Raw genomic sequence first — 72,089 nt, forward strand, 5'->3', positions numbered from 1 at the left:
ATACTTGCACTTCCTTAAAAGTAACAGATGGGGGGAACTCTATAGCAGGGGTTGGCAACCTCTGGCACATGGCTCACCAGGGTAAGCACCCTGGCAGGCCGGGCCAGTTTGTTTACCTGCCACGTCGGCAGGTTCTTCGGACCGCGGCTCCCACTGGCCACGGTTCACCACCCCCATGCTAATGGGGGTGGCAGGAAGCCACGGCCAGTACATCCCTCAGCCCGCGGCACTTCCCGCTGCCCCCATTGGCCTGGGACAGCAAACCGCGGCCAGTGGGAGCCGTGGTCTGCCGAACCTTCTGACGTGGCAGGTAAACAAACTGGCCCGGCCTGCCAGGGTGCTTACCCTGACGAGCCGTGTGACAGAGGTTGCCGACCCCTGCTCTATAGGAATTACATATGTCTGAAAAATAATGAGGAGTGCTGCCACCTTTTGGATGTATAAAAGGGTGACATGTATTAGTAAATGTTTTATGTGAATTAGTTGTATAGAAGACTACTATAAGGAATTTACAGGATAGCAACCTTCAAAGGTTCTCTCAATTGTCACTTGTCTCATTGTCACCCAAGCCCATAATACTGGCTTCATCTTTCACTCATCCCTCTTTTGATCATGCATCCATACCATTTCTAAATCTTGCCACTTATTCTGCACAACAGCTCCAAGACATGATGTTTTCTCTCTGTTCACACAGCCAAATTTTTTGTCCAAGACATGATTATCTCACACTTTGAGCTTCTCCTACTCCATTACCAGGTGCTGGACTACAATACCCTGAATATCAATTGTTCTTATCCTTCAGGTCCGAGATTGGGCACCAGAAGTTTTTCTTTAGGGAGTCTGTGACTAGTCATGTAGAGTGATCAGACAAAACATAATACTCTTTATTTCAAACAGTAGAAACTAAGGCTTTGGAGAAAAGTCTACACACATCTGTCTACCTTACTATACCCATCCTTTGATGATGACCTAGGCAGGCTTAACTTCTCTAGAAACACTAGTTAGGTTCAGGGAACAATTACTCCCTCTGTCTCCTGAGGGTCCCTTTTAAGCCCATGGGAATTCTTTTGTTCTATATTTCCAAGTCTTCTCCTGTTCCAGTCCAAACCAAATTGTAGGCTGACTTGACAGAAGGGGAAATCAAAGCTAGCAATTGTGGCATTGTCCCTTAACAACTTAAGTATTTGACTGAAGATGAGCCACCTCTCAGCATTCTCAGTCTTGATGAGCTATCCCAATATAGTCATACAAAAAACACCCCAACAAACAGGCTAGCACACGGTATTCATAAATTACAGAGGAACTCCAAATCTGACACAGTAACATTGATAGAGACTTCAACTCGGGAATTGTAAACAAAAGTGTAGTACATTTGCTCAGTACAACTGTAATGTTTTAATGGCAATTACACCTGAGAAAATATTTCTGTTTTTGTAAAAACAAATCTCATTCATCAGCTGAAATGTAAGAGTTTAATCTCAAAGCAAAACAAGATTACTACTTTTAGAGTTTATTGTACCTTTTTGCTATTATTATGTACTAATGAATAATTTAAAACTGAAAACCATAAAAACTTGGCAAACTAAGCATTTTCAAGGAATCTTAAATGGAACTTTTTGAAAGATATTTTCGACTGCAGTGGGAACAGAGATAAGTGTTTTAATACAGCTATACTACAGTAAAGGACAGTCAGCATTTCTATTATAGCCTCATGTTTCCAGGGGTTTATCACTTATCCATTGTTCACACTATGCTGAAACTTGGCCTACACTTGGCCTAGACTCCAATATCGTATTTCAGTTACCAACATACTGAGATTATAAAATTGGCATCAAGATAAAAAACCAAACTCATTTCTCTGTGTTTGAGTTTTAAGCCGTTTTAATGTCAAGGATGCTAACTGCTGCTTTGTTCGCTGGCCAATTTCTGCAGTATTTAAATCCATAGCCTTCAGCCATGTAACTCAGAATAGTTTCAGAGAAATAACCCAGCATTTTCCAGGGTAAAACTCCCTATGCAATATGAAATTTCTTTTAAAGGTGACCTAACCTCCTCCCTGTGATTACCTGATGCCATATTGTTGCAACCAGCCAGGTGCCACTCACTGAAATTCAAAACACAACAGAGAACAAGGGAATCGGGTAGGAGAAATTGCACACTTCAATATAATTGCAGCTGGCAAGCAACTGACTACCATGAAAACACTTTTTTCAAAAGCTAAAATTTGAACAAAAATTGCCAATCTAATAGAAATTTGACTCCAATGTAATCTCAAGTAGCAAGACAGAATAGACGAAGCAAGTCTTATAAAATTAGGACTGTGAAACAGTAATACTAATTAAACTGAGTATCTTGGAACATGGACAGAGTAACAAATTGCAAACACCTCATAAATTGTACTTAGATAGCATGCAACAACAGTGCCTAGCACAATGGAGACCTAATCCTTGATTGGCACCGCTAGGCACTATCGCAATAAAACAAAACAGTCCGTTAAATCTTTAAAGTGTGAAAGAGTGGACTGCTTGTGAAGATTGGAAGCGTTAGTAATTTTCCCATTTGCTGTAATTTGTTACAAGTTCCAAGCATATATTTTACGTGACCTCCACAGCAATTATGCAAATATTCTCATTTAAGAATCCACAATATTACACAATTTGTTTGGTTTGGGCTTTTATAATAGTAATGGTGTTCAGAAATCCTTCACCATTATGGAAAGCATACCCTCAACTCTATCCAAAAACCCCAACAAACAGATGTCTTTTGCAGGGTGCTTGAAAGGTCACCCAATTTGGGCTATTTCAGACAAATGGGGAAACAAGTTCCAGAGTCTCAGGGCACATCTACACTGCCCACTTACAGTGGTGTGGAGAGTACATACACCACATGCCCCGTTCCCCTGGCACAGGCATAAGTAGCAGTGTAGATAATGACACTACATGAACAAGTAGAGACATGCCTGAACCCAGTGGGTATGTACCCTACAGGGCTCTGTACATGCCCAAGCAGCACCTCCCCCATCTAAGGGTAGGGTTTTTAGTAGGGTAATGTCCCAATGCCAGAGCCTTTCCCCACTGTCTCCCGCTGCCAGAGCCTTTCACCACATGCCACTGCCAGGGGTGTGCAGCTGCCAGGGGAGTGCAGTGTAGACATAGCTTAGAGCTCGCTGCCAGACACACCCTCTCTTTTGTAACCAGGAGAATCCTATTCAGGCACCTTTCCTGACTACAGCTATGGTATTATGCCATGGTTGAGGCCAGTCACAGACATTAAGGCTTTACAGGTCATAACACCTTAAACTCCACCCAGAAAACAACAGGCAGCCAGTGCAGATCTCAGAGCACTGCTGTTATATGCTCCTAGCAAGATGCCCTCCTCAGTAAGCCAGCTGCTGCTTTCTGCACCAGCTTCAGTTTCTGAATGGCTTAAGGGTGTAGTCCATGTAGAGCCCATTGTAGAGCCCAGTCTTGTTTTTGTTATCTCATGAACAATGGCAATGACCACATCAGAAAGGAAAGGTCTCAACCTTTTAAAAAGGTGACTAGATTACTGTTTAATGCTTCTTTCAATGCCATAGGTGGTGCCGATTATCTCCACAAGCAAGGGCCCCAGTAATTCACCAGCTAGGAAGGGCACTGCTCCAAAGACTGAGGGACAAAGTTCTCTCAACATCTCAAGTGCCTCAGGGAGCACCAGTTGAAACTCTAGCAGGCAAGATGTTGCCCTTATTCCTTCAAGATTTTGCTCTGCCACCACAGACAGTCCATCCATAATTTGATTAATTTTTCCTGCAAAATGACTAGCAATTTGCTCACAATGTGGGGTAGTCAGACTAGTGAGTGAGCTCAGACTGTCTTGATTCATCAGATTATCTACCATCTGAAACAAATCTGTAATCTGAGATTTTGTGGATATTGTGGTGGTGGAAAATAAATTTTTATTTGCCTCCTGACAGCCACATAAGAGTTTTTAAAAATTCTTTATGCTGCAACTGATCAGCCTTATTATGAGACTTCCACAACCAGTACCCTAGCCATTTTCTCTCTCAATTCATCACTGAACAGCCACAAACAAGGGTGACCTATGAAAATGAAGTCAGAATTTCGGAAAATGAAGAGAATGCCTAGGGGTCACCTCATTAATGGTGGAGGACAAAAAGTATATTGTTCTACTAGCCCACGAGGAGGGTCTTTTATTGAAACAAGATTCTCCCTCAGAGCAATCTGGATCTTTTCTTGTTCCATTAATCTGAGGACAAATCATCGAAACAGGTCCTTCACCTTGACAACCTCAAAGCACAGGAGTTAAACTTGTGTCAAGGATCAACAATTAACAGCCAATTGTCTAACTTCCAATCTCAATCCAAAAACCAGATCCAGAGTGTGACGAGCTATATGAACTGAGTCAGTAACTACCTGGAACGAGGTCATAGTGACCAGGAAATCCTGAGCTACCCCAAAAAAGTCATCATCTACATGCGAATTGAAATCAGAAAACAATTACATTTTGCCACTCTAGCAATCAGTTTAGTCAGTTCAAACTGACATAGCAGTGTAACAGGTCAAGCAACAAACTGAAACCAGTCCCATCTTAATCCCATCCTGGGACTTTCCTAGTAAGGGTACGTCTACACTAGCCGCCGGAACGGCGGTAGTGATCGATCTATTGGGGATTGATTTATCGCGTCTAGTGTAGATGTGATAAATCGATCCCTGATCACTCTGCCATCGACTCCGGAACTCCACCGTGGTGAGAGGCAGAAGCGGAGTCGACAGAGGAGCAGCAGCGGTCAACTCGCCGCCATCCTCACGGCCAGGTAAATCGACCTAAAATATGCCAACTTCAGCTGCGCTATTCACGTAGCTGAAGTCGCGTATCTTAGGCTAGATCTACACTGGGGGAGGGGGGAGACTTAAGTGAACATACTATCAGATCCAGTTTTGGAGAAGGAAACCTCATTAGGCTGGATGCAATCAGCATGGCCATACCTCCTCCCTGCTGAGTCCCACTAGGTTTATAATGTACCAAATAGCAGTTAACACCACGTGGGTAACATTAGACTAGCAGAATCATTTACCTTGTTTTCAGTGATACACAGGATCGGGAGTTGAAGCTTTTATTAAAGCACAGACTGTTGATGATTTATTTCCCTCTAAGAGTTCTCATCATCAGGAACTGAAAGCCAGGAACCTTGTCTCTTGACAATTAAGCCTCCTGAGGTGACACCAAAAATAAAGAGAAATTAAACATCTTGTTCCTGATTTCTCCTTACAAAATTTCTCCCCCTCCCTCCCCCAATTGTCACGGAGATCAAGGAACTAAGCCCTGCAACCAGACCCCATCCTGGGCTTACATATTCCAGCATACAGCAGCACTGTTCTGTACTTTTGTCCATTTGACAGTGACCTCTAAAGGAATTCAGTTGCTGCAACTAGGTAACCCAAACAGCAAGACCCAGGGCTAGCTGAAAAAAAGACATCTTAAAACAAACTCTTCCTAACCCATCTTTACTTTGCACAATTCAGAACTTCACACTGGCGGTCTCCTACATCTTAGGGACTCTCCCTCCCCATAATGCCATCCCTCTCAAAACATAAATCTCCCTCATCATTACAGCCTATTGTTTCCCCCCACCATAGTCACACTCAGTGCAGCTCAGCCAGAAGCCAGCGAGTAAGGATAGTGCCCATTGTTGACAGCCCTGCGGTGAAATCTGCTACACTTGGTGGGGGGTCATTTGGCTTGTACGGGGAGACTATAATGCCATCTTTCCATTCATAGAACCATAGAATATTAGGGCTGGAAGGGACCTCAGGAGGTCATGTACTCCAACCCCCTCCTCAAAGCAGGACCAATCCCCAATTAAATCATCGCAGCCAGGGCTTTGTCAAGCCTGACCTTAAAAACCTCTAAAGGAGATTCCACCACCTCCCTAGATAACCCATTCCAGAGCTTCACCATCCTCCTAGTGAAAGAGTTTTTCCTAATATCCAAACTAAATCTCCCCCACTGCAACTTGACACTATTACTCCTTGTTCTGTCATCTGGTACCACCGAGAACAGTCTAGATCCATCCTCTTTGGAACCCCCTTTCAGATAGTTGAAGGCTGCTATCAAATCCCCCCTCCCCACTCATTCTTTTCTGCAGACTAAATAATCCCAGTTCCCTCAGCCTGTCCTCATAAGTCATGTGCTCCAGCCCCCTAATCATTTTTGCTGCCCTCCGCTGGACTCTTTCCAATTTTTCCACATCCTTCTTGTAGTGTGGGGCCCAAAACTGGACACAGTACTCCACATGAGGCCTCACCTATGTCAAATAGAGGGGAATGATGACTTCCCTCGATATGCTGGCAATGCCCCTATTTATAAAGCCCAAAATGCCGTTAGCCTTCTTGGCAACAAGGGCACACTGTTGACTCATATCCAGCTTCTCGTCCACTGTAACCCCTAGGTCCTTTTCTGCAGAACTGCTGCCCAGCCATTCGGTCCCTAGTCTGTAATAGTGAATGGGATTCTTCTGTCCTAAGTGCAGGACTCTGCACTTGTCCTTGTTGAACCTCATCAGATTTCTTTTGGCCCAATCGTCTAATTTGTCTAGGTCCATCTGTATCCTATCCCTACACTCCAGCGTATCTATTACTCCTCCCAGTTTAGTGTCATCTGCAAACTTGCTGAGGGTGCAGTCCATGCCATCCTCCAGATTAATGAAGATGAACAACACCGGCCCCAGGACCGACCGCTTGATATCGGCTGCCAACTAGACATGGAGCCATTGATCACATTCTGCTGGTACTTTACCCTCTGGTTTCTGACTCAGTTGCACCAAGGATTTAACTGCTGTTTCAGAGCAGCTTTTGATTCAGTTGACAGGTCTCCACCTTCGCTTATGCTAAAAGGAGTTGGTATTCAAAATGTTATGCTAACTCTGCTACAATTTTCACACCAGCACCAATTCACAGCTTTTGACATTAGGACTTGCCACTCCACACATTGGAACAAAGACTAGTCAAGAAGTGTTTACCAACCAAGACTACACCAGTGATATCACCCTGCTTGTGGAAAAGTCAGAGAATTTCAGCCCTCCCCTCCAAGACACGACCTGCACTATGGGGTCGACTATCTCCTGGCACTAGATCAAGGTCCAGAACCTCAGAGCTGGGCTACCAGAACCTCAGTGCAGGTGGAATCAAGTACCATGGAGAGTGTTGATGAATTCATCTACATAACAAGCAGAGTTCAAATAGTAGTAGCAAACCAGATGTTCTTCAGCAAATAGGTCTTGCTGCCTCCTTATGAAGTATATGTCTTGATTATGGATGCAAAAGTGTCTTTGCACTGAGACAAAGTTCAGGATCAAGCCTGTGTACTACCTGTTTTATTACAAAGGTCAGAAAGTTGGACTCTCCTACAGGCAGATTTGGAGCACCTTCACAGAGCCACCTGAAGGTCTGCCCCAGAGATTCATGGATTTGTAGGCTCTTCACTTGTGTAACGCCATCACCCATACTCATTCTGGCTGTTGCACTGATCCCTGGCAGGTCTATAAATGTGTGTATCGTCACTCTGCTGTTATTGCCAAATATGGAGAGCAACATCAACACAATCACCCACTCCCATTGTCTCTGCATCCCAGTCCAATCAGTCCCACTTCCATGAAATTAGCTGAGAGAATTCAAGATCATCCCCACCTTATAACCCCAAAAGACTTGTTCTCATAATGGTACAAACCCTTTCATCTATCCTCTCAAATTTCAAGATTCACTCAAGTTTATGACACCTCCTCTCACACCACACTGCCCACATTTCTGATCTCATCATCACCTATAACCAGCATCCCTGCCAGAGTTTAGACCCATACGTATCTCACCAAGGGAGTCTTATCCAGGGCCAGCTCCAGGCACCAGCGAAGGAAGGAGGCGCCTGGGGTGGCCAACAGAAAGGGGCGGCACTCCATCCATTAGTGGGGTGGAATATCCGGGTCTTCGGCGGCGGGGCCTTCAGTCCCTCTCTTCCTCATAGGCAGCACTTCGGCAGCAGCTCAATCAGGTTTTTTTTTTTTTTCCTTTGCCGCTTGGGGCAGCAAAAAAGCTGGAGCCAGCCCTTGTCTTACCTTAATGATTTCTTATCCTACTGACCTCTCACCCCAACAGGAAAAACAAACAAAAAAACCCCACATTTACAACATACTACTTTTCCTCCATCTAAATCCTTCAACATAAATGATTCATTATCATTATTAATACCTTTAAAAAAAAAAGTAACTGCCTAGCTAATTCTAGAAGTTAATGATTTGATTAGGTTTAAACTTATAAAATGATTTAGGTGTATTGGAAAAATATTTACAATGTAATCTCCTGAATAGTACAAATAGTTCTGAGAATACGGATACTTTTAAGTCACTTGGAATCGGAACAAGATACCAGGAAAGGCAAGAAGAAGAATTGAGTTATTTATGGCATAGAAGAGGGAAATTGTACTGGAAGGAGGCTCTGGGATAACAGATCCTGTTATAAAAGCAAAAGGAATATGTAAAAAAATGGTCTATGCCTTTGAATAATTTAAAAGCTATTATATTTCAGGGTCCTTTTGTTAAGGTCCAGTTACTTACCAAACAAAATGGCACTTAATACAGAAAGTTTCCTGTATTAAAGTGCATGTTAAACACAAGAGCTATAAAAATCTTTATGAATACTTCAATTTTTTTTCTTACGGCAGACATGAAGGACGTAGCACAGTAAGACCACAAAGCCTCACTACAATACTAAAATTAGCTGAATAACCTCCAGTCACTCTACCGCCGCTCCTGCATTTTATTTTCCTGATCTTAACACAGAGAGATCCCGGAATAGGTGTTAAGGAGCTGGACACGTAAGGGCAACCTACTTTTTAATATATTAAAATCATAAGCCAACAGTAGGGGTTCTCTGTGCATATTCTAACCAAATGAAAATGGGTAACTGTTACAAAAGCCTTGCTCATTCTTTATATAAAAAACAAGGATCCTACCTTTCTTATAAAAATCTACATTCATTCTTCCTGAGCATCAGTATTTGATTCACAACACTATTAACAAGGACCATAACAAAGTTCTGCTTAACTAAAATCAAGACAAGGATAGTTTTTACAAGTGACAAAAAACTAAGATTAGACAAGGATTTCTTAATTACATAATGGAGGTCACTATAAGTGTAGGAAAAAAGGGTTCACTGCAACTGCTAAGTTTCTCATAAGGCAAAAAGTATTTTTAATTCCAGTGGAATAATACAACAAACCAGACCCAATGATAGAGAAATAAAGTTTATAGAAATGCAAATGTTGAAGTGTAGCTGGTGGTAGTAATTGGATTGGTTTATGACTGAAGAAAGGCATTCCAGTTTCACTAGAATATACCTTTTTTTCTAAGCACACTTTGTTAAAGTAACTTCCAGTCTGATTTATTTCCAAATACAGTACATTTATCCAAACAAGAGCATGTACATTCAATATAGAACATTTCCAGCAACAGTTATAGTCCAGTTCCCATTCACAGTGTATTTTTTTTAGTGCAAAGCACTAAAAAGGCCAAACATTCTTCTATCCATAAAAGCATTTTTTTTTAAATCGATGACCTTGTGATCAACATTTTTAGATTTTTTTAATACAAAAAGTATATATGACAAGGCACCTCCCTAAGCAAGAGAGTGAACCTCTATAAAAACATGGTATTTCTTCTGATGTACAGTACCTTTCAAATTGTGGCAATTTGACACAAATCACTAAACAAAATATCTTCTAAAAAGTAAAAAAAATTGATGCACAGAAGCCTGCCAAGATTTCCATAATGGCAGGTGTGCTACTGTTTTGCTAATATCTTGATTATAAAATAGACAAAAGGATCAGTAAGCATTTTGCAAATCCTACAATAAAGTCAAGTGCTACCTAAAGTGGTCATTTAAGATCTTGCGAGAAAAAAATATTCTGAGTTTCTCTCACACTATCCTCCCCTTTTATTAATATTTAAAGAAATAAAACTAGCATTATAAGAAGTGGTTGTGCATGGATTGTCTGTGTCTATAAAACATCAGAAAATATTCACTACCTTCATATTAACATTAGTGTGTTTTTTTAAAACAATAACTGAAAAATTAACTGCAACTATCATTAAAGTGCTTGTGTATAAAATTTAACACAAAATTAAAGAATATGGAATAGGGGATGTAGGTATTTTTGTAAACTTCTTAAATGTTTACAAATGAAAGGCTGTCCTATGAACCATGCATGAAGAAAAAAAAAAAGTATTGGCAATATCTCTGCAGCAACTTTAGTAGAGTGAAATTCAGTACACCCAAAAGTTGGGAAATCAGTCAAACTGAACAAACTGAAGTTATGACAATTACTAAAAATTAGAACAATTCAGCCAATATACACTAATATGGTGTTTGCTCTTATACATTCATTTGTAATAAATTTAAAACAGTACATAACAAAGCAAAAGTTTGCCAGCCAAGTAGAATACCACATAAAAAGTCACAGAATTGGTTCATCAGTATTAGCAGTACTAAGGTCAGTATCTGTGGTGACCTCTCAAGTTGATTTCCTAAATAAAAATAAGTTTTCTTCAAAAAAATGCTTTTTGTAAAGGGTTTTTTGTTTTTAAAGCACAGAAAGTTCATTTTCTATTGATAACTTTGCTGAACTGCTTAGAGACAAGGGTAGTTAATTGCTAGTCTATAGATGCAGCTTGTGCATTGCAAATCAACAGTTACCTGACAGTGTTGGGATGAGGCACTGTCACAACAAGCCATGAGAATAGTTATTAATTTAGTAAGAAAACAATAGTTTAATAAAGTATTTCCTCATTTTTCTTATGGTACCATTTTCAAGATATTAGTGGTTCTAACATCAAATTAAAGTCTTTCCACTCAAATGAACTCCAAACTTTCCGTACATCACTTGAAGTTATCTGAGGAGAAATAGGAATAAATTAATATTTTGAGTTTACCAAAACAACTTGTTTACTAGTTATACAACAGTGAAACTATTTTTAAATGCAAGGTGGTACCTAAAATTTACCATAAACAAAAAATTTAAAAACATTCTCTTCCTCAGACAAGATTAGTGGGATTTTAAGAGAGAACCCAGCTCATTGTTAAGTTGCATTTTCTTTAGCAGAAAGTGGTTGCCAAACCACTGAAAACCCACCTACGTATGCCTGACTGGTAATCCACTGCAGAAGGTATACCAAGACAGTTGTCTTCGGGAAGAGAGCACGTCTGAGTTGAAGTCAATAGTACATGCAGGACAAGGTATATGTATTTAGCCTTATTTTCAATTAACAGGTATTTATTATAAGGAGAGAGTTCCAAAGTAATAATTTGAAGACTGCTTCCCCTCCCCACACCCACGCCTGTTTTTATTACAAATATCTGCAATATCCAAAAAGCCTTCATGATGATTCTGAAATCTAAAATGGCCATCTATAGGTTATCTCCATTTAACCAAGAAATATATTTTATAATTAGAAGACTACCTGTGCCACCATTTTTTCTATGAAGCAGGACTGCGGAAAAACAGTAAGTCATCACAATAAAGAAAAAACATTCATATTTAAGGCGCTATCCTGGAAACACTTACTCATGCAAAGAGATGCTTTTAGGATTATACCATGATGTTGGGAGAGTGAGGAAAACTTAATAGAATAAGTTAAAAGAAAAATAAAAGTTTACTGCTGGCTGCTCATTCCAAGTTAGATGTAGAGATTTATTTACTCTGCTGTAATGCACTTTTACATCAGATATAAAAGTACCATAATATTTTTGTAACTATCCTACAAATGTGTATATTAGCAGGATAAACCATGTGAACAAGTACCAAACAAGTGCAAAACTAATTTTAAAACGTCTACTGTAAACATAAGCCAATATAAATTGATTTTTATAATATTAAAACAGTTTAGAAGAACTGTACAGCCTAACTTTATTAGGTTGCAACTTCCTGAAGAAGAAAAAAAGAAGTTTGGAAATTGACTTGTCTCCAAGCCACTGAAAACATATTTTGCTGAAGAGGCAAATGTGATAGCCACATTACTTTTGGGTCTCCTACACCATCATCTATTGGAAAGCATATGTTCAGGCAACAAAATAACGGGGGTGGGGGTTGTGGTGGTGTTTGTTTGTTTTTAAATAGAGGCAAAACACTAGTTGTTTCTCACCAGACAAGAGCTTTTGATCTTGTACTTCTGCCTTTGGTTTTGTTTTCTTCTGGTGAATGAGATGCATTTGCCTTGTGAGTTTTCTTATGGTGTTCTAGAAAAGTCTTTTTGGCAAATGCCTTTCCACATTTATTGCATCTGTGAAGAGAAAAGTTTTTTGTGACTTTTACTTCTATGCCAACATCAGCTCCTTCAAACTTTTTACTTGGTGAGTTAGAGGCGACATCCTGTTTTGAACCAATCTGTCTTGCTTCATCCCTCTGAGGGCCTCTTTTTGCCACCTTATTTAGAACAAAATCAATAGGCTTTTTTATTGCTCTGATTTCTAAACTTGCAGTTATTTTACCAAGGTAACGTGATGACTTTTTATGAACTACAGTTATATGCCTTATCACATCACGTTTGCGACGTGTTTCATAAGTGCAGAGAGGACACCTGTAGAATTTAACATAAATGTTATTTCCATCTGTGTGCAACTCAATGTGTTTTGTCAAGTTCTGTTTAGAAGTAAATTGGCGTTTACACAGTTTACAGTAAAGCTGCTTGAAGTCAAAGCCAGCTGAAAGTTTTGGCTTCCTTGTTTTTTGCTGGCCACCTGCAGCAGATGGATTGGTTGATTTAGGGGTTTCAAGGTCTCGCTTAACTTTATTTTTCTGTGCTGCTGGTGTGTTCTTTTTCTCATTTGAATGACTTGTTCCCTTTAACTCATTCTGTGGAGAAAGGGTGACGGAAGGGGTTGAAGATTCTACAGAATCTGCTGGTTCAACTTTTACTTTTATTTCTGTGCCGTTGGCAGTATTATTGGGTCCTTTCTCTCTTTTAGAGTTCTTTCCGGAAAGCGTTATCTTGTGAACAATTTGCATGTGCCTTTTAAGCATTATTTGTGAACTATATTTTCTCTTGCACAGAAGGCATTTGCATGCAGTTAAATTGTATTCAGCCTTTGAGGAAGACTTTTGTTTTCGGGTCTTAAAAGATTTTTTAGCAGAAACTGTATCCAAAAACAAAGGTTGCCCAGGCTTTGTAGCAATATCAGGAGTAATGGAATCCCTCCTTAACCCCCTATGAACTTCATCAAAATGCCTCCTTACATTGGCTTTTGTAGCAAATGATTTATAACATACAGGACAACTTCTACCTAATGTTACAAGCACATTCTTATTTCGTCCTTTTGTAGAGCGCTGATTTGGTTTCTTTTTTGTTTCTATGTACTTCTTTAGTTCTTCCATCTTTTTTTTGTGTACTTTTCTAATGTGCCGACGTACACTACGTCTGGAATGAAATTCTTTTCTACATAAACAACAAATCAACTGATGGCCAAAATCAGAATTATCAGAAGAGTCCAATTCAGGATTTAATGCTGGAGGTTGTTCGTCAGGAGTAGGTATTACATTTATTACAGCATCAGCAGGTGGCAACTCTAAAGTTTCTGTATCTGGAGTTGAAACAGTTTTGGGTTGCTCAGTGGTAGGTTCCTGTATTTGTAATGGAGCTTGTTCAGGACTACTGCTAATCTCAATGTTCTCTTCTGGGTTGTCAGTTCTTGAAATGTACTGAAACACAGCATTCTGATTTGTTTCTATAGGTTCCAGCTTAATTACATATTCTTGTTTGTCCACTCTAGGATAAATGGCTTCCAGAAGATTATTTACGGCTTGGCTTTGTTTATCATTGACATCTGGAAGGTCTGTAAAAACAAAAGGTTATTGTTTAATCATCTAGAAATCTCAAGTTATTATATTACGTGTTTAAATTTCAACGTGAGCCTTGAATATCAGCCTAATCATTGAATTATGTGCCCACAAATTTAGTTTTTAATTTAAAGTTCATGTTTGTACTACTTTTCAAGAATTGCTATAATTACAGCCAGCCTACTAGGGAGAAATCTTGCTTAATTTGCCAAATCAACCACCAGTTACCATGTCCAGTAGTGGATTTTCTCTGGATAATCAACAAATCTTATTACATCAGTATAAATGTCCTTAGAATTATTAAGGATCTTGGTTTACCTCAGAGATCAACTAACTCCTTTTGGTATACTTGAACCCACAGCCCCCAAGTTTAAGATGTGCTTTGTGTCTGTATTGAATTTCTTTTCTAGGAAAACAACAAACCAACTACTGGCCAACGTCAAAATTATCAAGATGCAACACCTGACCTTGTTCTTCGTGAGTGTTACCTAGTGTACAATATCATTAGGGAGAGCTTTTACAGGGGCTAGAGGTAGAGTAGTCTCAATGAAGGACCTGCAACTCTGGATGTTACTTCTCCCTGCCTCCCTCCAACCCTCAACTTTGTCCATCAGATCCCAGATGTACTGACCTTTAGGACACACTACAAGGCCTATACAACCGCACATTTTCTATAAGGGAACAACAAATAGGGTATGAGGATGAAAGGAGAATTTCATTTGTGGCGGGTTGGGAGTTTCATTGGCAGAAAGAACTTTTTATATGTTTTTATAAAATGGGAAGTGCCTAGAGAGCTAGATGGGTGCTTGGTAAATTGAAAAAAAGATATACATAAAACAGAAATTCGATCAGCACTTTTCAAAATAACCTTAATATGATTAGCGTTCAGGTCATTTAAATCTGTGTAAACAAATCAAAAAATTAAGCTACTTTAAATTTTACTTTAAATGTTTCAATTGTAAACAGCTATATTAATATTAAAATAACTTGCAATGGAAAGGTCAAGGAAGCATAAGGTGTTTTAAGTTCAGATGAGATTTTGCTTGTAAATATTCACAACCGACTAAAAAGTATACTTATTGATCCTTCCCTCCAGTGAAGTTAGTTATATGTTCAATTTATAATGAGCCCTCAACCAGTTAACAAAATACTCCTGGTATGTCCTTCAAAATGTATTATCCTGAGAGTCTTATTGAATCACCAAAACAAAATTAAGAACTGGGACATTTTCCCTGCAATTCTATTATTTCCAGGATATATTAATATCTGCATATGACAATATATTAGATTATAAACTACCTCTAAGATGCTTTTTAAAAGAGTGGTCAATAACCTTACAGTTAACTAGAGATGAAGCTCTATTAGATCATCCAGACAAGATGCAAGTTACAGTTCTTGATATAGGATGTGAACATTAAACCAATACTACATTTCTCGGTCTCTCTAAAATCCACTGACTAGCTAACACCTTTCCTAAAAACAATCATTAGATCAGTCAATCGAGTTCACTAAAATGGCTGGTTGTGACAGGAGACCAAAATAAAATGGCTAACTGCAGCGTATGCTCTGAGGTAATAGTAAAGCAAACTGCCTCCATCAATTCCCAAAACCTACTAAGCTCCCCCCAAAAAAAGAGATCACAAAGTTGCAGAGGATGGATTCTCCAAGAAAATCTGAAAATGTAAAGAGACCTCACTCAGAAGAGTGTTTCTGGCAGCATGGTGGGACTTCTCAGACTCCAAGTGAACACACGGCAGCCAAATCAGGCAGAAATGCCAGAGCTGAAGAAAATCAAATGGCTTCCAAAGTCGGCATTCTGGAGATGATCTCAGAGTATAATTCCATCAGAGATGATATGACGACCAAGCTTTTTGCAGTCAAGAAGGAATAGCGAGCCCTACGCTAGAGACTGGCCTAAGAGAAGCAAGTGAGGGTAAGTCTACAGTGCAAGTAGATACCCACACCTGGCTGGCCTGTGCCAGCTGACTTGGACTAAGGGGCTGTTTAAGTGCAGAGTAGGCTTCCGGTCTCGGGCTGGAGCATGGGCTCTAGGACCCTGCAAGGTGGTAGGGTCCCAGAGCTTGGGCTATAACCCAAGGCCAAAAGTCTACACTGAAATTAAAGAGCCTCTAAGCCCAAGCCCCACAAGCCCAACTCAGCTACTGTGGGCTAACCACAGATGTCTAAATGCAGCACAGACATACAGAGAGAAACAGACTTGCAGAGCTGGAGCAGAGTGCAATTCTGTTTATATTGGATTACATAGAAAACAAAGTGAGAAGGAACAACATCAGAATTAAGGAACTGCCTGAAAATGCTGAAGGAGGAAACCCAATCTGGTATGTAAAAAGTTTAAATTGTGGAGTCATTACAGCTGAGCTGTCTGTAAGAGGTAAAAGTGGAGAAAGCACACGGGGCACTACTGCACCCTGCCCCCCACACACACACCTGGACATCATAATAATAAATTAATAAACCCTGAGACCTAATGCTGAAATGTTGCAATTATCAGCAGAAAAATTTAATTATGAAAAAAAAGTCAGAGAATTTAGAGCTCAAACTCAAAGGCCTTGACCTTTCTGCCCTAACTTTAAAAAAAGAAAAGAAAAAAAAAGCAGCACTGAGAAAATTACAGCAGCAATCAGGAGGGCAGATATCCACTGCAAAAGGTGACTCCCACTTAGCTTTCAAAAATCAGTATTATACAGAAAAATATTTTAAACAAAGAGAAAGTACATTCAAGATGCTTGGGATAGAAATCCAAATCTCAAATGTACAAGACGACTCTTCACAGGTAGTAACTACAGATAAGCCACTGAAAAACCCTTAGCAAATGGTAAAACCCAGGAAAAGGGAATTGGGAAAAGAAAAAACGTAAGACTCTAGAGACCATACTGGCAATGGCAGAAGTGAAAATGAAAAAAAGAACTCTGATACTAGAGGAGTAACCTAAAGACTAACCAGAAGAGATTTCTTGGGAGTCACCAGGAATGACCAACTGAACAGTAACTATGTTAAAATTACAAAGAAAACAGTATGAAGTATGCTTTAATTGGGATGATCAGTAATAGCTGTGTTCTGCATTTTAAAACATATACCAGGAGTGGACAAACAACGGCTTGCAAGCCACATGTGGCTTCTTTACAGTTCAAGTGTGGCTTGTGGCATCTCCCCCCCATTTTCTACCTAAGAGACTGGGGGCAAAGCTTGGGGCTTCTGCCCTGTTGCAGAGTGGTGGGGATAGAGGCTGTCACATGCGGCTCAGAGGGTCTGTAAGTTTTGCCAGCCCTGACAGACAAAATAAAGGACTATAAGGGAGGAATGGAGGTGGATCCCCAGGATGAAAGAGATTGAAAAAAAATAGAGGGATGGGGAAGAGCCTTTAGGGGTTATGTCTAAATTTTCCTTGTAACTCAAATGATGAGATGCTGATCTATCCCTTAGGGCGAGGGGTCAAGGTTCCATAGGTGGAAAATGTATCTTCTTTGGATTGCTAGAGAAGCAGTCCAAGTGTTCACAAGGAGAATACAGCAAAGCACAATCATTTTGGGACTGTTTTACATGTTATGTTGGCATTTTATTTGTTGATTTAGAGTAAGGGGAGAGGGGAGGGAACTGGGGATGGTGGGGAGAATTAATACAAGAAAGATATATGGAACAAAAACCAAGTCATGTTCAGGCACACAATTGTGAATGGAAAATAATCAGAAACCAGAGATACTGGCAACACAAGGATTCATTTAATCAAACAGCTAAAGAATTAAACATTTCAAGTTTTTCCAGTAAGCTAAATAGTTACTCCCAATGGCTCTTACTTTTATTTAAAAGTAACATCTTTGAATGTCAACGGGCAAAATAATGTCATTAAAAGGAAAAAGCCTTAGCAGAACTTTAAAAACCCACTCAGAATATTCTACTTCAATAAACTCATTTTCAGGAAGGGCAAATTATGGTGTAGCCCCACTGAGTGTGGTGCAGGAAATCTAATCCCCTCCCTGTAGGAGTTCAGAGGCCTGGAGTATTGTCTCCTGTATGCTGCCCAGAGGTCCCAACAGGGCCATTGCATGGGAAATGGCACAGGTGGTGGCATCCAGGGGTGGCCATCCCAGGTCTGGGTGTCAATCCTGTGTGAGATTTAGGCTGTACAGGTGGGCCTAAAGTTGCAGTAGTTTGGATGGCAGAGGAGCGGTGAGATGAAAAAACCCTCCTCATTAGAAAATGGAGTGGCCAGAGGTGAAGCCAGTTGACACGGTACCATGCATACCAGAGATACATCAGTTACCACAGAGTGGTGATTCCGACGTCAATGAAATAAGTATCTCTTTGTATTGCAGGAAATGGTGTACCACTGTTTTTGGAGCCGAAGTGGTTGGTGCCAACAACACTGTTGCAGTTGCGGGCATCGGTGCCAACATCTGAGTGCTCTATGCTACTGGAGCAGGTGGTGGCGCTGCAGGGAGCACCTCAGTATCGCGTCTTCAGGCAGCTCCATTGGTGCCGCAGCAAAGGAGGTGGGCCTCTGTTTGCCTCTTGACTCTGAGCCGCCTTACTTGGGGTCACTGGCTTCCACGGTATGCATGGTACCAGAAGATCCCAGTGCCTTGTACATACTCAGCCGCTGAGTGGTCGGTACCAAGGATACAGAATGAGCCGGAGACACATTCTTTTTCGGTGGCTCTTTAAGGGGGAAAAATTGATGCTCTTTTCCTCGCTACCTTTTCTGGAGGAATTAGCCTTCCTCTGTGAAGAGGGTTTCCTGGCGCAAACCTTTAAGTTGCTGCAGTGAAAGCACTTTTGTGGGATGTGTGTCTCACCTAAGCACCAGACGCAATGAGAGTGCCCATCCAATACTGGGATTGCGTCCCAGCAGGAAAGGCAGCACTTGAAGCCCAGTGAATCTGGAATGGCTCAAACTATAGTGGTTCAGCCCTAAGGGTGAACATGAACTATTCTAAGAGGCAGGAAAATATCTCTCTTTTTTAAATGAAAAAACAAACAGGGAAAGTAAAAAGGGATTCTAACTAGTATACTAAGGCCTGGTCTACACTGGGGGGGCGAATAGCGTAGCTGAACTCGAACTACCTTAGTTCGAACTACTTACCCGTCCTGACGGCGCGGGATCGAAGTCCGCAGCTCCGTCGACTCCGCCACCGCCGTTCGCGGTGGTGGAGTTCCGGAGTCGACGGGAGCGCGTTCGGAGTTCGATATATTGCATCTAGATGAGACGCGATATATCGAACTCCGAGAAGTCGATCACTACCCGCTGACCCGGGCGGGTAGTATGGACATACCCTAAGACTACTCTAAAAATCTATTCTAAACACTAAATAAAGCTATCAGTTTTCACACTGCTGGAAGCTCCATCTCAGGCCAAGGATGGTTGAGAAGGAACTGTCACGCACACAAGATAGCTCTGGCTGGCATTGGACCCTCCTTCCAGATGGTGCTGGGGTTGCCTCTACGCACTGAGTTTGCCCTCTGGAGGAGGAAGTTTTCAGAAAAAGGCAGGTGTTAAATGTGGGGGATTTTATTAGAAATTAGAGATAGATAGCTGGGTCTGGTGACCGACGACCGGAGGTGACTGCCTGGTGCTGGCCTGGTGGTGCGGTTGCGGATCTCTCTCTATCTAGATAGATAGACTTATGGGGTGTGCCTGTGAGGGTGGTGGTCGTGGTACATACACATAGGAAGGATGAGGGAGGAAGGAGAGGGAGAGATGTCCTGGAAGCCAATGGCTGCTAGGCTGAGAAAGAACAGGACCAGGACCTCTATGGTGGCATTTTCAGAAATGCTCCCAGTTCCACCCAGAGCCAGAGGGGCAGGCAGAGGAGGCAGATGAGACAGGCGTGGATGAGGAGATGGTGTAGAGGTTCAGGAGGGGGTTCAAACGGGGAAGAGGAAGGGATGGAGGAGGATGGGAGATGAGATAACAACCAAAGTGGAACCAGATTAACCAGAGTGGAACCAGAAACCTGAAAAAAAATTAAAAAATTAAAAGGTAAAGATCAGATGATGAACAGTCACATAAAAGAATCTGCACATCAGAAAAAAAGGCAGGCTAATAAACAGACAAGTTTTTTTAAGTTGTACACAAATGCAATGAAGTCTAAAAAATAAGATGTGAACTGAACTAGAGTGCCTTGTGAGGAGGATATTATATATATAGGCATCACAGAAACCTGGTTGGACTGAGACCAATCCCAGGACACGTTCCATAGAATCTCTATGGATAGAAATTTCATGCTCTAGTAAAAAATAACATTAGGGGATCTATTATCGACCCACCTGACAGGGACAGTATAGTGATGATGATGCCTAAAAAATTAGAGAGGCTTTCAATTATCCCCATATTGACTGGGAACATTTCACTTCAGGACAAATGCAGAGATGTGACCATAATACAATAGCATTCAACATCCCTGTGGTGGGGAAGAACATCCCAAACTGCCCACACTGTGGCCTAATTTCCTTTTAAAGACACCATAATAGAGGCCCAACTTCAATGTATACCCAAAATAAAGAAAAACTGTAAAAAAAAAAAAAAAGAGGCTTAACCACCCCACACCATGAGCAATTCCCAAACCTGAGCTGGCTTTTTGGGTGACAAATCTGAGAGGACTGTCACAAGATTGAAGTCATTAGTAGAGAGGTTTGGAGAATATTTAAACTCAACATTAACAAGTCAGTCCACGACCAGATGGCATTCACCCAGTTCTGAAGAAAGAAAAAACTCAAATGATGAACTATTAACTAAGGTTTGTACCTGTCGCAAATTAGTTGAAACAATAGTAAAGAATAAAAATGTCAGACACATAGAAAAACAAACTCTTGAGCAATAGTCAACATGGTTTTCTGTAAAAAAAATCGTGTCTTTACTAATCTATTAGAGTTCTTTGAAGGTCAACAAACATGTGGACAAGAGGGGGGAGATCGAGTGTGTGTGTATTTCAGAAAGCCTTTGACAAGGTGACAAGGTCAAGGCTCACCATAGCTAAAGCTGTCATGGGATAAAAAAGGAAGGTTTCATGGATTGAGAACATGGATTGAGAACTGGAACAAGGGAGGGGGAATTAATGGTAAATTAATTCTATAAATGGGGAGTGAGGGTGTGGTCAGTCCTGGCCCAAGGGGACCTATTCACGGATTCATTTATTCAATTTATTCATAAATAAAGGTGTAAACAGTGAGGTGGCATGTGTGCAAAAAAGTTTAAGATATACTAAGACTCAAGCAGATTGTGAGAAAAAAAAAGAGAGAAGAAAAACTAAGAACAAAACAAAAAAAAAAAAGGCAAAAATAATTTAATGAAAAAAAAAATGATAAATGTATGGAATAATAAAAAAAAAAACATTGGAAAAAACTACAATGATAATCAGGAAAAGATCTTGGAGTCATCGTGGATAGTTCTCTGAAGATGTCAATACTGTGTACAGATGTGGTCTCCTCACCTCAAAAAAAATTCTCTAGCAGAAAAAGGTTCAAAAAAGAAGAACTAAAAATTAGGGGTTTAGAGAAGGTCCCATATGAGGAAAGAGAGAAAAGAGGGACTAGGACTTTGAGAAGAGAAAAAGAGAGGGGGGGGACATGGGACATGTATATAAAAAATATGATGATGATGAGAAGAGAGGAAAGGAAAAGTTATTTACTTATTCACATAATACTACTAACAACCAAAAAATACCAAATGAAATTAATAGGCAGCAAATCTTACCTGAGGAGGTTGTGAAGGCTAGGACTATACAATGTTTAAAAGAGGACTGGATAAATTCATGGTGGCTAAGTCCATAAATGGCTGTTAGCCAGGATGGGTGAAAATGGTGTCCCTAGGTTCTGTAGCCAGAGGATGGAGATGGATGGCAGGAGAGAGATCATGATCATTTTGCCTGTTAGTTTCTCCCTCAGGGGGCACTGGCATGGCTTTCTCATGTTCTTATGTTCTTATAGGCACCGACAATGGTGTGAGAGAGGGGAGAGCAACCCAGACAAGTACTACTGTTGAAATTCTCCAAGCTGAGGGCTTGTCTTCACTACCATACTGCAGCAGTGCCGGTGTAGTGTGTCTGGTGAAGACATGCTATGTTGACAGGAGAGCACTCGCCAATCGACATAATTACTTTACCTCAATGAGATGCGGAAGCTATGGAGACAAGAGCATCTCTCACCAACATGGGACGGTGTAGACACAGCTTTAAGTCGATGTAGCTTACGTTGCTCACAGGGATTTTTTTTCACACCCCTGAGCAACACAAGTTGCATCGACTTAAGCAGTAGTGTAGATCAGGTGAATATGCATCCCTGCACCTTTGGGCTTAAGTGGAGCACCCACAGGGACACTCCTCAAAGAACAACTTGCTGTTTCGAGTCTTGTCCTATACAAGACCCCCAGTTCCTTAAATGGATAACTGCTCTTTACACCAGCACAAAAGCAGTTGTGCAAGTAATGGGGTTAAATCTCCCATTTGAATTAAATCCTTGCTTAGTCGCCATCTGTAATTTTGGCACTGGCCATGAAGTCTTTTGCTCAGCGGATAAGGAACAAGGAATTAATCACAGGAATAAAACCTGCAGGAGCACATAAGAAAATAGCACTCTATGCAGATGTTGTAATAATTTTATTTAAGCCAAATATTTACCTAAAATTAGTTTCTAACAAAGTCCAGGACTTTGGGAAAGCATCTGGATTTAAAGCAAATTATGCCAAATATGAAATGCTAGCTACAAATTTGCCAGACTCTGAAAAGTAACACCTCCAGAAAACATGTAGGTACAATTGGACAACAAATTCTATACGATATTTGGAAATTCAAATCTCAAACAACCTAAAAAGAGCTCTCTGATTTAAACGTCAAACTACTCCTTCAGCAAATGAAAGAAGATCTTGAATGCTGAAGGAACAAAACATTTTCTTGGTTGAGAAGAATAACCAGAGTTAAAATGAACATTCTGCCATGGATATCTTCCTTGTTTCAAAATCTTTCTGTAATAATTTCTGACAAAACCCTAACAGGAATACAGAGAATGTTAGAATTTATATGGAATAAGAAAAGACCAAGAATGAGTGCAAATATTTTGTACAGTCCCATTCAACAGGGTGGACTACCTGTTCCAAATAATCTCTGGTACTATCAAGCCAGCCAGCTCAAAGCAGTAATGGATTGGGGACACTTTAACCCAGCCAACACTGGGTCTTTATTGAACAAGAAAATTGCAGCAATGTAGACATCGCTAGGCTAGCCAGGCTTAATGAACAAAAAACACACTCTCCAGAAATGTATACACATTCTTTAGCAAAGGTTACTCTACAGGTTTGGAATAGAATTAGACGTAAGAAATTATTTTCCCTTGCCAATGACACTCATTGCAAATAATCCTGATCTTAACCCACATTGCAAATCAGAGAACTTCAAAAAATGGAGAAGCCATGAAATACACACGGTTGGCTAGCTACACAGTAAAGAAACTCTTCTAACTTATTTAAAGATCAAAACTAACTTAAACTGGTCTGCTCTCCCCTGGTACCAGTACTTTCAAGTCAGGCATTATAACTTCCTAGAAAACCTGTTTTATACAGAAAGCGAACTTTAATAGAAGCAATGACATCTGGTCAATTAGAAAACAAAAAACATAATTAATTGATATCAATCTTTGCAGACATCTTTCCCAACAAAAGAAAGTTCATATATGACAGCTGGGAGAAGGACCAGTTTAGACAAAATTACCACAGAGAAATGGCATTTGATCTGGAAAAGAGAACAAGACAACCTCAGTCTGTAAAAGAAAAAAAGAAAATTTCTTTAAGGTACTGTTTCAGTGGTACCTCGCACCAGTCAGGTTAAAAAACGAATATCAACTGAATGGTGATTAATATAGAAATTGTGATGAAAGGGAAGATTTTTATGTATATACGGTCAACATGTCCAGTCATTAGAAAGTACTGGGATGCAATCCATAAGTAGGTCCACTTAAATCACAAAGAAATCACACAATTTTCATGGGTTGGTGACCAACCCATGAAAAATGTCTGATTTCTCTGCAGCATTTCTCAGTCTAGTGGCCCCAACCCTATTCAGGGTCATGGTATCGCCACCCTTACTTTTCCCCATGCTGCTGGCAAGTGGCACTGCCTCCAGAGCTGGGCGGCCAGAGACCAGATTTCACAGTCCGTGACATGATTTTCATGGCTGCAAATTTGGTAGACCCCTCTCCATAACTAAGTATCATGAGTGTTGGATATTTATTACCAAATACTTCTTTGGTAATCCTCCTAGGGCTTCCTAATGAAAATGGTCACAAAAGAAAAAATGAAAAATTAATCTCTCATCTGCTAGTAGCTGCTTGGCTATTGGTAGCCTCTTACTGGAAAAAAGAAAAATAGCTCAACCACAGAGGTCTTATTGGAAAAAAGAAGGGAGGTTGTGTTTATGGAAAAGTTAACACACCAATTATGTGCCCAGCAAAAGAGAGAGAGAGAGAGGACAGATGGATATTTAGAAATCTGGTGAAATTTTTTTAATACTCAAAGTACATTAAAACTGGAGAAAAAAACAGCACTCCTGCCCAATTTTATTTATTTACTTTTAATATTAATATTTGCTAGACAAGCCTGGACTGTTATACGTATACAGAGATTTCACTCAGTTTGATCAAACCACGAGAATCAACACACAGGTGTTGCAATGATGCTCAGTCTGTAACACAGTAACACCCTGTTAAACAGAAAGATCGGATGACTATATTCCTCATTAAACAAAAGCTAATTGTTGTAATGATCGTTTTGTTTCTGATATTTACATGGCAAGGATTTGTAAACTTGTTAAAACTTTGTAAATGAATAGTTTTTAAAAATAGCTGGTTGAAGATTCACAGATTCTTTGCATTTTTATTATACCTTCATGCTCATGACAGTAGCTTTTAAAGTTTGTTAAAAAATTGAGGCTGTTCATATGTATACCTATAAAATGAAACAGGGACTCAATCTATTTACTAGAGTTAAATATATTACACAAAAAAAGCTGTTGATAGCACTTGTTTTTCCTTGGACAGTAAGTCTTTTGCTTGGGCAGTTTGTTTTGTTTCAGTGGGATAACATACAGTTGTAGATAGAATGGCAGAGATAAAAATTTAAGTTAGTTTGATTTACACTTTTCTAACATTAAAATCAACACAATCACAAAAATCTTACACATGCTGACCTCCTCAGTATGGATGGGTCAAGAGAAAATTCAAAATACTGTATCTTACTGCTGTACACTTTTCTTCCCATACTTTCTCACTGATTTTTCACTTGCATGCAAGGATTCAGATTAAGAAATTTGTCAGTTTATGAACATCTCTTCATAAGAACTTAATCAACATTGGAGACACTGTCCAAACATTGTGAAATTAGTTTCTGCATTAGGATAGAATATTATTTTTAGTTGGGCACAAAAGGGGTCTTTCATACGCCTTTATTCATATAGCATAATAGATGTCAAGGCTAACCCCCTCCCCACCCGCAGTTAAATAGAGGACAAAACACCAAGGGCTAGACTATAGCTTTATAATCTACCCTGAATAAAGAGTGGTGAATAGCTGCATCTCAGAGCAGACCAGAAAACTAATGATGACTTAGAGTCACAATTTCTCTCCTACTCAGAGGAGGAAGCAAGTTACTTCATCCCTTTTCATGGAAAAGCCTATTCACCCAATGTGACTGACCAACTACTTTGGCCAATAATTTAAGTGGGGAGCCAAGACTGCTTCTAGGCCTCACCCCCTTCTTGTGGGGAGAGGAGTATCAGACAAGCAGTCACTACAGGCTTCCCAACGTCCTCAGGCACAATCTGAACAGGGACTAGTGAAGGAGGCCTTATTCTTCACTTCCTTATACAATCAACAAGTACGGACTGTGACAATCTAGCATAAAAAGGACTTTTGGCTATTGGAATAAAGATTCTAAGCTTTGAAGAAGATTTTCAAATATCTACATGTTTTTGAAGCATCCAACCCTGCACAGAAAAATATTCAAGAGCAACAGAAAAGCAATCCCTAAGGGCATGTCTACACAACAGACTTAAAGGTCAGCTTATAGCCACCACAGTAACTACCGAGGTGGCTGATGTCCACACTACCCTCCTTCTGTCCATGGTGCACATCCTCACCAGGAGTGCTTCCACAGACTCAAGAGGGGCAGTGTTTGGGGCCTGAGAGCTCCACGCAGCTCTCCACCAGGAGCCCAGCTGCCCCCTGGGCTCTCATCTCTGAGAGTGGGGGACAGCCAACCAGGCTTCTCATCTCCCTGTCAGGAGTGGGCAGCAGCCACCTGAACTTCTCACCTTCCTGCACAGGGGACAGCTAGGCTCTAGTTGCTTGGCTTCCTTGTTAATTTCACAGCTCCAGCATGCTCAAATGTGAGTACAACTAACATTATGCTCCTCTAAAATTTAATATCTACATAATATTTGCCCATTTCATCTAATTCAGCAAGAAGGATAAGTGCAACAAAAAGAAATTTAATCCAGGAATACTGCCAATTGCCTTTGCCCAATGTGTTTTCAATTTCAAATCAGAAACTCTTAATAACATGGTTTAAAAAGCATGCTCGGTAAAAATATATTTTAAAAACTGATAAACTGCCAATGTGTTCATTGCTGTAAAGAGTATAGATATGGTCCTTTCCCAAAAGGTTTTAATAAACTGTTAGACACATGAGCTGCAAAATGTTAATAGCTCAATTCCATATAATCCTATGGATAAAAGTTACATAGAATAAAAAAATTAGATGGTGGAGTCCAAAGTATGTTTTCCTAAACTTTTCACCCTCTTCCCTTTATTTTTGGTTTATTTTTTTCCAGTTCAGTCCAGAAAGTATGAGAGAAAGTTAATGTCATACACTTGCATGGTAATAACAGAAGTGCTTTACCCACATCTTCAGTTGCTAAATGAAATTTATTAGAACAACATCAACCCATCCTTGTTACTTTAATGGAGCAGCAGGCACAAGTAAAACCTCTGTGCAGGAGTATAGCTTTAAACTAAGATGGGAATGAGGAAGCAGACCGTTAGCTGGTCAAAAAGGCACTGTAAGCCAATACGTAAGGCATAAGACAAAGACTTAGGCCTGATCTACATTAGGAATTTACTTTGGTATAGCTACGTCTCAGAAGTGTGAAAAATCCACATACCTGAGAGGTGTAGCTATGCCAACCTAACCGTTAGCATAGACCAGCACTAGCTCAATGGGAGAATTCTTCCGTCAACCTAGTTACTGCCTCTCAGGAAGCAGATGACTTACACCAAGGGGAGAAGCCCTTGTCCGCATAGGTAGCATCTACACTGACATGTTACAGCAGCTCCACAGCAGCATTTTAAGTGTAGACATACCACTAGGAAACCTGGGTTCTATTCCCAGCTGTCACTAACCTGTGACGTAACACCAGGCAAGGCAATTTACCTGTCTATGTCTTCATTGCCCCTTCCACGCTTTGTCTGTCTGGGCTATTTAAAACGTGCTTTTACTCAGAGGTACTGTGTCAAGGTGTTAGACCTAGAACTTAGCTTGGCATAGGCTATCACATTTGTATGTTTGTCTCCCCCACCTCCATAAGAACAAAACCAAATTCAGGTTGTCATCTGGGTACACATTATTTTAAATTAGGGAAATGTTTTGTCATAATATACTAATCATTTTTAACAGCAAATTATGTGTCAGTCCGTCAATAATCTTGCATTTTTCTCACTGCTTAAAGGATTGGTTGAAGGAAAATAACAAAAATCTTAAGAGTTCAAGGAAGCATATGCTAACAAGAGGCGTGTGTAAAGGTAAAAGTGACCGACTTTTAGATCTTGGTATTTTATTAATTTTAAAAAGACACTTTCACTATTTGTTCAATAACATATCAAGGCCAACATGAAAATTACCTAATACCGTATGGCTCATCATAATGCTCTCGGCCCTGGCTTTAGATCTCTAAGGAGAAACCTTCAAAAATCATCATATACAAGACCTAACCTCTTTTATATTTTCTCACTCTTTTTTCCTGTGGAAATACGGGAGTTTTCAACTACCCTGAATTTCATGACTTGGATCATGATTCTGCAAAACACTGAACACATTCATAACTTTACTCATGTGAGTAAAACTTACATACATCCTTTACAGAACCAAGGCCTTAAATTGCCACATGGCCCAAATTAATATCTTTGGAGCATTGTTTGCCCTCCTTCTCTTAATAGGAAACTCTCAATTTGTCTGAAACTCTCTCTGTCAAATGGAAGAATGAGTCTGAAAGTGACAAGCTAATAAAAGTGAAGTACTTCATTGCTTCACCAATCCTCTAATTTACCTGTTAAATTAGTTACATCTTGTTTCTGATGGTGTTTTTACGTACAATATAAAAGGGAAAATTTACTCAATTCTAGATTGTTTGATTAAATATTTTGGTGAATAAAACTTACTGTCATCCATCTGGAGACTTGGAGGACAATAGAACTTTTTATGAGTAATTAAGTTTGGTAATCCTCTGAAGAGACTGCGGCATATTTTACATTCAAAAATGGTGTCCACGTCTTTTAACAAGATATGTTTAAGTTGTTTAGTTCCTAGAACAAAAGAAATGTTACACTTAAAATAAGGTACTTTTTTTTTTAAGTCACACTCTCTCATTAAAGCAAAAACATTTTAAAATCAAACAAATTTCAGTGCTAAAGCAGGAAATAATGCAAGACAAAATGCCATTATCATTGTCATTTGTAAGTCAGCTACATACATTCTGGATTACCGCATAAAGACTAGGCTGAAGAAAAAAAAAAATCAAGATTATAGATATTGTTAAAAGTAAAAGGACTGAAAGATTTAAGATTAAAACCAAGAACTAAATTCAGAAAGGGAGCTTTTGGTTAATGAGTTATAATTGCCCATCAGCTGGCAGGAAAGAACAGCCACCTAGTCATTTAAATAATTATTTAGCACCTTTCCAAGGTCCTCAGGCAGCGCTGAGGATGTACACCAAAGCACTTTCACTCAAAAAGACTGTCAAACGGGGCAGAAAATTGTAAAGAACACAACAAAATGAAAAGCGAATAATAGACAAATTCTAGACTGTTGCATGAGGGTACCAGAGATCAATGTAGTTGCACTTATATTACAGAGCAGAATATGGACTCATATCTTTAGTCTGCCCATTGTCTTCCTCGCTAAAGAAAAATACAAAATTTAAGATTAGTTTTGAATTAGCATGTTTTGTGTCAAGTGTAGAGTTTGTGTTTATGAGCATGCAAATGTTATAGTTTAAAAATCACATACATAAAGTGCCGACGTGCCTTGCTAATGTACTCCAACCCTGACTTTTCCTGAAGAGCCAATTAAAGTGGTGAGAGAATAGCTCATGCTCCAAATCCATTCCTTCATCGGCCTCTGTGCTGAAACTGCTAACAAGAGTGCATATAGTGATGGTGGGTTTTGTAACATGGACACTTGTCCACTACAAACTTTAGTGACACACTGGTTAATTGACATGGGGTTTAACTGAGTTTTAATTTCAAATTTCTTTAGTATGCTAGGTCATTAAAAGAGAAGTTTCCAAAACAAAAAAAACAAAAATGGAGCAAGATTACCAGTTAATGTCAATCTATTAGACGTAAAATGATAATAACTTTACATAACTACTATGGCTGTTGATTAATCAACATTAACTCATGCAATTAAAAAATTAATCTCAATTAATCGCAGTTTTAATCGCACTGTTAAACCATACCAATTGACATTTATTAAATATTTTTGGATGTTTTTCTACATTTTCAAGTATATTGATTTCAATGACAAACTGGTATTTACGTGCCAGATATGCTTCGACCACCATTCCAGAGGACATGATTTGATGCTGATGATGCTCTTTAAAAAAAAAAGTTAATTAAATTTGTGACTGAATTCCTTGAAGGAGAATTTTATATCTACTGCTCCATGGCTTTACCCGCATTCCGCCATATATTTTGTGTTATGGTAGTCTCGGGTGATGACCCAGCATATTTTGTTTGATTTAAGAACACTTTCACGACAGATTTGACACACAAAGAAGGTTCCAATATCAGATTTCTCAAGATAGCTACAGCACTTGACCTAAGATTTAAGAATCTGAAGTGTCTTCCAAAATCTGAGGACGAGGAGATATGGAGCATGCTTTCAGAAGTCTTAAAAGAGCAACACTCTGATGCAGAAACTTCAGAACCCAAACCACCAACAAAGAAAATCAGCCTTCTGTTGATGGCATCTGTCTCAGATGATGAAAATGATCATGCGTCAGTCCACACTGCTTTGGATTGTTATCAAGCAGAATCCGTCATCAGCATGAATGCATATCCTTTGGCGTGATGGTTGAAACATGAAGGGACAAATGAATCTTTAGCGCATCTGGCACAAATAACTTGCAATGCCAGCTACAACAATGCCATGCAATCGCCTGTTCTCACTTTCAGGTGACACTGTAAACAAGAAGCGGGCAGCATTATCTCCCGCAAATGGAAACAAGCTTGTGTATTTTCGCGATTGGCTGAACAAGAAGTAGGATTGAGTGGACTTGTAGGCTCTAAAGTTCTACATTTTTTTTTTTTATGGAGTGCAGTTATGTAACAAAAAAAAATCTACATTTGTAAATTGCACTTTCACAATAAAAAGATTGCACTACAGTACTAGTATGAGGTGAATTGAAAAATACTATTTATTTTGTTTGTCATTTTTACAGTGCAAATATTTGTAATCAAAAGTGAGTACTGTACACTTTGTATTCTGTGTTGTCATTGAAATCAATATTTGAAAATGTAGAAAACATCCAAAAATATTTAAATAAATGGCATTCCATTTTTTTTAATCGTTTGACTGCCCTAATAACTACTAAGTCAGTAGTTTGAATCAGTGAAAAGCTCTATAAATTACTGAACAGTTGAGCCATCTAGTCCACCATAGGTATACTGTCCCTTTAAAAAGTATTTTTAAATGTTGGATTGTGAGTTAAGAGATTTTAGCTAAGTGGGAGTCCTCCTGTTAAAAACAATTGGAGGTGTAGATATTACTGCCTCTTCTGAAAATATAACTTAGTAGTTTTTCTGCATCTGATCTCTGTGTATTCTGTATAAATTAATACTATCTATAGAGGCTTTGGGAGGTTGAACTAAAATAATAAAATAGCTGCCATAAACACAAAAAGTGAAACCTATAATAGTCACTGAAATACCAACTTTGATATACATATTAAAAGCAAAACAAAAGATAAATTTAACCGTGACTTTCTGCAGTGGAAGTCAAGAACTCAACAGTATTTCCTCTAGATTTAGTATAACCAAATTATTTGCAACAGTCTATAAAATTGAACAGCTGAAAATAAGACAATATACAAGTTTTTGTGTGGCTTACATATCTTCTTACACAATTATGGAACTAGAAAAGAAACTTCCTATAGTCCCACAATTTAGCAGAAATACAATTGTTTTCATTAACTGGCAGAAAACACCCACAAATATTTTTGACTCAAAGATTCTTCTGCAGAGTTGTGAACCCAGATTATTCAACTTTAGTAAAACACAAAAAATAAAACATCCTAAATGGTGAAGTGAGAGATTTTAAAATTACGTTATTTTTAAATTGTATATTGTTTGATAAAAACGACAAGAGGGTTTTCTTAAATATGAATTAAAAAGTATATCTTGACAGTGTTTTGACCATAAGGTTAAGATATACTTAACAGAAGTCAAAAGTAGATAGCACTACATACACCATAATATCTAAGTGCTTCGAGAGTTCAGACAAAGACTGTATGATCGTGACTCGATGTTTAAAGCCAAAGGAAAGGCTCCCATTGAACCTAAGAGGTTGTGGACCTGGCATAATGCACACAATTATTAACTTTACACTAGGACAGGGATCGGCAACCTTGGCACACAGCCCGCCACGGTAAGCACCCTGGTGGTCCGGGCTGGTTTGTTTACCTGCCGCGTCCGCAGGTTCGGCCGATCGCGGCTCCCACTGGCCGCGGTTCACTGCTCCAGACCAATGGGGGCTGTGGGAAGCTGCAGCCAGCACATCCCTCGGCCCTCACTATTTCCCGCAGCTCCCATTGGCCTAGAGCAGCGAACCGCAGCCACTGGGAGCCACGATCGGCCGAACCTTTGGACGCGGCAGGTAAACAAACCAGCCCGGCCAGCCAGGGGTCGCGTGCCAAAGGTTGCCGATCCCTGCACTAGGATATTATGAGTTACTCAGTTTAAGGTAGAAAACAGAAGTTTTATGCAAATACTATCTAAACCATAACATTTAACGTCAAGGCTGGCATTGTATCTGGAGATCACCTCTGCCTACATACTGCAGTTCATATGAAATGTATAAGTGTCACTCGAAGTCCCCAGTCAACACTATACATACACATACATATTGCAATTGCATCTACGTACACAATCAAGTCACACAGGTTAATCTATGTCTCAACCATTCAACAGGTGAGGGAAGGGCATTATGCACATCCATCAGGGAAACCAGACAGCTCTTGCCGATGGCTGCAACCTATAAGTACATGGTCTAAACTGCCCACTACGACAAAGCAGGGAGTCAAAGGCCCCCACTTGTAGTTATTAGCAGCACATCTGACCATTCCACATCTGAAATGATTGAGCTTTACCCCAAGATGGCATGGAAGATCAAAACCAGGATGCTGGTCTGTTGGATTCATCATGATAGGCATTAGCTACATTTGAAGCTTGAAAATAGGAATACAGCAGAATGCTGTTTATCCAATCTAATTGGGACTGGGGCCAGATCAGACAATCAAAAATTCAGATAATCTAGAGAATGGCAAAGTGCAAGGCTGCAGCACCATCTAGCGGCCACAGGAGAGATCACCCACTTCTGGACCTTTGGGTGCTGTTTGTTCAGTTAATATGGAGAGCTGGATAATGGCGGGCTGGATAAACGGGGTCCTACTGCACTTGTGCCTGGCTTCTAGACCATGCAGAAACACTCTCAATGTAGGTAGTGACTGCCAGCACTTGGTCACAAGTACTGTGGTTTGGTCTGAAACCTGCATGATCTACGCAGGAGTCTCATCAATAGTTGGGGAAATTCTCTGGAGGATAATCCTTTCAAATACTTTGCACACACGGCTTAGCAAAGAGATGGGTGTTAACTTGTTGCAAATCAACAGTCTCTCAGGTTTTAGCAAGGCTATTACTTTTGCTCTGCGACAGATCTTAGATATTTTATTCTCCTGGATGACTAAAGAGAAACATGGCTAGCCACTGTCTGCTAGTTTTTCCAGGGTTCTTCAGGAATTCAGGGGAGATGTTATCAAGCTCACAGGCTTTACATGTTTTCAGTGTTTAAACTGCCCCTTCTATTTCATTTGTGGTGAAAGGCTGGAAGTCTTTTTCTGTTTCAGGTCCGCACTGTTTGCAGTACTGCCATTTCTTCTTCACCTCTCCTTCAGATGTTTTGCCGCTGTCCGCCTCTGTAACATTTATCAGGCAGGTAGCAATACCATTTGTAGGAACTGGGTAATGGTGCTGTGCTGCAGGCTTCTGCGCACCACCACCAATAACTAGGTACAACAGGGTGAGTTAGAAATGGCAGCATTATTTCCCAATATATTAGCTTTTAGAGAGTTTCAGACAAACCCTATTAACTATAATAGGAGTTTTCTTGTAAAGAGAGCTGAAAAATGAAAAGAATCTTTCAATGAAGTGCCGTGATTTTAGACATTTTTATAATATATAAACAACTTTATAAAAATCCAAGAAGCTATAAAGATTAATCTACTGTGGCAATTTACTCAGGTACTTTAAAAGAATACAATTTTAAACAACTCCAATAAAACATACAGGGACTCTTTAATTAAAGATTAGTATATTAAGTAGTTACGGACTATCTAGAGACTTTTTTTGGTCTTTGGCATCAGGGAAGATTGGCCCATAGGTTAGAGCAGCCTTTCACAAACTGGGGTCCGCAGACCCCTGGGGGTCTCTGAGGATACTCCAGAGGGTCTGCAGGCCCCGCTGATCAACTCCTCTCCCTCCAGAGGCACAGCGGGACTAAGGCAGGCTCCCTGGCTGCCCTGGCTCTGCACCACTAACGGAAGTGGCCGGCACATCTCTGTGGCCCTTGGGGTGGGGGCAGAGGGTCTCCATGCATTGCCAACACCCAAGCACTGACTCCGCAGCTCCCACTGGCTGGGAATGGTGGTCAATAGGAGCTTCAGGGATGGTGCCTGCAGGCAGGGGCAGCGCATGGAGACCGCCTGACCCCCCACCTAGGAGCCGCTACCAGAGACATGTGCCAGTCGCTTTCGGGAGCCGCCCGAGGTAAGCTCCGCACCCTGAACTCCCTCTCATACCCCAACCAACTGCCCCAGCCCAGAGCCTGCACCCCCTCCTGCGCCCCAACCCTCTGCCCCAGCCTGGTTAAAGTGAGTGAGGGTGGGGGAGAGTGAGGGAGGAAGGGGTGATGGAGTGAGCGGGGGAAGGGAACAGGTGTGGCGGGGTGGGACCTTGGGGGGGGACGGGGTGGAGTGGGGGCAGGGCCCGGATCTGAACGGGGGGCTTGGGGGTCCCTGAAAATTTTTAAATCAAAATGAGGGTCCTCGGGTTGCTGAAGTTTGAGAATCACTGCGTGAGAGCACTAGCCTGGGACGTGGAAGACCTGGGTTCAATTCTCTGCTCCACCAGCACTCCTGTGTGACATTGGGAAAGTCACTTAATTTCTCTGTGCCACAGTTCCCAATAATATTTCCCTACCTCACAGGGGTTTTGGGAGGATAAATATATTAAAAAGTGTGAGATGTTCAGACTATGGTAACAGGAGCCATACAGCAAAGAATCCTGTGGCACCTTATAGACTAACAGATGTTTTGCAGCATGAGCTTTCGTGGGTGAATACCCACTTCTTCGGATGCAAGCAGTGGAAATTTCCAGGGGCAGGTGTGTGTATATATAAGCAAGCAAGAAGCAGGCTAGAGATAACGAGGTTAGATCAATCAGGGAGGATGGGGCCCTGTTCCAGCAGCTGAGGTGTGAAAACCAAGGGAGGAGAAACTGGTTCTGTAATTGGCAAGCCATTCACAGTCTTTGTTTAGTCCTAAACTGATGGTGTTAAATTTGCAAATGAATTGGAGCTCAGCAGTTTCTCTCTGGAGTCTGGTCCTAAAGTTTTTTTGCTGGAGGATGGCCACCTTAAAATCTGCTATTGTGTGGCCAGGGAGGTTGAAGTGTTCTCCTACAGGTTTTTGTATATTGCCATTCCTAATGTCTGATTTGTGTCCATTTATCCTTTTCCTTAGAGACTGTCCAGTTTGGCCGATGTACATAGCAGAGGGGCATTGCTGGCATATGATGGCATATATTACATTGGTGGACGTGCAGGTGAATGAACCGGTGATGGTGTGGCTGATCTGGTTAGGTCCTGTGATGGTGTTGCTGGTGTAGATATGTGGGCAGAGTTGGCATCGAGGTTTGTTGCATGGGTTGGTTCCTGAGCTAGAGTTACGTGCAGTTGCTGGTGAGAATATGCTTCAGGTTGGCAGGTTGTCTGTGGGCGAGGACTGGCCTGCCACCCAAGGCCTGTGAAAGTGTGGGATCATTGTCCAGGATGGGTTGTAGATCCCTGATGATGCGGTGGAGGAGTTTGAGCTGGGGACTGTATGTGATGGCCAGTGGAGTCCTGTTGGTTTCTTTCTTGGGCTTGTCTTGCAGTAGGAGGCTTCTGGGTACACATCTGGCTCTGTTGATCTGTTTCCTTATTTCCTCATGTGGGTACTGTAGTCTTGAGAATGCTTGGTGGAGATTTTCTAAGTGTTGGTCTCTGTCTGCGGGGTTAGAGCAGATATGGTTGTACCTCAGTGCTTGGCTGTAGACAATGGATCTTGTGGTGTGCCCGGGATGGAAGCTGGAGGCATGAAGGTAGGCATAGGGTGGTGTTAATGTGACCAGCACTTATTTGCACCGTGGTGTCTAGGAAGTGGACCTCCCGTGTAGATAGGTCCAGGCTGAGGTTGATGGAGGGGTGGAAGCTGTTGAAATCATGGTGGAATTTTTCTAGAGTCTCCTTCCCATGGGTCCAGATGATGAAGATGTCATCAATGTAGCGTAGGTAGAGAAGGGGCGTGAGTGGACAGGAGCTGAGGAAGCGTTGTTCCAGGTCAGCCATAAAAATATTGGCATATTGTGGGGCCATGGTGCCACTGATCCGAGATATATATTGTCATTAAATTTGAAATAGTTGTGTGTGAGGATAAAGGCACAGAGCTCAGCAACCAGTTGTGCTGTGGCATCATCAGGGATGCTGTTCCTGACAGCTTGTATTCCATCAGTGTGTGGGATGTTTGTGTAGAGAGCCTCCTAACACGGCTACCCCTCTGATACTAGGAGCCATACAAGTACCTAAGATATCTGCACTTTATCCACAAGTAAACAGTTCACATAAAACATCCACTGGAAAGAAAATATGAGTTTACCTAAACTGTTGGTGTAGTAAAGCACCATACTACAGGATCATTCATCATACAATGCAATATCTCAAAAAAATATGCGCTATGGTTAATTTCAGAATCCCAAGTCAAAAATATTGACGTAGACAGACAGGTGTTATCGTCACATCTCTTAACATCAAGATATTCTCCAAGTTGACATAGAATGCAAAAAAAAAAAAAAACACAATCAGGGCCCACCGTAACACTTCAAAGAAGGGTTCCCTTCAAATAAAAGTTCCAAGTTAGAGTCCCTTGAATCAAATTTCTTCAAATACTTCTTTGATATACCTATAATATATTTGTAATAGCAATGATTTTTTCTACCATCACTTAATCATTTTGGGGGAAGGGTGTGGAAGATGGGGAGACTGGTTTAAAAAACAATACCAACTCGGACACAGAGTTAAGAGCAACTTCAAACTAGAGAAAAATGTGCAAAGAATCCCTTCTGAGGGAAAGCTGTTTACCTGGATCTCATCCAGAAACAGTTGAATTTTTGCACAAAGTGGAACCACTGAGGAAAACATACCTAAACATATTTGAAGATTCCCTACATACAGACAAAATTCTACTAAGTGCAGTAATTAGTGTGGGGAGGGGAGATCTCCAACTTGTTAATGGCACCTGACAAAAGATTTTCTGGTCAGTGCAGGTAGCATGCCTCTCCCACACTAGCAGCAGTAGAATGAAATTTACAAGGAAATAGTCAATTTCACTGATACTACTGCCCAAGTATGTACTATGTAAAAGTGAAAATAAACTCAAGAATCTGGTTAACTGTAAAGTTTTGGGAAACTGTCAGCAGAAGAGAGACAACCTCCCTTGCTGTCGTGGGCACACTGAAAGGGAAGAGGAGGAGGAAAGATCTCATCCAGCTTTATGGGAAATGGGGAGGGATAGCTCAGTGGTTTGAGCATTGATCTACTAAACCCAGGGTTGTGAATTCAATCCTTGAGGGAGCCACTTAGGGATCTGGGGCAAAAATTGGTCCTGCTATTGAAGGCAGGGGGCTAGACTCAATGACCTTTCAAGGTCCCTTCCAGTTCTAGGAGATTGGTATATCTCCAATTATTATACAGTACACAGACAATCCAGGACATTTCTGGAAAGTGTAGGGGACAATTTCCTGGTGCAAGTGCCGGAGGAACCAACTAGGGGAAAAGCTCTTCTTGACCTGCTGCTCACAAACAGAGAAGAAATAGTAGAGGAAGCAATAGTGGATGGGAACCTGGGAGGCAGTGACCATGAGATGGTCGAGTTCAGGATCCTGATGCAAGGAAGAAAGGAGAGCAGTAGAACAGAGACCCTGGACTTCAGAAAAGCAGACTTCGACTCCCTCAGGGAACTGATGGGCAAGGTCCCCTGGGAGAATAACATGACGGGGAAAGGAGTCGAGGAAAGCTGGCTGTATTTTAAAGAATCCTTATTGAGGTTGCAGGAACAAACCATCCTGATGTGTAGGAAGAAAAGTAAATATGGCAGGCGACCAGCTTGGCTTAACAGTGAAATACTTGCTCATCTTAAACACAAAAAAACAGCTTACAAGAAGTGGAAGATTGGACAAATAACCAGGGAGGAGTATAAAAGTATTGCTCAGGCATGCAGGAGTGAAATTAGGAAGGCCAAATCACACTTGGAGTTGCAGCTAGCCGGAGATGTTAGGAGTAACAAGAAGGGTTTCTTCAGGTATGTTAGCAACAAGAAAAAAGTCAAGGAAAGTGTGAGCCCCTTGCTGAATGAGGGAGGGAACCTAGTGACAGAGGATGTGGAGAAAGCTAGTGTACTCACTGCTTTTTTTGCCTCTGTCTTCACAGACAAGGTCAGCTCCCAGACAGCTGCACTCTGCAGCACGGTATGGGGAGGAGGTGACCAGCTCTCTGTGGAGAAAGAAGTAGTTCGGGACTATTTAGAAAAGCTGGACGAGCACAAGTCCATGGGGCCGGATGCGCTGCATCCGAGGGTGCTAAAGGAGTTGGCCGATGAGATTGCAGAGCCATTGGCCATTATCTTTGAAAAATCATGGCGATCGGGGGAGGTCCCGGATGACTGGAAAAAAGCTAATGTAGTGCCCATCTTTAAAAAAGGGAAGAAGGAAGATCCAGGGAACCACAGGCCAGTCAGTCTCACCTCAGTCCCTGGAAAAATCATGGAACAGATCCTCAAGGAATCAATTCTGAACCACTTAAAGGAGGGGAAAGTGATCAGGAACAGTCAGCATGGATTCACCAAGGGCAAGTCATGCCTGACTAACCTAATTGCCTTCTATGATGAGATAACCGGCTCTGTGGATGAGAGGAAAGCAGTGGATGTGCTATTTCTGGACTTTAGCAAAGCTTTTGATACAGTCTCCCACAGTATTCTTGCCAGCAAGTTAAAGAAGTCTGGGCTGGATGAATGGACGGTAAGGTGGATAGAAAACTGGCTAGATCGTCGGGCTCAACGGGTAGTGATCAATGGTTCCATGTCTAGTTGGCAGCCGGTATCAAGTGGAGTGCCCCAAGGGTCGGTGCTGGGGCCGGTTTTATTCAATATCTTCAGTAACGATCTGGAGGATGGTGTGGACTGCACCCTTAGCAAGTTTGCAGATGACACTAAACTGGGAGGAGTGGTTGATACGCTGGAGGGTAGGGATAGGATACAGAGGGACCTAGACAAATTAGAGGATTGGGCCAAAAGAAATATGATGAGGTTCAACAAGGACAAGTGCAGAGTCCTGCATTTAGGACGGAAGAATCGCATGCACTGCTATAGACTAGGGACCGAATGGCTGGGCAGCAGTTCTGCAGAAAGGGACCTAGGGGTTACAGTGGACGAAAAGCTGAATATGAGTCAACAGTGTGCCCTTGTTGCCAAGAAGACTAATGGCATTTTGGGTTGTATAAGTAGGGGCATTTCCAGCAGATCGAGGGATGTGATCATTCCCCTCTATTCAGCACTGGTGAGGCCTCATTTGGAGTACTGTGTCCAGTTTTGGGCCCCACACTACAAGAAGGATGTGGATAAATTGGAGAGAGTCCAGCGGAGGGCAACAAAAATGATTAGGGGGCTGGAGCACATGACTTACGAGGAGAGGCTGAGGGAACTGAGATTGTTTAGTCTGCAGAAGAGAAGAATGAGGGGGGATTTGATAGCTGCTTTCAACTACCTGTAAGGGGGTTCCAAAGAGGATGGATCTAGACTGTTCTCAGTGGTAGAAGATGACAGAACAAGGAGTAATGGTCTCAAGTTGCAGGGGGGGAGGTTTAGGTTGGACATTAGGAAAAACTTTTTCACTAGTAGGGTGGTGAAGCACTGGAATGGGTTACCTAGGGAGGTGGTGGAATCTCCTTCCTTAGAGGTTTTTAAGGTCAGGCTTGACAAAGCCCTGACTGGGATGATTTAGTTGGGTTTGGTCCTGCTTTGAGCAGGGGGTTGGACTAGATGACCTCCTGAGGTCCCTTCCAACCCTGAGATTCTATGATTCTATGCAATGAACACTAGGCTTCTCAGGAGGATGCTGCCTCTCAAGTCTACTGAAGCATCTCCATCTTTTATATTTATTTTTGGCTAGTAGGTAGTTGTCAGCTTATCAAGTCCCAGTAATATTTTGAGACTATGAAACTAGCTCATCATGAAGTCTATAGAAGACTGGCACAGGACTTCAGCTAGTGCAGATACTCCACTGACAAGAAGCACTGCAGTAGTCATAAGAATCAATGTTTGTGTATCATATATGCAATTTTATCTTTCAAAACTTCAGCAATTTGTTCTCCTGGTATAATAGCATTCAGCATGCAGACTCCCTTAACAATGAGGACAAAGCCATGTGTATTTTTTATATGTAATATTGTTAAATTAGGAAAAACCTTGATTGGAACTGCTTATTAAACATCCTGCTCTCTTGCCCTATTTCACTTAAAAGCTTACTGAAAGAATCAAAGGTTTCTTCCGTAACGAAGTCAAGTATCAGAGGGGTAGCCATGTTAGTCTGGATCTGTAATAAGCGACAAAGAGTCCTGTAGCACCTTATAGACTAACAGACATATTGGAGCATAAGCTTTCATGGGACGAAGTGGGTATTCACCCACGAAAGCTTATGCTCCAATACGTCTGTTAGTCTATAAGGTGCCACAGGACTCTGTCGCTTTTTCCATAATGAAATGTCATTTGTTCAAAAGTGGTAACTAATAAAACCCCACTCAAAAGTTGTTTTTCTTTCTGACCAACTCTCTTAATGTAAATGAGAAAAGAGAGGGAAGTCAGCCATGAATTTATGGCATGCCAGCAAAGATATTCTGGAACGGCCTGGGGACAAATTACTTGAAATTAGGTCACTCTGCTACCCAAGGAGACTCCAGCTAATCCACTTCAGGTGGGAGAAGGGCGTACACACAAATTTGAGGTCTTAAGCAATTCCATCCAAATTTCCATCTCCTTATAAAAGGTCACAGATGACATATCTCACATCCCATTTTCCCTCTGGTCACTGTATTATGTGTTTCTTAAATACAAATGAAGGGAGAATACAGAAGTCTCATCAATAACTTTTTTTGCCCTGGCAGACATCATCCTCGTACCGAGGATAGCCAACAATGATCGCACAGATCTGCAGAAGCTAGCACAGACATATTTCTTGGTAGTTATATAGTAAGAGAAATGATTCACAAGTCTTTCAATCACACACATAACTGTGTTGCCACAGATCTAAAAGGAAAATCTCTAAATAAATTTAGATTTTAGCATTAAAGAAATCTCCTAAAACTTTAACACTGGTACTGAATCTCTATGTTTTTATGCTGTGAACTATGGAAATAAAAATGTAGTTTAGTACATTTCAGATGGGTCTACCCTTGTAATGGGTCAAAGTTTTCTAACATTACCTATATTGAGCATGCTCAATCAAAACTCAGTTTTTACTATCAGATACATATATTCACTGTCATGTACTGGCACTTGTAATGGGGTGTACCAATCCCGCACTGGTGGGCAGGGGTTAAAGAGCTGCTCTAGACCCAAGAGGCTACGCCCCCTTCCCCCAGCTGGGCATGATCCCAGTGGAGGGAGCATTTAAAAGGGAGCAACTCAGCTCAGTCTGGGTTGACTGAGGAGGAGAGAAGTCACGTGCAACAGCCTCCTGCTGGAAAGGCACCAAGACTCTATACCACCAGGACAGAATCCCATAGCCAAGCCGCTGGAAGCTAGTTGACCGCAGAAGCCGAGGGTGGCGACTCATTATGGCCAATGGAAGAGACTCTGGAGACAGATCTGATAACACAGGAGGGACCCCAAGTCCAACCTGTGATGATGTTGGTGGAACTGAAACAAGGGTAGGAAGTGACCCAGAGAGTGCACTTAGAGGTTTCAGGCCCTGAGCCCTGTGCAAGGGCCACTGTTTCGAAGGTCAGAACCCACTGGAGTAGGGTGGGCCCAGGTTCCCCTACCCACTCATCAGTGGGTAACACTACCCTGAACAATAGCCACTAGGCCAGCAATTCTCAAACTATTTACCACTGTGGGCCGCATATGCAGCTCTCTGTTAAATGGGCCACATCCACTATATATATATATATATAGGCCCCAATATGGACCCTCATCATTGTACAGAAACAGAACCAGCACACACAGAGGACAACGACAGGCACTAGGAACCAGGAGGCAGTGTCTCTCAGCTGCCACCTCAGCCAGGGAAGAGGTGCTGAGCGAGTTGGCACAGCATGGGAAGGACAGAAGCTCCCACCTCCTGCCCACACAGGCTGAGCAGAGCAAGACCTGAAATCAGGATGGGAAAAGGGGGCAATGCCCCTCCAAATTATGCCCATGGGTGGTGAGAGTTGATGACCCAGCACCTCCCCCTACCCTGGCAAGCCTACAGTGTGTCCCTGCAGCATGGGAGCTCCTCCCCCGCCACAGAGGGCTACTTCACCTTCCCTCCACTCCAGCGGGGCTCCATGGCACCATCTCCTCCTCAGCCAGTCCCACCCCTGCCAGGACCAGGGAGCAGCAAACTTTGAATTTTTTTTTTTAGCACACAGCTAGGCCGTGTGTGTGCGCTAACTGGGCCGCAAGCTGCCTGCATTAGGCAAAGCAGCCTCTGAATTCTCGCCAATGAGCGACTCTACCCCGAGCTATTTCCACTAGGCAAAGCGGCCTTTGGATTCTCCCCAGTGGGCGACACTACCCTAAACTGTAACTGCCGGGGAAATCGACCCTTGGAATCTTGCTGCTAGATGTTACACTCAGGAGTATCACCATTAGGCAATGCTGCCAGCCTGGAGTACACAGCCAACCCCCGACAGTACTGGAGAACACACAAAAAATCCTAGTATTGTAATAGCAGTGCTGTTACACTACTATCTATACAAAACAGTGCAAGACGGGCACTAATTTTTTTTTTATTCTCTTTTCAAAGTTTAAGGAAAAAACATCAAGAAAAGGGGATACATGGGCATGGACCCTTAGCAGAAATTGTATCTGAGATAATGACAACTGTGTCACAAAAGCAAAATTCCTTGAAACTTTCTGGTTTTAAGAATATAGCATAATGTAATTGGGACTGTCTTTTCATCATCTTGTATGAAAATACTTTCTACAGGAATTGGTGATCTCACAAGAACAGAGCTTAAATCTCAGCCAAACATTTTGCAATTATGTGTAGAAAATTGGTTCTATGGAATCAGTAACCTTACTGACACACTTATATTATCATATATTTAGAAGGAAATAAAAAAACAAAAACAAGTACTCATACCTGATCGAAAACACTCAATAATTTGTTGAATACCAGATTTTGACATCTGCAGAGGTTGCTGTAACAAAGGAGGATCACCAGGTTCTAACAAATACACTGCAAGACATCAAGGATGGCAGTTAGAGGAGACAGACACACACACACACACACCTCTCAATAATTGAGGCTGGTTGAAAAACAGGACAAAGTCATCAGGAAAAATTTTGTTCCCTTTTTCATCGAAGTTGAGAGTTAATAAAAGTGACTAGCTCTATTCCTTGTAATAATAAGGGCTTAGGGATGGCATTTGGAATTTTGCACTCTCACCTCCTTGCTGTTGAAATCAATTTGAAGAGTGACAGATTTTCTACCCAAGCTGCTTATTTCAGGCAATATGTTGTGATTTTGATTAGTTTTTTTAAATGTATATTCATATAGTCCTGTGTATGATGTACATACACAAAAATAGAAGAGAATTGTAGATAACTTAGTGGTCTCTGCCAGCTTAGACTATTCACTTCATAGAATTGCCTGTTAGATTGTGCCTTCACAAAAGCCTCATCTCATTTTTCGGTACAAGCGAAAACAAAATAAGTATGTGGAAAAAAAAATGAAAATGCTAAATTCAACATCTGCACTCATATGGGCAGATCCCAGTGACTTTACTCAAAGGTACGGATTTATATTCAAGGGTTGACTATGCCCTCAAAAGAACTATTATTTAGAACAAATGTACTAAATAAGTCTGAACATATCTAGTTAATGTTTACCGCAAATTATATATTTCAATTCTTATTCATTTTATATTCAAGCATTTTTTAATCAAGCAAACTTCAGAAATGATATCCCACCTAAAATGACACTTTTTCTAAATTTGATTTTGATTCACCTCCCATTCTTTGTAAACAATATTAAAATATATTTACAAACTCTAGTGACATGTAACTAAAAAGCTAAGACATCCCCAGTGGTCAAGATAGTCATATTTTAAGTGGGATATACTGATGTATAGTATATATCCATATTGATATGGACACCATAACCCTGATCAGGCAACACACAGATGAATCATTTTGTACACAGGAATAGCCCCATTTAACTCAATGAGGCTACTCAAACGCAAAGTTACTGACGTAACCGTTTGCAAAGTCAGGGCTCAGATCTCCTTAGGTATTTCTACACTGCAGTTAGACATCTGCAGCTGGCCTGTGCCAGCTGACTTGGGCTTGCAGGGCTCAGGCTGCTTAACTGAAGTGTAGATGTCTGGGCTCTGACTGGCATCTGGGCTCTAGGACCTGCGAGATGGGAGGGTCCCAGAATGTCTACATTGCAATTAAATTACATATATTTATACTAATGGGGTCAATGCATAAGATAAAACTATTTCTGAACATTAAAAAAATAATTTAGACATGTTTCAAAGATAAAGGGAAATACTGCCCTAGAATATGAGCAGTTATAAACAAATTCAAACTACAATGATTACTTTAGGAAAAAACAGCCTAAGAAGAGTAGACTTTTTATTCTATCCAACTATGCCCATACCTTAAACACAAACATATTTAACAACCATTACAAATCATCTAATTGCTTGGTGATATCTAGCACAATCACATATTGTATCCTACTAACCTACTTGCCATTCTTAATAAAAAAAGTACACTTTAGGCTATATACTGCTTCTGATATGTGTGTGCTACTTCCACTTGACATCAAGGGGAGTTTCATATGTGAACTGGAAAAAATGCATGGCTCTAAGGCAAGAATTGTATAGTCATTTTTTTTTAAATTACAGTAACTTGAAAGTTTCTATTTAGATAGAAAGATTTATTGCTGAGACGATTCAATTTATTTCTCAAACTACCTTTAGCTAAGCTACAGATACACTTTCAGAGTTGGTAGACAACACTTTCCCCCAACAGTCCCAAAAATTCATGCCATTCATACTTTAAAAAAAGGAGGACTGGGGGGAAAGATGAAAAAAGAGGAAACTTCCTCATAAACAGCCCTACTACAACAAAGCAATAGACAAAAAGAAGAAGAAATTGGTGAGGAAACAGATTTCTGTTTGAAACTTCCAACTATAAACATTAAGTAAAACAATAATGAAAAGTCTCTTAACTAAATGATGGTTGAACTCCACAGTGCACACTTTCACCTTTATAGATGACATTTTCCATGTTATTATACAAACCTAATTTCAAAACAAGTGGTAGTTTGAGTTGTTTTTTTCCCCCTCAAGAACAAAACTTACAACTTTGTCAACATTTAACAGATAAGGTACAAAGTAAATACATCCTCTTATATTTGAGCATAACAGAACACAAAAGAATGTACAGACTAGAAAAAAATCAGAACACTATGATTTTAGTATCTTGCCTTCCCCTCAGTTCAGTGCACACAATGCCCATGTGAGCTTGGGGGTTATTATGCACCCTGTAAGAACTGGGAAATTGATCTTCCTGAAGTAATTTACTGTGACAGTTTTAGGATATTTAAAAAACATTTTAAAAACTGAAATCAGGAAAATTCATATTTGCTGATGTAATGGCTTCATTATTACTGCACATTTCTGATGTCACTGCCAGTTTCTGAAAGCTTCTTAGAGGACAGATTCAATTAAAAAAAAAAAAGTATTACATAGCACTATACCTGGTTCACAGCACCCATGGTGATGATGGTCAGTCTGACAACACTTATCCCTTAGAGGCATTTTCTGTGTGCACGACCTACTTTCCTTCTACATCCAGCAGCTTGTTTCTGCTAAAATAAACAAATTCTCTGTCACCTCCCAGACCATAAGACTTAAACAACACTAACATCATACCCCCACTTTCTAAAGACTAAAACTGCACTGAACCCACTCAGAGGTCAACTGTGCCTTTTTTAAGATGGAAAGTCTATGGTGTTTATCAACCATTTTCAAACCTAAAAAATCTGTTTACTTCAGTGCATTTCAATGAAGGGAAAACGCTTCAAGATCTATAGAATCAAGGAAACCCTTCTTCCTCCTAAATTCCAGTCATATCCCTAACTCAAAAGATAAAATAACCAACATTTTGAATCCCTGGCTCCTACAAGAACCAATCTTAGGCATGTGTAAAAAAATAAGGCTGCACAAAGATCCATGTTTTTGGGGCCCTTATGTTTGTCAACACCACTTTGCCCAGCTGTAGGGACTAAACCTATTTTTCAGTTATTGTCTGTAATACCATAGCACCCACAATTGTTAAAACCCACCCAGACTCCTACTAGTTGATGAGATTCTTCTGACTCATCCCCCAATAATAACAAGCACCCATACAGTTGTGAAAACCAAACTATAACTGCTATCATCAATATTGACCCACACAGCTGCCAAATTTTCAGCTCCACTGCTGCTCTGTGCAGGGTACTGAAGTGTGACTGAGGCCCCATTTACTGTATGTTACTTCATGAATGGCCCCACCACAAACTCTTTTCACCTCCATACTACAGACAGGAAAGCCCTGCCCTAAGTCCCCCTCGAGGAACCTGCCTCACCAGCAACAGGGAACCTGCCCTCCCCCCCCCACAGCGCCCCCCACAGAAACCCTGCCCCCCATGATCTCCCTGGCCCTGCCCGGCCCAGCCCCTCCACCACCAGCCCCCAGGAACCCGCCCCCCACCGCAGGAACCCGGGCCAGCCTCCCCTGGGGGACTCCGGCCCGGCCCGGCCCGCGGGCAGAGCGGGACAGTCGGGCGCCTGAGCTGGGAGATCCGATCCCGCCCCGCACACGGGGCAGCAGCAGCAGCAGCCCCGCGGGGGCCGGGGGCTCCCGGCCGGGCTGCACTTACGCAGGCTCCTGGGGACGGAGTGCGGGGCAGCCGCCAGCTCCCGTTCCGCGGGGGCGCGGCTCTCCCAGAGCCCCGCGGGGAGCGGGCGGCGGCCGGGGCTGAGCCAAGCGGGTCCCGCGCGGAGCCGGCAGGTGACAGCGGGCGCCAAAGCAGCGCGGCGGCCGGCGGCAGGGAGCGGGGCGGGGCGGGGCGCTGCGCCCGCAGGGAGCCGCCGCACCAGCCTCCGCCGGGCGGACTCTTTCCCCCTCCGAAGTAAACTTCACCGTCCCGTGTCCCGCCGGCGCAGCGGGAGCGGCGACCACTGACCCCGGAGCCGGATGGGCACAGGGGCAGGAAGTGACTGCGGCCGCGGCGACTCGGGGCGGCGCACTGCGCAGGCGCCGCACCCGGCTTCCCCCTCGCCCCGCCCACACGCACAGGTGCCTGCAGGGCGCGCGGGCGGGCAGCGCTGTAGCTGGCAGGAGGAAGCCGGGCTCGCGGCTGGGCAGCCACCCACGTGGGCGAGTCACGCGCTGCTTTCCTCCTACCCCCGCGCTGCTGGGCACCGCTGCACCATTGTAGCCTATCGCACCATTGCCGAGCAGCCCGCTGGCTGCGCAGTTGGAATAAAGCAGCCGACGCACCGCTGCAGGATGCTTCGTGGCAGCATAAAGTGCAGGCGAAACAGAGCCCGCTGCCCGGAGCACTTTGTGCACGCACTATAATGTGCGCGCCTGTGACACCCCGCATGCCTACACCACAGCCTCCTGCACAGTTGCAATATTGACCAGATGTCCCAATTTTATAGGTACAGTCCCAATTGTGGAGTCTTTTTCTTATATAGGATCCTGTAACCACCCCACTCCCTTCCTGATTTGTCACACTTGCTGTCTGGTCACCCTAAGTAATGTACAATTACTCTGTGGCCCAATGCATCATTGCACTATAATATACTACACTATGTTCAGTAGCAACACTTACTAAGAAGAGTTGTGAATGTTTCCTCTGCAAAAATGGAGGTAGCAGCTCCCTGGGCTGCATTCCTTAAAGGCAGAGATAAGGTGGACGAGGCCATATCTTTTATTGGCCCAGCTTCTGTTGGTGAAAGACAAGCAGCCCTATCCCAAGTCTCTCTCCAGTTCTGAGGCTTGCCGTGTCTACAATTTGCTGAAATTCTCCCAGCCTTGTGCAAACACCAGAGACAGCTCCTCCTGTACAAGACATGGTGGAAGAGTGAGTGTAGCCTGACAGCTGGTATTTCTACCCTTGTGTCATCTAGGGCTGCTCTGAGTAAGGTTAAATGGCAGAGGTAAATGCACCATTGGCAGAACAATACTACTGCTCTAAATACTGCTAGCACCGGTGAGAAAATTATAGACTGCCCTTATGGGGCTGGAGGTTTCTGCCACTTGTATTAAAAAAATAGTGGGAGGACCAATCGGATGGATTGTAACAAATAATTTTGCCAGTTTGTGATTCATATCCAGTCATGTATCAGAGGGGTAGCCGTGTTAGTCTGGATCTGTAAAAGCAACAAAGAATCCTGTGGCACCTTATAGACTAACAGACGTTCTCTAAGGAAAAGGATAAATGGACACAAATCAGACATTAGGAATGGCAATATGCAAAAACCTGTAGGAGAACACTTCAACCTCCCTGGCCACACAATAGCAGATCTTAAGGTGGCCATCCTGCAGCAAAAAAACTTCAGGACCAGACTTCAAAGAGAAACTGCTGAGCTCCAGTTCATCTGCAAATTTGACACCATCAGCTCAGGATTAAACAAAGACTGTGAATGGCTTGCCAATTACAGAACCAGTTTCTCCTCCCTTGGTTTTCACACCTCAACTGCTAGAACAGGGCCTCATCCTCCCTGATTGAACTAACCTCATTATCTCTAGCTTGCTTCTTGCTTGCATATATAAACCTGCCCCTGGAAATTTCCACCACTTGCATCTGAAGAAGTGGGTATTCACCCACGAAAGCTCATGCTGCAAAACGTCTGTTAGTCTATAAGGTGCCACAGGATTCTTCATATCCAGTCATATCTCTACAGTTTGTTGTTTAAGCTGTTAGTGTGTGTTTCTGTAGGTGTACCATTCTCAACCTCCTTAGTGCAATTTACAGGTTGTTATTTTCTTCTGACAGTAAATGAGAAAATCAAATTCCTTTTCTTTCTGCCAAAAGGAAATGAAATGAGCAAATCAACAGAAAGATCCCTTTGTGTGCACCTTTTGCTGCCACTTCTGGCTTTGATGAGGAAATGTGAACAATAAACAACCTGCTCTTCACACCATTAGAAAAGAGACAAACATTGGTAAAAAAAGGACAATATTAAAAAGTAAACCATCTCTCAGACAATTGGCTTGGTTAGTGTCTCAGTCACTTCCTGGATAAAAGTTCATGGTAGGGCTCAAGGTCATAAACCAAGTTTTGGAGTCATATTCAATGTCAGCACCATAATACAATCATATGCTATTTAGTAGTGCCATTCTGCAAATCAGATGGGATAGTAAACAGCTCTTGTATCCATCTCTGGCCAATATATTTTATACAACTAAATTCAACTTTTAAAAATATAGACATTAGTTTTTCACCAAATTATTATTTAAAGAAATTGTATTAGCATTTACAAAAGTGACCAGGTGCCTTGATTTGTATATGCTCCATGTGCATCCTACCTAAGGCTTCTCTCTCCTCTTCCCAGGTGCCCATTCCCCAAAGCTCCAAGCCCTCACACCCCCCTAACTCCTACACTGGAACTACTGCTCTCTAGCTCCCAGCCCAGCTTCTGGCCCCCATCACCAAGCCCTCCGTCCCCAACAGTTCCCTCTCCATGAGACTTTAGGCCCCTGCTCCTCAGATTCCAGGTCTCTACTCCCATTCTCCTTTGCCCATCAAGTTTCTTGGACCCCACCTTCCCCAGATTCCCACTCCTAAGGCTCCCAGTCTCCACTGGTTGTTGTGCATTTAGATCTCACATTTCCTTGAGTTTTACATGGCTCTCTTATTTTGAGAAAATACAAATAGGGCCTTTCCTATGCCATTTATTATATATTTGTCAGATCCCCTATTATTTGTCTCCTCTCTAAATTATGTAGCACTAATTTTAAACCTGACTTCCAAATAAATTCTGCTAAACAGTTGTATGCAAGATTTTTTATAGATGAATCTACAGTAAATACTGTGCTTTTCTAATGTCAGATTAATGACATTAGATGTTCCTTCATCATAGCTTCAAACAGATTTTTCAAAGCTGCTTGTAAAGGCATTAGTGTCTCAAAAGTGGTTGAAGTTTTTTTATTTTCCATAATAAATATCTTTATTTTAATAATTTAGTTTGCAAAAAATGGGAAATATCTTATGGAATATGGTACCAAGGCACAGCCTCTAGAATCTTGACTGGATTATTGTGCCTGGGATCTCTTGCTTATGGAGTCAATCTAGTAGAAGCCCAATTTTATGCTTTTCATAAAACCAGCGGGTCCTGTAATCTATCACCCACTCCAAGGCTGAGGGACAGAGTGTAAATTTTTGTTTTGATTGTGTAAGCAGCCACTTCAGAGGGACATTGGGTAGTAACCAGTGCAAAAGGTGCCCCAAGCAGGTAAAATCTAATGGCCTTGACTGCCTATTTTATTGCTAAACTCTCCTCCTCTGTTACCAAACAGTTTCTCTCTAAGGGCAGAAATTTTCTGTGGAACATTGTGGAATTGATGTAGGACATTCTGCTCTCCATTCTTTTGCCCCTGCTAGAGAATGGCTCCAAGATCCTGCTCAGAGGCATCCATCTGCAGGATGAACGCCTCACGAAGTCTGGACTACACAGCACCATTTACTGCAGAGGAGCCGTTTGAACTCCCCAAAAGCATTTGCACAAACTGGGAGCCAATGTACTGTTCCTTTTTTCAACCCATGCGTCTAGTCAAAGTTTGGGACCCTAGGGGTGTTTCAGTTGGGGGTAAAAAACATTGATAGTGTGGTATTTTTTTTATTTGCAATCTTGTTTATTTACCAGGAATGTACAAGTTCTTCTCTGACACAAGAGGAACCAGAAACAAAAGAATAGTTCGTTAGCTTATAGCCCCAAGCCTCATTAGCCAACAGGAGACCTAAAAACTCTCTCTCTAGCTTTTAGCAGGGTCATATTCTGAGTTCACAGGCTACTGCTTGGCTAGGTTTTCTTGCTTTTTACCTGTCTCTCTCATATGTCTTTACTACCAACATTAAAGCGCTCTCTCAGCGCTGTAATAAAAACCACCCCCACGAGGGAAGTAGCTACCAGCGCTGGTGTACTGTCTACACTGCCACTTTACAGCACTGAAACTTGCATCGCTCGGGGGGTGGTTTTTTATTAGTTTCTGTTCTCTATTCTCTCACACAAGAACACTTTACCCAAAATAATACTCAGCAAAAGCCCCTTCACCCACCCAGTCTAAAAACTCCTGGGCGGGTTCACATTACCCTTTTGTCTTATGTGGACATTCATGACGCTTAGCCTTACAGTTATGCTAATCAAAGGATGTGTTCACACCCATCAACCTCACTGAGGTTAACTCAGTCCAAAACAAGGTTTCACCCAGTGAATAACAGTACCTTCTGGGGTGCCTTATGGTGCAAGAGATCAGCTAAGGGAGTAGCTATCGTGGAAAACTGAGGCACGGAGCATTGACCATACCTCGCTAACCTTAGAAAGGATGTGACCTACCATTTTGTAATGGGGTTCACAGATTCTAGAAGGATCGTAACCTTCCTGGCCAGAGGTTTGACCTACCCATTCTCCAAGATGTAGTCCAAATATTTCGTCTCTGCATTGCCAATTTGATACTCGGCCTGGTTGGCTGTTGGTCTCGTTGCCCTAAGGGACAGTAGTATTGCCACACCCCCTCAAGATGTTCCAACCAAATGGTTAAATAGATTACCACATCGCAGACAGGCCGCAGGATATGATTGGTGAGGTAAAATCACCTTATCCATCAACCACTGAAATGTGGCTTGGGACCCATGGAGCCCGAATGGAAGGGTCCAAAATTGGTGTAGTCCAAATGATGTTATCTCCCTGGACTCTGGAGTAAAGGGTGTCTGCCAGAACCCCTTGCTGTGGTCCAGGATTGTTATCTATGTAGTAGCCTTTCCTTTTCTATCCCACAGCTTGTCCATGGGATAGGTGTCAAACCTCAACACTGTATTAGCCTTCCTGAAGTCAATGCCGAACCAGATACTCTTATTCAGCTTGGCACCAGCACATTCAGACTGCACCATTTGTTTTGGGGCTTCTTACTACTACCCCTGTACTAACTACCTTATAATAAGCCAAACAATGAGGAACCCATAGAGGCCTGTGGGACCTCTGCGACTGTGAACAATAAGTATTGTACCATTTTACTCCAGTTTTGAGGTTCAGTAGTCACAAATTTTTGCAGCATTCCCTTTAACTTAAAGTTTTAGTGCTCTGTTAGCCCATCTGTCTGCAGGTGGCAAGCAGGGTCCTGACAATCATATATTAAGACAATCAAATATTAATCTAGGCAATATCTCCTAGATTAGCCAGCACATGAACACAGTGTTCTGATCACCCTTGGGATCCCTAAGTGGGAAAATACCTTAAGTGCCTCATTAACTATATCTTGTGCTGATGCCAAGCACGAGGGTGCATAATCTCTGGGTTTCCAGTGGCATAGTCCACAGTTCCTAGGATAAATATCAACCACTCAGACTTGGCTTTAAGGGTCCCTCTAGGCCCGCCCCAGTCTGATCAAACAGAGCTCCCACCAGCAGAGAGAGACTAAGGAAGCCTTGTGGGCATATCTGTCACCAACTGGTATTGAGATCAAGAAGCTCAATAGTCTTTAATTTCTTGGTAGATTTCCAGACCAATGAATCAACCTGCCACCCTCTCCTGGATCATTTCTTCCCCTAAATGACCTGACCATAGTGTATGACAGGCCAAATTCAATACCTGTCTCTGGTCTGGTTTGGGAACAAGGAGCTTGGTTCAGCTATTTCTGTCTGGCCTATCCAGGATGTTCCCCTCAAGTTCACAGTAAGAATACAGAGAATCCCAGGCAGGGTTGACTAATACTCCATTCACACTAGCCAGTCTTCCAGACAGCCAATGGAACACTGCATCATCCCTTTGGCTTTGACTGACTGGACTGAGCATCTACCCCAGGAGAGGGTTTAGAGGGGTCCTGTCCTTACAAATGCAGAATGTAGGTTCAACATTACATTGCCCCATTCTGCTTTTCCCAGAGGCTGCTGGGCTCTAAAAGCCTCCCTCTTTGTACGATGACATTCCCATAGAGATTTGGGCCAGGGACCAAAGGGTTCAAGATCAAAGAATAGAAAGACCCCCCAATGGCCAGTTCTCCTCTAGGTGTTGATGACGGTTCTGGTCTATCTCAACTGATTCCATTCAGAGACTGGCTTTGGGACCATAGTCATGGGCCAAACCCACCAGGTAAGCTAACTGTCTAGCTACAGTATTCCAACCTCCCATTGTCCACGGGATAGGGCTGGATATCCCCATGGATGAAGCCTATTGGTCTATAGGGTTATCAGCTGGTCCTGCACAAATGTCTCCCAGGAACCTGAATCCACCAGGCCTAACATCTCTGTGCCATTCGCTGTGAGTGAAACTATAAAAGTCTTGTAAATAATCACCCTACATGAGGACAGTCCTGATACTCTGTGGGCAGAAAGACCAGGCAGAAGTAAATGAGGGGACTTCCCAACCCCACCATGGAACTCCCCCTTACCTTTAGTCATGGACTCCCTCACCAACTCCAAACCCCAAACTGGGATCTAATACTGTACCCCATATGACACCTGTATCCTACATTCACCACTTTCATATGGTTATGATATATTTTGTACAAAGTATGCCTTATGAAGTATCATTTGAAAACTCATAATCTGCTGAGCATCATTGTTCTGTTCAAATGTGTGTACATTTTACATGGAGTTATAAGATTTTGCTATATGTTTGCTACTGAAACATGTTGCAATTCTGAGGAACACCTGCAGATTCGCTTTTCAGTGTCAACAAAAGACTGACCACAGGAGTTAGAGAACTTAGCTACTGAAGCAACCATTTGCCATTGGGGGGAATATAAACAAAGGATTTGCATGTCATCCCTCTGTGACGTTTCCCTGGTGTTATCTAGACTGGGCATCTGCTAGGTCACTCCAATCCTTGACTATAACAACAATGTTCAGTGCATCATGAGCCTTCCGAAGACACCCAACATGACAAACATTGCATTGGATACCACACAATCATTTTATAAGGATGAACATGGTGGGGCTGGGTGTTCCCATGAGGTACAGAACATCACATGCAGAAGGCATGAACAAGAAATTTACAATTCACCTGGAAGGAGCTTTGACTCTCACATACGCCACAGACTGATTGTCTGCACCCTAGTGGAACGGGTGGTAATCCTCAACGAGAGGAGGAGGGTATAAAATAAGAGACAATGGCTTCCCCATTACTTCTCTTCCCCTACCTCTACTCATAGCAGTAAGATTGTTTGAAAGACAAAGAACCATCACGGAACTGTTGCAGAGCAGGGGGTTAGGATGGTCCTGTCTGGAAAGCTTTTCAGTCAGTATGGTCTGCTGACAGTTTTTGGGTAAGAGACACCATTTTGCTTTCTAATCTTATTTAGCATGGTAAAGGTTAGGAATTAGATTGCAGTTTTGTCTTTTATTTCTTTGGTAATCAATTCTGACTTTTATGCCTATATCCCTTATAATCACTTAATCTATCTGTCTCTAGCTAATAAACTTGTTTCACTCTTTTATGTAAAGTAATGTGTTTTGGCTGAAGTGTTTGGGGGCTTTCTACTCAGGTTAACAAAGGCTGTTGCATATTCATTACTCTCTGATGGAATAACAAACTTTTAATGAGCTTACACTGTTTGGGGTGGGGGGGGTGCTGAGATGCATATTTCTGGGGTGCGATGCTGAGGTTGGGGAATTTGTGAGTGTTGTCTCTTGTGTAGTTCATGAGTGTCTGGGACAGCATTCATGTAACTCAGCTGGGTGAGACTTTGCATGCTGGTGGCTGTGAGTGAACAGAGCCTGGAGGGGTTTGTTGTTCACTGGCAAAGCATTGTAAAAGACATGCTGGACTGAAGAATTAAAACGGACAGAGCAGTTCAACCAGAGGTACTGGCACAATTTGTACAGTGGGGGTGCTGAGAGCAACTGAACCAGGCTGTCAACCCTGAATATGATGGAAACCTCTTCAAGCCAAGGGGTGCAGCAGCACCCCCAGCATCCCTAGTTCCTGCACGTATGGCTTTAACAGACCAGATTGCACCCAGCAAATTCACACCCTGGTCTTTACCTTCCTGGGGGTTGTAACCTGGCCCCATGACCCATTGGGACCTTCTCAATAGAAGTCTGTGTATCTCCTGGCCACAGCCTCAGTCTCAGCCACTGCTGGCCTCACTCTCAAAAGGGGGACCTGTTTCAAAGGTCTCTCAATTATCCCATAGTCCAGTTCTGCCACCAAGAAATTATTTATGAGTCGTGATGCCTTCTTCAGGTGTGTTACCTGGTGGTGGCAAATCCACTTTTTTGGGCCCTCCTGGTAGGATCAGACAAAACAGTCCAGTGCATCACCTGCACAATTTCCTCAAAGCACTGTACATCCTCCTTTGCCATCAAGGGCAGAAATCCCATAGCCATTGCCACTGCTTGAGGCCAAGAATCTAGGGAAAACTGTTCCCATCTAAATTGGTTTTCCTTCCCCGATGAGCCCCAAATAGCCCCAGATGTCTGCTTTCAGCACACCATAGTCCTTTGCAAAGGTCCCAAAGCACAATAGGCAGCCGGGGACTCCACTGTCAAGCATGGAGCTATCGTGGTAGTCCTTATTTCTTGGGGCAATTGGTGACCAGTTGTCACCTGTTCCAAGGACTCTAGAGAGGCCTCCGACTCCATCTTAGTGAGAAATCCTCCTTCATCCAGAGGTAGTACGTCTATACTGCAATATAAACCCAGGATCAAATTTAGGGTCAAGCCTAACCCCTCTTCCATCTACACACAAATCACAGTAACCCAGGGCTCAGACCTAGTGTCCCAGGACCCTATGAGGATGGAGGGTCCGAGCTTGAGTCAAGCCAGGACCCAGGATTCGAGCCCTATTGCTTTGCAGTATAGACACAGTGCCACTTGACTCATATCCTGGGAATGCAGCAGAAGTATCCCACAATCCTATGGACAGGGGCGGCTCTAGCTTTTTTGCTGCCCCAAGCATGGCAGTCAGGCAGCCTTTGGCGACTTGCCTGCGGGAGGTCCCCATTCCCATGGATTCGGCGGCTTGCCTGCGGGAGGTCAGCCGGTACCGCGGCTTCGGCATATGCACTGCCGAATTGCCACCGAATCCACGGGACCAGCGGACCTCCTGCAGGCAAGCCACCAAAGGCAGCCTGACTGCTGCCCTCACAGGGACTGGCAAGGCACCCCCCACGGCTTGCCGCCCCAGGCACGCGCTTGGAGTGCTGGCGTCTGGAGCCGCCGCTGCCTATGGACTAACTACCTTAGCCCTAGACTACACTACAAGTTTAGGTTGAATTTAGCAGCATTAGATTGATTTAACCCTGCACCCATCCACACGACGAAGCCATTTTTGTCGACTTAAAGGGCTCTTAAAATCGAGTTCTGTACTCCTCCCCGATGCATACGCACCGACTCCATGGGTGCTCCGGGGCTGGAGCACTCACGGAGAAAAATTAGTGGGTGCTGAGCAGCTCCCCGTGCCCCCACCCCGCCCCCCTCCTCCAGCTCACCTCTACCTCCGCCTCCTCCGCGAGCACGCCACTGCATCCTGCTTCTCCCCCCTCCCTCCCAGCACTTGCGCCGCGAAACAGCTGGAGAGAACAGGGGAAGAAGGGAGAACGCGGCATGCTGGGGGAAGAGGCGGGGCTCGGGTGGGGATTTGGGGAAGGGAAGGAGCAGGGATGGGGCAGAGTTGGGGTGGGGACTTTGAGGAAGGGGTTGGAATGGGGGCAGGGCCAGGGGCAGGAAAAGGGTGGATTCAAGGCAGGGCCAGGGGCTGGAGGGTGCGAGCACCCACTGACGCCAGATAAAGTTGGCGCCTATGCCCCAACGAGGGGATTAGCACTGAAATCGACATCGCTGGGTCGAATTTGGGGTAGTGTGTACGCAATTCGACAGTATTGGCCTCTGGGAGCTATTCCAGAGTGCTCCATTGTGACCGCTCTGGACAGCACTCTGAACTCAGATGCACTGTCCAGGTAGACTGGAAAAGCCCCACGAACTTTTGAATTCCATTTCCTGTTTGGCCAGCGTAGAGAGCTGATCAGCACAGCTGACCATGCAGAGCTCATCAGCAGAGGTGACCATGGAGTCCCAAAATCGCAACAGAGCCCCAGCATGGACCAAACGGGAGGTACTGAATCTGATTGCGATATGGGGAGATGATTCCGTGCTATCCGAACTCTGTTCCAAAAGACGAAACGCCAAAATATTTGAAAAAATCTCCAAGGGCATGAAGGACAGAGGCTATAACAGGGACCTGCAGCAGTGCCGCGTGAAACTTAAGGAGATCAGGCACGCCTACCAAAAAACCAAAGAGGCAAACAGCCATTCCGGGTCAGACCCCCAGACATGCCACTTTTATGATGAGCTGCATGCAATTCGAGGAGGTGCCCCACCACTACCCCACCCCTGTTCGTGGACTCCTGCAAGGGGAGAGTCTCACACAACAGGGATGAGGATTTTGGGGACAAGGAAGATGAGGAGGAGGAGGAGGGTAGCACACAGCAGGCAAGCGGAGAAACCGTTCTTCCCGACTGCCAGGAACTGTTTATCACCCTGGAGCCAATACCCACCCAACCCTCCCAAGGTGGGCTCCCGGACCTTGAAGGCAGAGAAGGCACTTCTGGTGAGTGTACCTTTGTAAATATAATACATGGTTTAAAAGCAAGTGTGTTTAATGATTAATTTGCCCTGAAGACTTGGGATGCATTCGCGGCCAGTACAGCTACTGGAATGCATTCAAGCAACATCCATTCTTTATCTCTCTGTGTTATTCTCAGGAGATTGATATCATTCATGTTCACCTAGTTGAAATAGGGGAATTTTATTAAGGGGACATTCAGAGGTGGCCGTTCCTGCTGGGCTCTGTGCCTGTGGCTGAAAAGAAGTCATCCCTGCTGTTAGCCACGCGGTGGGGGGAGGAATGAAGCGATCATCCCAGAGAATTGGGAGCGGGGGTTAGTTAGGTTTGTGCTGCACTTTAACCCAAAAACCACAGCCCCTCTGAAAACTGGCAGGGCCTCAGTATAAGAGGCAAAATGCGACCTTGTACTAAAAGGTGCTATGTAATGTTAACAGCTTGGTTCACTGTGAAAGAGTCTACTCATTGTTCTCTAAAATGTGTCTTTTTAAAGAATACTCTCCCTTTTTCTCCTCCCACAGCTGCAAATGTTTCAATGCTCCCCCTATCATCTCCATCCCAGAGGCTAGCACAGATAAGAACACAAAATAAACGCACTCGCAATGAAATGTTCTCTGAGCTCATGCAGTCCTCCTGCACTGAAAGAGCTCAGCAGAATGCGTGGAGGCAAACAATGGCAGAGTCCAGGAAAGCAGAAAATGAACACGAGGACAAGAGGGACGAGCAAGACGAAAGGTGGCGGGAGCAAGAGGAGGGGTGGCAGCAGCGTGATGAGAGGAGGCAGGATGCAATGCTGAGGCTACTGGAGGATCAAGCTGATATGCTCCGGCGTATGGCTGAGCTGCAGAAAAGGCAGCAGGAGCATAGACTGCCACTGCAGCCCCTGTGTAACCGCCCGCCCTCCTCCCCAAGTTCCATAGCCTCCACACCCACATACCACTGTGTGTGTGTGGGAGGACTCCGGGCACTCAACCACTCCATCCCAGAGGCCTGCCCAAGCAACAGAAGGCTGGCATACAATAACTTTTGAAGTGCAGTGTGGCCTTGTCCTTCCCTCCTCCCCTCCTCCACCACCCCACCCAGGCTACCGTGGCAGTTATCCCCCCATTTGTGTGACAAATTAATAAAGACTGCATGATTTTGAAACAACAATGACTTTATTGCCTCTGGAAGCAGAGATCGAAGGGGGAAGGGGAGGGCGGTTGGAAGTAGAGTGAACCAAGGGGGTGGGTTATCATCAAGGAGAAACAATCAGAACTCTCACACCGTAGCCTGGCCAGTCATGGTTTTCAAAGCTTCTCTGATGCACAGCGTGCCCTGCTGTGCTCTTCTAACTGCCCTGGTGTCTGGCTGTGCATAATCAGTGGCCAGGCAATTTGTCTCAACCTCCCACCCCGCCATAAATGTCTCCCCCTTACTCTCACAGAGATTGTGGAGCACACAGCAAGCAGAAATAACAATGGGAATATTGGTTTTGCTGAGGTCTAACCGAGTCAGTAAACTGTGGCAGCGTGCTTTCAAATGTCCAAATGCACGTTCTACCACCATTCTGAACTTGCTCAGCCTATAGTTGAACTGCTCCTTACTACTGTCCAGGGTGCCTGTGTATGGCTTCATGAGCCATGGCATTAAGGGGTAGGCTGGGTCCTCAAGGATAACTATAGGCATTTCAACATCCCCAATGGTTATTTTCTGGTCTGGGAAGTAAGTCTCTTCCTGCAACTGTTGAAACAGACCAGAGTTCCTGAAGATGCGAACGTCACCTTTCCCGGCCATCCCACGTTGATGTCAGTGAAACATCCCTTGTGATCCACCAGTGCTTGCAGCACCATGGAAAAGTACCCCTTGCGGTTTATGTACTGGCTGCCAAGATGGTCTGGTCCCAAGATAGGGATATGCGTTCCGTCTATCACCCCACCACAATTAGGGAATCCCATTGCAGCAAAGCCATCCACTATGACCTACACATTCCCCAGAGTCACTACCCTTGGTAGCAGCAGCTCAGTGATTGCGTTGGCTACTTGCATCACAGCAGCCCCCACAGTAGATTTGCCCACTCCAAATTGATTCCAGACTGACCGGTAGCTGTCTGGTGTTGCAAGCTTCCAGAGGGCTATCACCACTCGCTTGTGAACTGTGAGGGCTGCTCTCATCTTGGTATTCTTGCGCTTCAGGGCAGGGGAAAGCAAGTCACAAAGTTACATGAAAGTGCCCTTACACATGCGAAAGTTTCTCAGCCACTGGGTATCATCCCAGACCTGCAACACTATGCGGTCCCACCAGTCTGTGCTTGTTTCCCGGGCCCAGAATTGGTGTTCCACGGCATAAGCCTGCCCCATTGCCACCAGGATATCCAAATTGCCAGAGCCTGTACTTTGAGAAAAGTCTGTGTCCATGTCCTCATCACTCTCATCACCACGCTGCCGTTGCCTCCTCGCCTGCTTTTGCAGGTTCTGGTTCTGAACATACTACGGAATAATATGTGAGGTGATTACAATGCTAATAACTGCCGCGGTGATCTGAGCGGGCTCCATGCTTGCTGTGGTATGGCACCTGCAGGAGAGTAGGAGAGCAGAGTTGCAGCGGAAACGGTGGCTGACGACGGATGCCACAAGAATAGATATTTATAGAGAATGATGAGAGGACCTGTGAGGTGGATTCCTGAGAGCAGGAGAGCAGAGTTGCAGCAGATGCGGTGGTTGGAAGACCAGTTTTTCCGACCTATTGCACCGTCTGCAGCCAGAGCAGGAGAGCAGAGTGGCAGCGGAAGCGGTGGTTGGAAGACGAGTTTTTCCGACCTATTGCACTGTCTGGGACCAGAGCAGGAGAGCAGAGTTGCAGCAGAAGCAGTCGTTCGATGATGACGGTTAGCAGTCCTACTGCACCGTCTGCTGAAAGCAGTATGGCGCCGGCACGGAAAAAAGGTGCAAAATGATTGTCTGCCGATACTTTCACGGAGGGAGGGGCAACTGACGACGTATCCAAAACCACCCGCGACAATGTTTTTGCCCATCAGGCATTGGGAGCTCAACCCAGAATTCCAATGGGCGGTGGAGACTGCGGGAACTGTGAGATAGCTATCCATAGTGCAACACTCCGAAAGTCTATGCTAGCCCCGGTACTGTGGACGCACTCCACCGACTTAATTGCTTAGTGGGGACACACACAATCGACTGTATAAAATCGCTTCCTAAAAAATCAACTTCTATAAATTCAACCTAATTTCATAGTGTAGATATACCTTTAGTCCTCTCTATCCCAACAATCTCAGGAAAATGGAAGCCACCTCCCTTGGTGTACAGCAGCAGCTCAGTGAGTCAGACTCAGCATTAACCATTCCATTGTCTTCTGATCACTGAGCTGCCAGCATACCATTGGAGAGTGTTCTGTGTTTGCAATGGAGATTGAACAGAACAAGCCTTTTGCAAAGTGCGCCGCTTCATAGTCACAGGAGCACAGCCAGATTTTGGTAAATTTCTGGTGTGAGGTCAGTAAAACTGTGAACTTTAGGAAAAAATACCAGCAATGACCATGCGTACCAACAGACAGCTAAAAAGTTGACAGCTTTGCAAATTTTCCAGACTGAGAACCAGTGCATGGAGTGGATTGAGCAGCTCAAGAGTGAGTACCAGAAGACCATGGACCAGAACCACACCTCAGGCAATTCACCAGTCTCATACCCTTTCTATGAGGAGTTTGACCAGATGCTGGGCACTGCACCCAGCACAGAGCCAGCCAGGGTGCATGATGACTTGGTCAGCTGAGATGGTGCCAGGCTGACTCCTGAATCTACTGTGGGAATTGATGGGAGCCAGCAGCAGTCTTCAATTGAGGAGCAGAAAGTGACTCTGTTTCTGAAACCAGTCCCAAGCAGGCTGAGGGACAGCAACATCCCATACTCAGAAGAGCTCTTTGATGTCATCCCAACTGCCAAGCCTGCAGAAAACCCAGAAGAGACAGAAGCCGTCCCTGAGCCTGGTAATTTTCTGACTCCAATATAAAGTTTATTACTACAATAATGGCAGGGTTTTCCACTCTAAGAACCAGTGCAACAGTTATGAGAAGCCTCGCTACCAGTGTATATCCTCTAATGGTAGATTGTATCCCAGCGCCTCGGCGTCCCCTCTCCCTCTCCTCCTCTTACCCTTGCACCACATGGAGTTCAAAATGGCAGTCAGGAAATACAAACAATAAAGAACAGCTTTAAAGAGTATTTTTACTTGAAAGGCAATTTTTTGCCAGGGCCATTCCTGTTTCTTAAAAATAATAACCTTACATTGCCGTGCCTGTACGTATGCCACTCTATAACTTGCTCAACAGTCTATGGAGCTGTCTGGAAACAGTGAACTCAGCATGTGTTTTGGAAACTGTGTTCTATTTCCAAATCTAGTCCATTTCTGGTAGAGGTAACCCATGTAGGGGTTACTCAGGCACGTAACAAAATCATTGCTCCCAAGTACGACTGGAGTGTTGATTTTTGTCCAGAAATGTGCTGTGATCAGGGAGGAGGAAAGCTGTGGAGTTCTGCATGTTTGCATGCAGCCACAACAGGCTAAGCCATGTGGAAGCAAACACAGCATCCTGTTAATTCCCTCATGGATTCTGACCCAATCATGGTTGCTGATAGCTGAAAACTTTTTGTGAAGCAGGAACTCCAGATAGGTAGTCACATTTTGGGGAAGAGCGTATTTTCTAGGGCCACCTCGGTAGCTGATTCCATTCACAGATGTGCTGTTCAGTTACAATACGTTTGAATACTTCAGCTGCATATGTTTCAGGGGTCCCATCACAGCTTGGAATAACAGCTCCCTTTGTCAATGAGGCACCACAAGAACACTTATGTCCTTCAAAATGTGAAAGGCCTGAAATGATAGAAAAAGCCTTTTGTTGCAAGGCCACTTGCCACACACCCCAAGAACCCAAGTACTTATGCAATTTTTATAAAACAGAAAACGCTTACAATTTTAAACTTACCATCTCTGCACTTTTGTAACTGCAATTAACCAAGCCATGTTCAGAGAGAATCCCTCTGTTGACTGAAGCATCCCTTTCCCAATATATTTTAGTTCAATTTTGAAATGTAACATTGTATCCCCTTGAGATTCCACAAGAACTAATTCTGTGCTCCTCCACTGAGCTGTTTGTGACAATAACCCTCTGTTTATTATCCTATTTCAGGACCTCGACTTCCGCTGGCTGCTGTACATCCAGAACTTTAGCCCTGGCCCAACGTACCTTCACAGACCGTTCCAAGTGGAAGGGTTTCCGTGATGAAGTTATGGTCAAAGTTCTTGAGAGGGCTGACATGCAGGTCCATTATCAGAAACAGAGGGACTTAACACTGAAGCACTGGCATGCTGAGAGTCAGGAGGAAAGGGTGGGTCTTGCTGCGCAGATGGAGGACAGGGTTTCAGCAAGGGAGCAGGCACTTGCAACGCAGTTCCTGGAACAGGAATGGTGGCTAAGGAGGTGGACAGAGCACAACAAGGAGAACTGTCTGAGTGACTCCTCTTCATCATGGCTGGTAAAGCACTGGCTCCTGCTGCCTCTCCCGCACCATGGCCTGATCCCCCTGCAATGTACCCTCAGTCCAGAAGTAGCTTGGACAATTCAATGTCATCGTTCGTGGCAGCGTTCAAGCCCCATGACTGGCTGGGCAGGGCAATTAACCACCTGCAGCCTTTCTTCTTGAACCCCTCTCCTGTGGATACCTCTATCCCCCTACCCCGGCCCCCCTACTGCTGCTTGGAACTTTCTTGATGACATAAAAGGCTTATTTGTAAACGTGTAAAAACAGAACAACAGTCACCCATTGCTAGGCAGGCCAGCTGCCATTACAACACCCCAAAACAAGTAACAGAAGAACATGGGGAAAGAGGGGAAAGAAGGGAAAGGAGAACGTGGGAGCAGTGAACAAGCAGCAGTAGGGGGGATGTGTCATGTTTGCACTGGTTCCTGCGCTTTTATTTTATTTATTTTTTGTTTGTTTTGTTTTGGAAATGTTCTTCTGTTACTTGTTTTGGGGTGTTGTAATGGCAGCTGGCCTGCCTAGCAATGGGTGACTGTTGTTCTGTTTTTACACGTTTACAAATAAAGCCTTTTATGTCATCAAGAAAGTTTATTGCTATCATTGCATCACATCATAGAATCATGACTTGAGATAATAAAGCTAAAAATGTGATCAGGAGCAATTCTACATTACTAGGCAAACACTATTTCTCTAAGCACATTCTTACAGGTACTATTCTTCCTCTTGCATTGGGCCAGGCAAGTTCATAATGTAAGAACACAAAACATCCCTGACTTCTGTTGCACAGGTGCAGTCAGCACCAACTGAGGTAGATGCACTTTCTGGCTGAAGGCACCAATTCAGTGGCCCTTCGGGGGGAAATGGCTCACCTCTGGTTTCACAAAGATTGCGAAGAGCACAGCAAGTCACAGTAATGCAAACAGCATTAATAACACTGGCATCCAGCCTTCTGTTGCCAGGGCCTCTGAAATCAGGACACGGTTTCATAAGCCAAAGCAAGAGGGAGTACGCGGAGTCCCCCAGAATAATGGTGGGGACAGTAACTCCATTTATGACAATGTCATTTGATGGGAATAATGTCCCAGCCTGTCCATGAATGTAGACTCCCAAGTGGTGAAAAACTCTTGCATTGGGAACTTTTCGAATGCAGCTCACATTGACATTCATAAATCAGTCTCTGTGGTCCACAAGGATCTGCATAACGATGAAGTAGTACCTTTTGCGGTTTACGTTCTCATGTGCTCCTTGAGGAAGGAAAAGTATGGGACATAGGTCCCATCAATGGCTCCAGAGCAGTTAGGAAATCACATTCTCTGAAAGCCAGCAGTTACTTCAGGAATATCTTTAATGCCCACCACCTTGGGGTAAATCACATGCCTGGTTGCCTCAGAATCCTCCGCCACCACTTTACCCACTATCAAATTCCAAACACCAAACTGGTTGGCAGTGGACCTGTAGCAGTCTTGGGTAACCAGCTTCCAGGCAGTTATAGCAACGTGCTTCTGGAGCAGCAAGGGTGACCTCCTGTGTGTATCTTTATGCTAGATGGTGGGGTAAGCAGCTCACAAAGCTCCAGAAATGTGGCTTGCTTCATGCAAAAGTTCTGGACTCACTCCTGGTCATCCCAGCTCTGTGTGATGATGCGGTCCCACCAGTCTGTGTTTGTGGCCCTGTGCCAGAAACGCTGGTCTATATAGGGGACATCAGCAGCTATGCTGATTGTACTGAGCAGCATTTGCCAGTGCGAGTCTGCCATGCCAGGGTACTCTTCCTTCTCTGCCTTCTCTGTCTGCTCCATCATGAAATCCATCAGGTACCTTTGGTGGGTCAGAAAACACTGCCAAAATGTCCACCAGCACCTCACAGAAGCTTTCCCCATTTCCTGACACAGGAGTGAAAGCGCAAGGAAGAGAAGTTCTTCAAAAGGCACCTCCATGTTGCTGGCTCCAGTTGCTGGGAGCACACAGACCAAAATGATTGCTCGGCGGGCTGTGTTAGCAGGCTGTTCAAATTTCCTGTAACATGCAGGGTTGGCTGCAAAGTTTTCCCACAGTGCTTCATGGTCAAAGGCTAGAGCAGCCACATTTCAGGAGGGCACTAGGGACTCTGGGATATGGCTGGAGTGATTCAGGTCCGCATGCTGCAATGTGGATGCCAGACCCCCAGGTTCAAGCCTTTGTTAGAAAAGTCCTAATATAGGGTTAAGAATCAGTATAGACGCTTAAACCCAGGATTGTGTAACATGGGTCAAATGACTCAAGTCCCACTAACCCTGGACTTACAGTTACACTGCATTGTAGACATACCCCAAGGCACCACATCAATTTGTGAGTCTCAGCCATCCTGATCCAATAGTTCTGTTGCTGTTGTTGCTGCAGCTGCTGCTGATGCTCCCTCAGCCATTTTAACAACACTTCTGGATCCAGTCCTATCTTCAGGCTGTGGCGACTGACCATATTCTCCACCAGATGTAAGGTGTTGGGCTCTCTCACCAGCCGGAGAAAGAATCAAAGCCAATTTCTGTCCCTTGCCTCAGGGCACAATTTATTGTTACTCAAGCACATAAACTCATGCAGTAACATCAAATAAAGCTATTCCTTTGTCCCAGCTAGACTGCAGTTGCCAGAGGCCTTTCTCTCAGCCCCAGAAAGAGGACATGCCCTTCCTTAAAACACCCTGCTGAGACATGACAGGTTGCCCTTAACCCATTCCTGCCTGTTTCACCCTGTCACAGACTGTATCTGAGGACAAGGAAGAAGGGGGAAAGGTTTGAGAAAAAACAAGGTAGTCTATAAACTAAATCAAATAATCTCCCAAGTGCCAGGATCATGGCATGGTGCAAAGTGACCACATATAAATGCTACTGATGCCAATGTAAATGGCATCACACTTCCTAAATCAAATATAAATCTTCTGGAGATAAGCCAGAACTTAAAACTTTTGATCTCCTCCTTGCCCAAATTTGGTAGTTCAGACAAAATGAAACCTATGTCTGAACCACCCTAAATGTATTTTTATTTAAGCAAAACTGAAACCTGACTGATGTTGTTTTGCAAAAAGCAGAACATCCCCACATTTCCTGCTATTTCTGTCGAGGCATGCTAGAAACTGTATAAAACTAAAGCTTTCCTTCTGAACCCATATTTCCCCCTAAATGCTGCCACCCCCAACAATGACCAAAAAGAGAGAGCTTGGATAAAGGAACTTGGATCCAAACTACCCTTGGGTTTGAGTTTGGTTTTTAAAACCAAAACACAGAAGATGAAGTTTCTCAATATTAAAAAACCCCAGCTTACTGCATCATTCTAATGGGTGCTAATCATTCTATCCTAAGCTATGTAGTGTTGAAATAAACAGTGTTGGCTTTTGTTTTCTGTGTAGGGGACATGATAAAGCCATACAAAATAATAAATGGCATAGAGAAGGTACTTCTCTTCAGCTTTTCTCTCAATAGAAAAACATGGTGACATTCAAAGAAACTGAAAGGCAGCAAATTTTAAAGTAATAAAAGGAAATAATTTTTCACACAAAGCACAATTAGCCTGTGGAACTGATTGCCAAAAGAGATCAGTGAGACCAAGCATTCATCAGCAAAAAGGACTGGACATTTATATGGATAACAAGAATTACAAAACTTACAATAAGAAGTAAAAAAAAAAAAATCTAGATCCACCCATCCACCCAGCTAAAGAAAGAGTTAATTTAGCTTTTGCGGGGGGGGAGGGCGGTTCTTAATAGCTCAGAAGCAAAATTCCAGGGGATTGCTTTCTCCCATCATACTTAGGCTGAATAGCCTCTAATAGGAATGAGCCTTGCAAAACCAGTAGTTTTAGTGTTCTTTCTGATATCTGACTTAACATGTAATGCTAAACCATGGTGACACCTAGGTGCAGGAATTATCAGCACTGCTTTCAGCTTCGTAGGCTGAGCAATAATGCAATGCTATATTTGTTAGTGGTATAAGTCATAGAGTTCAAGGCCAGAAGGTTCAACCAGATCATCTAGTCTGCCCTCCTGTATATCACAAGACCCTAACATCACCCAGCACCTGCACACCAAACCCAACAACCCAAATTAAACCAAAGTATTACAGCCCACAGGAGACTAAACTATTATGTGCCACAGACACATGATAACTAAGTGCTAAATCCAGTGTCTGTTCTTGTATTGGATGGGATGTAACTGCTGTTTCTGTTCCTAGATATACATGGATTGCCGGAAGATGCATGAAGAAGCAATGAACTTGAGATTCCATCTGTGTAGGGACAGAAGAGGACTGTGTGTCAGTTCTTTAATTAAGATTGGGATGAGGGACGGTGGCTTCTGTTATTGGGCCATATTTTATCCCCATTCAGAAAAACCTGCGAGAGAGGAAAGAGATGATCTAGGACAGTTACCATGATTCAGCTTATCGTGTTTTTGAATAATCTTTCATACAGGGGATATGGCCACCCAAACTTTGGGCTCAATTTTGCTAATGACATTTATGTTCAATCTCCAATAATAAAGTGATGAGAGTAGAATGAGAGAGACAGAATGGGACATTTACTCATAAGGAACCAGACATTAACTTTTCTCAACCGGTTCAGACTCTGTAGAACCACTAGCCAAACAAAGGCAGTAGTAAGTACAAGTAGGAAAATCATTAATGTTTAGGTTGCACAGAAGGCTTTTCAGGTCTGTCAGTCAGTTTCTGGTTGTTTGTTTTTCTGCAGCCTGGATGCTAACCACAAGAGCTCTAAGTGTTTTAGAGATTGAAGGCTTTTATCCCTCAGTAACATAACCAGTACTGCAGAGATAATATCTTTAACTCAGACCTAAAGCTAACACTGTAGCTGAACCATCCATACAAGATTTTTTTCTCAAGAAAAATCAAGACAAAGAGAGCCCATATTTGTGGAAATGAATAAAGAGGGTTCACAGTGGATCTAAGTGGGAAAAGTTCTAGCATCCAATAGGAGAAGTAAAATATACAACTGCACAGACAATCTTAATTATAGCATTTCCTGTCTTCTGGGTGCATAGCTTAGCCATTTTAATATTTTCTTATAACAAAGTTGCTTGTAATTTGCTTGATTTAAAGAAAAAGAAAAAGAAAATTGCCCCAACCCCAAAATTTAATCAAGTGGAACCACATTGATCCCACCCCCCATATGGATCATCAGTAGAGCTGGATCCCAGAACCTTCAGATGCACAATAGAGACATTTATATAGACGATCAAGAAGAAACACTAGTTGTAGTAGGCTGTTAAACTTTACGCGGATGAGAAGGAGATGCAACACATATTTTGACAGCACAACTATTTGCTAGACAGCAGAGAAATGATGGGATTTAGCAATATTGGGTCCCATTCCTCATTGTTGAGAGCGGTGTAGTGTAGTGGCTTAAGGCTAGCCAAAAACTTACCATGAGAATGCTTTTTTTAAGGAAAATAAGATTTTTGATTACAGATTTTTTTCCCCCAAAATATCCCAATCTCAGTGGAATTTTTTGGTTTTTCATTGAAAAAAATAACACCCCAAAACTGAAATATTTTGATTTGACTATGCTGCCTGAGGGCCTCACAGGCATTAAAGTTTAGTTGCCTCATGTCCTTACTCTCCTCTGTAAGACTACATTTCCTAGCTAGACTACATTTCCCATGATGATGCCCAGCCTATGCATGAGGCACTTGAACTACAATTCCTGCAGCATCATTTCTGAATTGAAATATTTCAGATTGTGGCCAAAATATTTCAGTATTTTAATTTTTATGAAATTTTATGGGGGAGGAAGGGGTTGGTGTCTTTTCTGAGCAGCTGTGTAGTGGCAACAGTCAGCACAGATAGGGTACATTCCTACATTCTTTCTGAAATACACTAAGATATGGGATCATGCTCTCAATACTAGCTGATCTGATGCACCCTTAATCACAAGTCTTATGATTTGGGAGAGGGGGTGTTCAGCTGATGGAATCAGTTTATTACCTCAGACTCTCAGCTTTCATCAAGAAGGCAAGTGTTTCTTGACTCATGATTGTGGAGAAAAGCTTGGAAACTTGAGCCTACAGACTTAAAACCAAGAACACAAATAAAAAGAACCCTAACATTATTATTTTTAAAAGTTCATGGTTTTTAAGTCGCTCTGGTATGATTCTTTAATGTTTAGGATTGGCAATACTGAATAAGGGCTATGAAGTGAACAGAATTAACACCATTCAGTGGAAGAGCTGAGACTAGAATTCAAAGTCTCCTCCTGGCTTTCAGCCCAGTGCATTTTCTCTTAGCCAAAGGTGAAGGGAAGGTTTGCATTCTTTCTCATCCCAACCGGAGCTCAGTGAAGGCTGAGGCCATGCTTACTTCATTACACATATAAAGAGATCTATGGGGCTGAAGCATGCCTAATGCAAATAGCATGTCCAGAGATTTTAGCAGCAAGTATTTAATAAGCTCTACTGAACATGGGCAAATAACAATTTTCCAAGACTTACAAATTAACCAAATCTGGATTTTTTTAATATGGACAACCTAAGAACAACCCTCTGCAGAATTAGAGATGATAATTTTTAACACAAAAGTTATTGCACCCAATAATATATATATTTGGTGCTTTCAAAGGGCTAATTTTGCAAAGTTGAGGGAAACTATTAGCAACATTGATATGAAGGAAAAATTTAGACAGAAAAATGTAATGAAAATTGAGAGTTCTTTGAGAAGAATTTACTAGATAGCTAAAAAGCCACAGTTCCATAATCAAGAAAGAGGACACCTTTGGTTAAGAGTTCACACTGGTTCAGGGGCGAAGTGAACGCAGCAATTAGAAATAAAATATATATATATAACAAATGCAAAAGGGGGGAAATAGCTCTCAGATAGTATAAATTAGAAGTCATGAAATACAGAAAATTGATAAGGGAAGGGAAGGACATCAGGTAAAAATCCATATCTGTCAGGGCTAAGAACAAAGAAGATTTTTTTAAAGTATATTAGAACTAAAATAAATGCTAGCAATGGTATAATAGGCCCACTACTAAATTGGGATGGTAAAATTGTTAATAATACAGAAAAGGCAGATGTGGTCAATATATATTTATGTTCTATTTTTGGAGAGAAGCAGGATGATGTATTCATATCACATGAAGATTAAGTACTTTCTAGTCCAGTAGTAACTGAGGAAAGTGTTAGACAATATCTGCTAGGGATAAACCTTTTTAAATCAGCAGGCTTGGATAACTTGCACCCCAGAGTCCTGAAAGGGTTGTCTGAAGAGATCTCTGGCCCGCTCATGTTAATTGTTAATCAATCTTGGAATACAGGGGGAAATTCCAGAAGGATGGAAGAGTGCAGTGTCTGCCACTATTCAAAAAGGGCAGCTGGGATTACCTGAATAACTATAGACTAGTTAACCTTACATCTATTCTGAGAAAAATAGTGGAAAATCTGATATAGGATTCAATTGATAATGAACTAAAAGATAGGAATATAATTAGAAGAGAGTCAACATGATTTTATGGATAAATTGCTCTTGTCAAACAAACCTGATTTCATTCTTTGATGATATCACAAGTTTGTTTGATAAAGGCAACTGCATAGTTTGACTTATTACCACACAACATTCTGACTGAAAATTTCCACAATACATTATTTAAAAATCACACATTAAGTGTCTTAAGAACTGTGTGATGACATGGCAAAAAGGGCCAATTCAATCTTTGGATGTATAAATTGGGGAGCAGTGAGCAAGGGTAGGGAGAAAGGCTAAATTAAAGAATTTTAGTTGTGCACTATGGCAATTGGGGCCCTCCCACTTTCCCTGTCCGTAAGGGGTCATTAGAGAGCAAGACCACCTCACACTCACTCTACAGTGGTTGGCCCAACTTCCCTCTGGTACATTGTCTCATTCCACAGCATGCAGGCAGGGCCCCCACCCTTTCCTAGTCCTGGGTTGGGGTGTTTCCCCTCACTGGTGATCGGGATCCCCTGTAAAATGAGGGCCCTGTGCAAATACACCAAGTGCACATTGGTTAATCCTGACACGAATGGAGATGATTTTACCTCTGCATACAGCCTTGGTGAGACCAATACTGGAACACTATGTCCAGTTCTGGTCACCACATTTTTTAAAATATGTTGAAAAATTGGAGAGGGTGCAGAAAAGAGCCACAAAAATGATTTGATGGTTGGAGAAAATGATCTTCAGTGAGAGACTTAAAGAGCTCAATTTATTTTAGCTTATCAAAAAGAAGACTGAGAGGAGACTTAGTTACAATGTGTAAGTACCTTCATGGGGAGAAAATACTGGGTACTAAAGGGATCTTTAATCTAGCAGAGAAAGGCATAACAAGAACCAATGGCTGGAAGTTGAACTCAGACAATTCAAATTATAAATCAGGCACAACTTTTTAATACTGAGGGTTATTAACCATTGGCACAAACACCAAGAGAAGTGGTAGATTCCCCATCTCTTGAGGTCTTTGAATCCAGATTGAATGCCTTTCTGGAAAATATGCTTGAGCCAAAAACAAACATAAGGTACTGGGCTCAATTAGGGTGACCAGACGTCCCTATTTTATAGGGACAGTCCCGATATTTGGGGCTTTTTCTTATAGAGGTGCCTATTACCCTCTTATATAGGTGCCTATTACCCTCCCCATCCTGGTTTTTCACACTTGCTATCTGGTCACCGTAGCTCAACAGGACTTACTGGGTGAAACGTAATGGCCTGCAACATAAGGAGGTCAGGCCAGGTGATCTGATGCTCCCTTAAACTCTATGAATCTCTA

General features: G+C 42.7%; 1 protein-coding gene across 5 annotated transcripts; it reads right to left on the reverse strand.

The window, feature by feature from the left end:
- Window positions 1-9,284: 9,284 nt before the first annotated feature.
- Window positions 9,285-47,487, reverse strand: ZNF800 (zinc finger protein 800). Of its 5 annotated transcripts, XR_005592910.1 has the most exons (7): window positions 46,885-47,241; window positions 45,721-45,831; window positions 43,090-43,185; window positions 28,318-28,461; window positions 12,191-13,877; window positions 11,182-11,252; window positions 9,285-10,942 (listed from the first exon to the last, which is right to left on the reverse strand). XR_005592910.1 is itself a non-coding variant. In XM_039520846.1 (6 exons), coding segments are annotated over exons 2-6 (1,989 nt in total). In that variant the 5' UTR covers window positions 45,782-45,831; window positions 46,885-47,240; the 3' UTR covers window positions 9,285-10,941. The 5 variants fall into 5 exon arrangements, 4 of the variants coding, with proteins under 4 accessions (XP_039376780.1, XP_039376778.1, XP_039376777.1 ...); XM_039520846.1 differs by lacking the exon at window positions 11,182-11,252 and having other exon boundaries at window positions 46,885-47,240; XM_039520844.1 differs by lacking the exons at window positions 9,285-10,942; window positions 11,182-11,252; window positions 46,885-47,241 and adding an exon at window positions 47,412-47,487 and having other exon boundaries at window positions 11,259-13,877.
- Between the last annotated feature and the right edge of the window lie 24,602 nt (window positions 47,488-72,089).

This window comes from Mauremys reevesii, linkage group 1 (assembly GCF_016161935.1).
Source record: "Mauremys reevesii isolate NIE-2019 linkage group 1, ASM1616193v1, whole genome shotgun sequence".
In the NCBI taxonomy this organism is placed as follows: domain Eukaryota; kingdom Metazoa; phylum Chordata; order Testudines; family Geoemydidae; genus Mauremys; species Mauremys reevesii.

Bases quoted from the DNA above. Each gene is read 5' to 3' on its own strand.
- ZNF800 (XM_039520844.1), bottom strand. From the start codon at position 45,781: ATGCCTCTAAGGGATAAGTGTTGTCAGACTGACCATCATCACCATGGG. The intron at 28,462-43,089 runs GTATGAGTACTT...CTTTTGTTCTAG, and splicing joins TATTGAGTGTTTTCGATCAG to GAACTAAACAACTTAAACAT. The intron at 13,878-28,317 runs GTAAGTTTTATT...TTGTTTTTACAG, and splicing joins AAGTCTCCAGATGGATGACA to ACCTTCCAGATGTCAATGAT.